The sequence below is a fragment of the Mesoplodon mirus genome (assembly GCF_964341445.2).
Source record: "Mesoplodon mirus genome assembly, chromosome: X".
In the NCBI taxonomy this organism is placed as follows: domain Eukaryota; kingdom Metazoa; phylum Chordata; class Mammalia; order Artiodactyla; family Ziphiidae; genus Mesoplodon; species Mesoplodon mirus.
In genome coordinates, this window is record NC_138981.1 from 32,342,849 (window position 1) to 32,414,937 (window position 72,089).

Sequence of the window (72,089 nt, forward strand, 5' to 3'; positions counted from 1 at the left end):
ATTAACAATAACTGGAAGCAACAAAGATATCCCTCAACAGGTGAACGAATAAAACTGTAGTGTACCCATAAAGTGGAATATTATTCAGCACTAAAAAGAAATGAGCTATCAAGCCATAAAAAGACATGCAGGAAGCTTAAAGGTTATTGCTAAGTGAAAGATGTCAGTCTGAAAAGGCTACGTACAGGCATACCTCATTTTATTGTGCTTATATTTACTGTGCTTTGCAATATTGCATTTTTTTAAAAATTGAAGGCCTGTGGCAACCCTGAGTCGAGCAAGTCTATTAGCATTTGCTCACTTCATGGCTCTGTGTCACATTTTGGCAGTTCTCAAATATTTCAGTTTTTTTCATTATTATTTGCCATGGTGATTTGTGATCAGTGATCTTTGATGTTACTCTTGCAAAAAGATTACTATGGGGAAGGGATGAAGAGGTCAAGCACAGGGGATCTTTATAGGAATGAAACTATTCTGTGATTCAACTATTGTGTATGAAACTGTAATGGTGGTTGAATGATATTAGGCATTTGTTGAAACCCACAGAATTGTACAAAACAAGGAGTGAACCCTCATTTAACTATGTTTTTTATTTAATAATAATGTATCCATATTGGTTTATCAGTTTTAACAAATGCACCACATTAATTCAGGATGTTAATAATAATAGAAAATGGGGGGAGGATTTTTAAAAACTTTTTTGTGAACTGCTGCAAAAAACTAAAATTCTATTAATCTAAAAAAATAACAATCTCAGAATTCACTTATTCATATTGTAGTGATCTTTGTTTTCCCTTTGACAGATTTTAGAAAGACAAATTGCTTTCCTGATTCTGCCTCTTGCTGGTTACATGACCTTAGCTACTTCTCTGAACCTCAGTTTTCTCATATGTGAAATAGGGTTAACAATACCAAACATGTAATACAGTGAGGATTCCTAGCTGGAGGAACATGTGCATGGGATCCTCAATACATGTCCCTTCCTCCTTGTTTTTCAAATACTCATTCTCCTGTTACTAAAGGGTGACAAACTGGCTCAAACATCCCTTGCATGCTTTCTCCTTGCACGATGTTTATTCCATCACCCACTCCCCTTTCCGTATCATCACTCAAATTTCTCCATTTTACTCTTCCCTCTTCTATTTCTTCAGATCCCAGAGCACAACTTAGAAAATAGCTAGAGGGTTCACAACAAGATAGGGGTGAGTTGTTCAGCATTACAATAAGAAATTCTTTTTGTTGAATTGTTGAGGTAGTGACTGCACCCTAGCCTTAGCTCCATGAGAGGTCCTAAAAATAATCATGAATAAAACATGATTCCTGCCTTTAAGTAATTCACAGCGAAAAAGAGGAGATGCATGTGAAGGAGCCATACTGATACAGTTATCAACACCCCAGTGTGAATTCATTTTAGACACTTTTCTCAGACTTTATTGAAGAAGGAGAGGTGGCCCCAGCATCAGAATGCTGGGAATTAGATTGGGGAATTAGATTGGCATCAGAATGCTGGGAATTAAAGGGAGGTGCGGGACTGGAGAGATTGGGGTTTAGTAACACTAAATAACACTCCATTTATTTTGAATTTAGAGTACTTGAAAGCAAATTCCCTCCTCCCCAAATCCTGTTTTCCAATTGCACTGCAAAAGGCAACTACCAAACACTTCTATCAGTGGAAATCAGGAAGAAGGAATTATTCAAGTACAATAAGCATTGAACAGAATTTGGGTTTTTAATAATTTCATGCTGTTTATAAGAAACTAATTTTGGTCATATTGCTGTACAAAATTAACACGCCTAGAGTTTGTTTGAGCTCTATATTTCTCTTGCATGCACAATTTTTCCCCCATAATGACACCATTTTATTTAATCCCTAGAAGGGTGTATGAAGTGGCAATATTGTCATCCCATTGCACAGATGAGGTAACTGAGTCACAGAGAAGCTAAGATGCAGAATCAAGTTCTGAACCTTAACTATTCTGATTCTTGCTAAGCACCGTGATGCAGGGACCCTGTTGGAGTGTCGCTCTGGAGGCTGTTGTCCCCACCACCAGGTGTGGAGCCTGTTGCAGAGAAGCAGGTTGAATAAACCAGAGGCCTGGGAGGCTGCACAGGAGCAGGCCAGCAGACATAGTGCCCTGCTGCTTGGCTCTCCCACACTCTGGACCTGTAGGAGGGACCCAGATCCCAATCCATCACTGTTCCTCAAAGCAGCCCAGACCCTGCCCCCTCCGGGAAAGAGCACCAGAACAGGCCTCAAGGGGAGCTGCATGTACAGATTTTGATTATGGATTCCAAAGAAAAGTTAATGATTTTGTTTTTGTCTTACTTTTCCCTAATTTAGATGTTACTTACTATCAAACTATATGACATCACAACTTTTGAGACTAAAATTTACTTTAATCTAGCTTTCCTTTTCAGTAATTTTATTAGTAAATTATATGTTTCCAGCATTATTTTAATTCTTTTCATCCATGAAAGTGGAGAGTCACAGGATTTTCCCTAGATTAATGGTACCTATAGTATTTGAAAGTAAAAAGATTTCCAGGGATATTGAGTTTAACTGCATTTTCAATATTCTAAGTATACTTTTCATAATATTTATATTCATTAATTTCATAATTTAATTCAATAAATAGAGTACATATTACAAGGTAATACCCACAACTCTAGGCATGGATGGTCCCATGTTCCTGAAATCCTCTTTAGAAAAGTTATAGGTAATATTAACTGGATATGTATGATATTAGCTCCTCGTCTGGGTAATATGATATAAAGCTAGATCCATCAAATGTAATTCTAATTCTGCCCTCCATATTATCCCAGCCCCCCTTTTTAACATAGCAAACTATTTTTCATGTTGTTTTATATTGTTCCAAAGTCAAAGAGGTCAAAAAAATATCCAAAAATCCCATGAAATTAGATCTCCCTTCCAGAGATGTTTACTAAACATCAATTTGGCATTCATGACTTTAAAACTCTGGAAAGGTATCACAGAATTAAAATTACCATGAAAATATTACCAACAGCATACATTTTTCTAAGGCAGTACTTTTCATCACCTTTATGTCCAATGAATTTTTACTGTTTCTTACTATGTCTTAAACTCTTAGTGTTTTAAATAGTAATTCTGTCTTTGAATATAAAAATAACTTATTTCAATGTAGAGACTTTTACAAAGAACAATACAGTGAATGCTATTATTAGGTATTAGACTAGAATCTGTATATTCTTACACTGAATACAGATATGCTTATAAATCTATTACTTCAGAGATTATAATTTTTACAATGACAGTAAACACTCATTAGTGGGTACAAATAGAGAGGGTATGTTATAAAGAATAAAACTCACAATTTCACAGCAGAATTTAGATTTCCTTCAATGAGTATATCAGCAATCAAATATAGAAATGACTTTACCAACAATAGTAGTACACTTTGGATGAAGAGAAAAGCAAGTGTGTCTCAAATGCCTTAGGAGAACATTAATAGCATCATTACAAATGCCAGATACTCACTGTGACATCAATTTTTACACATATTTGAAATTCACTGACCTGTGTGACCTCAAAGTTTCCAAATATTTAAGTTGTATCTGGTAAAGTAACTATCATAATAATACTTGCCTTGGCCCCCCTAGGGATAGTCCCTGTTTCAGGATTAAAGCATAATCATTTTATTAATAATGTTAACTGACTAAAATGCAAATAGTCAATAGGGGAAGATGATATTGGCTTAAATGATTCTGGGTTCTTTTGTTTATTTATTTCTTTTTTTTTGCGGTACACGGGCCTCTCACTGTTGTAGCCTCTCCCATTGTGGAGCACAGGCTCCGGACGTGCAGGCTCAGCAGCCATGGCTCATGGGCCCAGCCACTCCGCGGCATGTGGGATCCTCCCAGACCGGGGCACGAACCCGTGTCCCCTGCATCGGCAGGCGGACTCTCAACCACTGCTCCACCAGGGAAGCCCGCCTTAAATGATTCTGAAGATCATCAGTTGAGCTTGGCAATGTGGTATAATTTTAAAAGAAGTAATATGTAGCTCTGTCATCAGGTAAAAAAACTCCATTTCAGGATAAAGAACATTGTTGGATAACCTGAAATTTAAGACCATGAATATATATAGCCCATTTAACCTCCTTTTAAAATTTAAAAAAACATTTCCTTTTGGTGAAAATAATACTTGCTACTGAGTAGAAAGCATTTAAACATGAAAGTGCCATGTTATGTAACAGTGGTGTTTTAAAAGTATTCCATCACGTTATTTTGTTTTCTCTCACTGTGTTTTCTGCTCTTCGCCTCTATTTTCTAATTATTGATCACTATTTTAAAGATTCTCTCATTCCTTCTTTCTTTGTTCTCAAGATCACTCTCCTTTATTTTCAGATATTATTGCTAATTTGATATTGAAGTCCACTTCATTTCAGGCAGCTAATTGAAGATGAAGTCAAATAAGAAAAACAAAAAAGCAAAAAACACCTCATCAAGTAACTCCTGGACTGGGCAGGCCTCACTTCAGAATGCTATTCATTCTTTCTCGGTTTAAGAGACACTGGTCAAAGCAGAGATATTAGGTCCTGCTATTTATACTTCTTATTGCATACCCCTCTCACATCCAAGGGCAGCTATACCATTAAGGTTAAGTAATGCCTGGTAAGAAATATTTCCCTCTGTTAGCATTTTAAACTGTGCAATTTAATAGAATGTGAAGATTAAGAGGTATATGATATAGAGTAAAAGACAGGAACAACTTTGATAGGTTATGTGCTATTTGAAATAACAGGAGAGCAAAATTTAAAAGGAAGCAGAAAAGCCATTTGGTTACAAAAAAGCACAGAAAAACACTCAAAGTGAAGCAGAGATGCCAAGAGGGAGAAAGAAAGCCAACCGCTGCCATTTTTCCTGATGAAACCAACCTCATTCTAGTTTTGTTCACGAGCATCCCCACAATAATTCTTTTTGCTGGGCTAAACTAAGTGAATTCCTGTTGTTTGCATCACAGTCATCATTAATTCTTCTCCCTTTTACCCTACATCTAGTTTATATCCTTCAAAATATTTATAGAATTGGAAATGGTATCACAGCATCCAAATGACCACTGATCAAAGAACCATCATCTCTCAATTATAACATAGCCTCCTTGTTGCCCTGTTTCTGCTGTTGCCCCATTAAAGTCTATTCTTCAACGGCAGCCAGAGAGATATTTATAAATGCATGACAGATGATGTCATTTCTCTGTTCATAGCCTACAATGGTTTCCCATCTCACTCAGAGTAAAAGTAAAAATGCTTACAAAGTCCTACATGACCTGCCTCACCCTGCCTCCTGTGATCTTATCTTCAGCTCTCTACACCTGTCCCACTCCATTCCATCGCACTGGCCTCCTTACTCTTCCAGGAATCTCACCACATGTTTCTGCCTCAGTTATTTGCATCTGTTCCCTCTGCCTAGAAATCTTTTCTCCTAGATATCTACTTGGTTCTCTCACTTCCTATCACTTTGAGAAGTTTCAGCTTGCTCCTCACAGCACTCCCTGTTCCCTTCATCCTGTCATTATTTTTATAAGAATTATTACAACCTGATGTAGCACATGTTAATTTATTATGTTTGTGGTCTGTCATCTCTTACTAGAATAGAAGTTCCATGATGGACAGTGATTTTTTTTTCTACTGAATCCCTAGTGCCTAAAACAGTAATGAGTACTTATAAAACACTAAATAAATATTTGTTATATTAATTAATTAATGCATAAAATTAGATATAATAATTATATGATTAGAATCATAGAATTTCACATAGAAAGAATGTATGATAATTAGAAAAACATAGGAAAAGAAAAGAGAACATTAATAAGCAGATGGAGAAGCATAATTAAAAATAAAATGTGCACTTTTATCTTCACAATGACAACTAAATTTTACCATCAGTTTTCTAGAGATCCAATGCAAATATCAGGAATAAGGAGCAAAATATGTGAGAATTAAAAGGAAATGACATTTAATAATGATGATTCATTTAAAATGTGATAGTATAATATTTGTTTTTATTAGAATTTTTGTTATAAATCCAAGAAATAAAAATACGAAATGGAAGAAGAAATGTGGAATGTCTGACAGATAAAAATTGTATTATTAATCAAATACTGTTTTCCTAGTTTTATCACCTAACACTTCCTAATTCATAAATAAATTTTGACTCTATTTTATGTATATTTTAAGTTGTAAGTAAGTTTGATAAAAATTATGACTAAGGAAATATATATTACACTAATAGCACACTGTTGGCAGAAAATAAATATTTGAACAAAAAGTGTATTGCTTTTCAAATAATTTCCTTAGAGGAAGTACAGTGTTACCACTGAAAATTAAAATACTGATCTAGGTGAATTGACATATTGCTTCCATGTCTGACTTCTAAGATTCTAATGCTTTTAGTACTTATATGCCTTTGTTCTAAGATATTTGATGCTCAGGAGTGTATATTAAAAACAGATTCTACCATGTAGTTTAGGATACAGACAAGTGATCACAAGACATATTATAACACCATTACTCATATATTTTCCAGGTACTGAGAAGAATTTGTAGCCATCAATTCTTCCCTCCCTCCCTCCTTTCTCTTTCCCTTTCCTTATTTCAACAAGTTTTTGAGGGCTTATAATGTACCAATACACTGGGACAAAAATTCAAAATCCCTGGACTTAAGACAAACCAGACAGTCATCTTTTCTTTTCCCTTTTTCATTCCTTCCTTTTCCTCCCTTGTTTCTGCCTCTCTCTTTTAATTATACAAGTAATACAGGAGTATACCATTCTTCCCCTTCTCCTTTCCTTCCCTTCCTTCCTTCCTTCCTCCCTTCCTTCCTTCCTTCCACAGGTAATATAGGAATATACACATGTAAAAGATCCAAATGATAAAGAAGTGTAAAGAGTGAAATATAAATGCCTCTCTTTGTCCTCCTTCTTGTATTCTACCACTTAGAGAATCACCTTTGTCCAGAGGTTGGTGAGCAAATGCTCATTTAAATTTCCATCCATTTACTTACATATGAATGTACAGACACCCATATATATTTTGTTCCTTATATTTAAGGATGTATAAATTTTTTATTCTCTTAACAATATATACTTCATTCTTTTAAATAACTACAAAGTATTATACAGAGAACGTGTAACACAATTTATCTAACCACTGTCCTATGATGGCTATTTTGAATTTACTTATTCAATTTATTTATTTATTTAGGTTATATGATCAATGCTTCAATGAATGTCTTGAACACTGATTACTCTACACGTGTGTAGGGTTTCCAGAAAATAAATTCTTAGAACTGGAACTGGAAAAACAAATGTATTGGCATTCACATTTTGGTAGATACTAATAAACTTCCTTCCAAAAATGGTTAACAAATGTATTCTAATAGGAGTGTATTTATATGCCCATTTTCCTACATTCCCACTGACATCTAATATTTTTATCTTCTTTTAATATCAGGAAATAATTATACTTTGCAATGTTCTATTGCTCTGATAATTTTTAATAATCTTGTGCACATTCTCTTATGTTTATTGGCCATTTGTATTTTCTGACTTGCCTGTTCTGATTTTTTTTTTTGCCAATTTTTTGTTGGGTTGTGTCATTTTTTATGGAATATGTAGAAACTCATGTTTTCTGGATGTTAATCTTTGTTTATAAAATGACTTACAAATTTTTTCCTACATTGTACCTTTTCATTTGACAATATGACCTATATTAAAATATGTTAATATTTTCATTTATGGCTCCTTCTGTAGTATACAGGAAGGCCATTTCTACCCTGAGATTTAATTTTCCGACTACTATTATATTTTACTGTGTAGCTCTTTAGTCCATATAGAATTTATTTCTATGTATGATGTAAAATAGGTCTCAATTAATTGTATTTTTTTAATGGACAGCCAATTGCACTAGTAAGCACTTACTGATTTAGAGGAGAGTCTGTTCTTCACCACTGATTAGAAATCTACCACTCTATTCTAGATCACAGGCACTGCCATGATTAGAGTTTGCTACTCATTGGCCTAGGAAATTTATATCTGTAGAATTCTAAAGTATGATTTTCCTCACTATCCAAATCTTTTTTTCTTGATTTATTTCACAAATTTCACAAAGATAATTTTACCTACTTTAAGTTTAATCTGAACAATCTAGTTACTACAGATATACACATTTTTTCCTGTTAGAATATGTCTGGTTACAAAATCACAACACTATTTATTTTAGACACTATTTATTTTAGTTACATCTTCATGGCAATATGTTGGTTTGATGATTCTTTTTATAGAGTACTAAGTATTTTCAGTGTCAAAAACTCAGTTTCTGTACTTAACTCTAAAACATTACTCTGCAAATATTGGAAAGGCCTTTGCACAAAACATGTAAAATCTACCTTGAAAATTACCATTTTTCAAATTAACCCTGCTTTTGTTGGTTTAGAATTAATTAAAAATAAAATTTTTTCTATACGAAAGATTAAATTTATATCTACCAAGGCAATTATGATTGAACATCTGACTGTTACCTAAAGATTTCCCTTAAAATGTAAATTGGTAGGTATTTTTAAGTGCTTTTTTTCTCAATATTGATAGATATTTTAGATAATTTTCCTACATGATTTTTAACTATTTCCAGTACTTCTGCTAGTAAAATCTGAAAACAGTGTCCCCCAAGCACATAAATATTCTTATTTTTATGAGGAAAAGGTTATATAGTTGATAATAGTAAGAAAATTACTAAGTAGAATAAGACCTCTAGTTTTATTGTCTCTCTCTGTTTCCTTATGAAACGTGAGAGATTCTCTTGGTATCTATAAAGAATTAGTAGGGATTTACTTTACAAGGAGATCACAGTGTATTACATATTAATGACAGTATAATATACTTTTTTATACTTTATAAGACAGTACATATCTTGTAATACTTTCTAATCCTCACTCTTTAGCAACAAGAAGTTATAAGGAGTGTATTGGATTAGGTATTATAATCACACATGTTGAACAGTCAGCCTCTTTGTTTCTAATTTGATTGTCACAAAAAGGAAATAGGGTAGCAAATATTATTCCAAATATGGGATTAAAAAATTCAATCAACTGGAAATTCAAAATAAAGTTCTTTTCCTTTTTCTGTGATTCCTTCTTTAAAAATAATAATTCTTTTTAAAGTTGCAAATGAAATGTGTTTATTTTGATAAATTCAGATCATAGAGACATACATAAGGTATAAACTTTATACTTTTTCTATGCATGTCGTACATACATACATGCATGTGCATACAGTTTTACCAGGAGACTATTAAATTTTATATTATTTATAAACTAATATAATCCATCCTTTTATCCCTGGAATTTGTGACTATGTAATCTTATATGGCGAAAGGGACTTTACACATCATTAACATTACGGACTTTAAGGTAGGGAGACTACCTTAGATAGTTCATGTGGGCCTAATATAATCACATGAGGCCTTAAAAGCAGAGGACATCCTCTGACTGAGGTAGAGGAGAGATGAGGATGGCAGGAAAGTCAGAGAGATCCAAGCATGAGAAGGAATGGACGTGTCTTGCTGGCTTTGATGGGAACCCAATCAGCCAACACCTTGATTTTAGCCTTATGAAACCTGGAGCTAAGAAACTAGCTGAGCCAATCTAGATGGCTGACCCACAGACTTGTAAGATAATAAATTTGTGTTTTTACAATGTTATTCATATTATTTTAAAACTATTATATCATTCTATTCATATATCTATTATATTGCTAAATTATACCAAACTCTATATTTTTACCCTTATATTTAAATAATTTTATGTAAAACATATATCTGTGGAATAAAACCAGCAGAAATGCTATTAACCTTAAGCCTGTATTTCAATATGTGGATTATGAAGGACTGTTTTGGCTTAGAGGAAGAAGAACAGATTTAGCTTCAGCAATAGGGTCAGTCAGAGATCAGGTGGTTTGGGAATAATTACTTCACAATTGTTCTCAAAAGAGGGAAGAATTGGGCCTTCCCTGGTGGCGCAGTGGTTGGGAGTCCGCCTGCCGATGCAAGGGACACGGGTTTGTGCCCCGGTCCGGGAGGATCCCACATGCCACGGAGCGGCTGGGCCCGTGAGCCATGGCCGCTGAGCCTGCGTGTCCGGAGCCTGTGCTCCGCAACGGGAGAGGCCACAACAGTGAGAGGACCGCGTACCGCAAAAAAAAAAAAAAAAAAAAAAAGAGGGAAGAATTGGGCAGCTGAAGGCTGGGCAATTTGTGTTTTATCAGGAATGGTGGGGAGAAATAGGGGCTAGGACACATAGATTCACAGTGGAAATTTTTCAGTCCTTTGTGGTCTCTTACCTACATTCTACCTGTCAAGTACTAATGAGATGCTCCTTCTGAGTTAATTTTCTATGTATTTAAAGCTTACCCCCATGGACAGCAAACTTTTTGTACTTATTTTATTGATAAATACTTCTAATAGAAAGCTTCCTAAATGGTGACATCAGCTTCCTAAAAGGATTTTTTTCTTAAGGAAAAAAATCAAAACTATTGATTAAATTCCAATAATGCCCTACAACAATAAAACCCTCTAGGGATATGGACTATTTATTTATAGGTTAAAATGGCAAAATAAAGAAAAAGAGAAAAGAAAGAAAGAAAGATTGATCCATGCTTCAGGAATTTCTGTAGCTGGGTTTCATTTTTTAAATTACTTTTAAATTTTTTAAAAAATTTTAGAATTTTAATTTTAATTGAAAATTTTTTTTATTTTTTTAAATTTTAAATTATTTTTTGTAATTTGTATTTCTACCTGTACTATCTATCTACCATCACCTGTTCCTTATTTGTCTATGTCCCTCTGTTTTGGTAATTATTATACACATTACAACAAGTGAATATACTAACAAACTTGGAGGGCATAAGTTATTATTGAGCAAAATCCTCTTACCTCCTCCCCAATCACACTTTGAAAGTAATGACTTCTAATGCTTTGCTGTGCATCCTTCCAAATATATCCAGGAATATTTAAATACACATAAATTAAAGCAAAAAAAGCATGATATATATATACACACACACACCCCACATGTATCTGTGTGCTTTAAATACAAATTAAATCTATAATTCATATAATTCTGCATTAAAAATAACATGTTAAATCCTACTGGGCATTTTCCTGCATTGCTACATAGAGATTTATTAATTCTTTAGCAGTCTTACACACTCTGTATTTCCTTTATGGTAATTGGCACCATATTAAATTATCATATTTTTGCTTCTTTATTGTCACTAAATATTTATTAGTCAAAATGCTTGTCTCTCCTCTTCTTTGCTCTGTTTCCCAGTACCTGTATTTAGATAACTAGCTGTCCCATAATAGATATTCAGTACACAACAACTGAATGATTGAATGAATGAATGGATGGATGGATGGATGGATGGATGAGTCTCTATTGTATAACCTTTACTCCCAGTCTTTCCCTCCTTATTTATCTGTTCTCTCACATTGCAGAAAGTAGAGAATGCCAGGTTAGTGAACTCTAAGAAAATGACCAACAATGAATACAAACTAGAGGACCTGGACTCCTAGGAGTAATTTCATAAAAGATAAACTAAGAATGAGCTGAAGCTTGCAAAAAATTAAGAATAACATACAGGGTTTCAGAATCATTTTCAGAGCAGACTCAACAATAAAAATCACAGTTTAATTTATTGGGAGTTCATAGTTTAGTTTATTGGGCAATGTTATGAGGTGACAGAAAAAAGTGAAAAGTCTCAGCTTCTATTTTTTTTGGGGGGAGGGGGGGTTTGCAGTACGCAGGCCTCTCACTGCTGTGGCCTCTCCCGCCACGGAGCACAGGCTCCGGACGCGCAGGCCCAGCGGCCAAGGCTCACAGGCCCAGCCGCTCCGCGGCACGCGGGATCCTCCCGGACCGGGGCACGAACCTGTGTCCCCTGCATCGGCAGGCGGACTCCCAACTACCGCGCCACCAGGGAAGCCCCTCAGCTTCTATTTTGTTTCAATATTTTTTCTGTTAGAGTGAAAGAGCACTAGACTGGAGGGGAAAGAACAAATGTGGTCATGAAAAAAATTGAACCTTGAAAAAAAGAGGAAAGAGGAAGAGAATACTTTACCCAGCATGAGTTGTGTTACAAGACTGAAGATAGGGTCTTGGCAAAGGGATCCCCTAAAATTTAACTTTGACACTAGGACATGGGTGCAGGTAATTGATTTGGAAGATCATCAAAGGAAGCACAAGTAGGAAAGGGTAGGTGGGGAAGGGAAAAAGACAATCAAGGGCCTATTAATGAGGGGCTTATACCATACTTATACTCATACCTAATCTACCAGGTTATCTGGGGTTGGGATCAAAGCATCAGCCATTTTTAAAGTTTCCCAGGTGATTCCAGTATGCAGCCAAGTTTGAAAGCCAGTGTTCTGATCCTTACTATTTGAAATGTGTTCCTTCAAGCAATAGCAGCAACAGCAGCAGATGGAAAAATACCGAAAATGCAGAATTTGGAGTCTAGCCTCACAGCTGCAGAATCAGAATCTTAACCTTAACAGGATTCCCCCAGTCATATGAACTTGCAGGTCTGAGAAACATTCAGTACTGCACAAAGGAATCACTTGTAGAGCTTGAAAAGTACTAATACCCCCAAAACAAAAAGAATTGATACCAACTCCAGAAATACAGATTATTTTGGTCTGGGGTGCAATCTGGGCTTCAAGCTTTTTACAGCCTCCCTCTGCTGATTGAATTGTACAAGGTTTGATAATCAGTGTTGTAGATCGTTTCTTTTGGAGTTGTATTTTAAAAGATATTTATAGATTTCCCCTATAGTATCTCAATGCCAGGCTCCTATGAAAATTATTATGCTAACATCACACATTAAACTTTTTCTTTTATTCTTTACTTTCTCAGTCATCTCTGAATACTGTTCCTTTCTCTTTTATATAATCTCCTGTACTTTTTCATCTCTTTTTCACTCAGTTGCTGCAAACTTGTTTGATGTCTCTCCCAGAGACTATATATACAACTAATTCAGAGTTTTCCATCTCAGCTACCGTTTAGAATCATGTGGGAAGCTTTAAAAAAAGAAAATGAGGTCCAGGTGCTACCCCAGAGCGTTGTAGTACATTTAGTCCTGTCCAAAAGATCCATAATATATTTGGTCCATGCCAAAATTCATTTATATTTGGTCATATTTGGCCCTGTCCAAAACATTCATGGAGACATTTGGTCCATGCCAAAAGGTTCTTGATATTTGATCCTGTTCAAAACTATCTGGCATGGACCAAACATGCTCATGGACATTTTGTAAAGGACCAAATATCAAGGACCTTTTGGCATTGACCAAATGTCTTATGGATGTTTTGGATAGGATCAAATGTCTGCAAACTCCACAGAAAGTCTGATTTAATGATCTATGATAGGTTCAGCAACAGTTTTTTTGTTTGAAAGCTCTGCTGAAGATTTCAATGCATACCTAGGCTTGAAACTCTCTGAGCTTATTTATCTTGTCTAGAACTTTGAAAGAGAGGCAGAAAATAGTAAGTAAGTGATCGTGGAACACCTGTTAAATGCCTTCCTGTATGAGCCCTTTAATAGTTTTGTCTGTGCATTGTCATTTTTTTGCTTAGCATGATAACCTTACATTGTTATAGTGTTTAATATATAATTAGTGAAAAACTGTGGGACAAAAAGTCTTCAAAAAGCCTATTAACTTAATTCTCGTAACATCCCTGAGTTACATATATTTCCATGTTGCAGATGAGGTTATATGGCTGAATAAGGATCATCAGGAATTTATGGAGGTTAAAATAAGATGGATCAAGTTGTTACTAGTAATGTTTTTCCGGGTTAAGAAACTGAGTGGGTAACACTTGCCCCACAGTGCTCCCAGGGCACCTTTCATGTGTGTCCCACTAAAACACATACAATCCAAATGTATCAAAAGCTAGAGCAGTTCCAAATTTGAGTGCTATTAAAATTCCTGGATTTTCATGAAGGTGCTTCCCATCTAGGGACAGAAGGTAGATTCCCTTCCTTGCTGTGAAAAGGTCCACTAAAGTTTTTTTTTTCTATTTTCCAAATAGTTATTTTTTCAATTTTCCAAATAAAAAGTAATAAATTTCTATCTTCAGTATTCAAAGAAGTTACACCATCATCTATTAAACAGGCGTAATGCCTACTTTATTGATTATGATGAGATGAATTATTTATAGACCACAGTTACTTGACCTATAGGAGATGTTCAGTATGATATTCCTTATTATAGTACCAATTATCTTATAAATAGCATCTAATAAAGGGCAGTACTATGTGTACTACTGATATTAATGAACATGGTATTCATATATGCCTCTAGACATTCTAAATTTATTCATGTGATAAAATGAGCCTAGAAGTTCCAAAAGTGAAAACTGGGAAAACCTGGTCCCACAGAATATTAGCTAGCTTTGGTCTCAAATAGGTTCTATGATGAAATGTGTCTGGGAAACACTAGGTTGAACAACTTTTAATAAACTTCTCTATGAAGGACTATTCAGAGCCTTTATTGTGCTCTTACTGAACAGGAATGTCCCAGAAGGTTATAATATAGGACACAGCATTTCACAACTTATCTGAGCATTTTGAACACCTTTTTAAAGTATGAAGTTTGTATTTCCTGGGGCACATTTTGGACATACCCAGTTAAACCATTAATTTTGCACCACATCAAGTTAAGTCTCTTGAACAACTGACTTTTCTGAAATGTGCTTTAATGTTACATGTTCAGATCCTCTCATAGTTAATGATAAGAAAGATTCCTATGGTATATACTTCTCACCTTTGCTCTTAAATATTATTGTAGTCAATGTACACTTTACCATAGAATGCTTTGCAGATGAATGTCTGTTGAGAAGTTTTAGGACTTTAGTTCTAGGAATATTTTTAATTCCCCTGAATAAGTGGTATGTTTTCCCATTCTGATTATGAGAGCTATGGCACTATGTCATGTTTGGCTTTCCTTGTCCAAAATCAAGTCAAATTTTATGTACATTCATAGCATATCAAAAAAGCTATCATATCTTGGATATTTTTATTATTCCTTTCCTTAGACCAAATATTCAGAGTCTATTCTGTTGTCTTATACGGATTTTGCTTGAAGCCCCCTCAAACCATTTAAGAGAGATGTGGCATACAAATAAACTTTATAAATGGAATTCACTGTCTCATCCACTTTTCATGCTTTTTCTAGGCTATCTGTAATTACACCCAGGCTTAAGTCACTCTGTGATTTTCATTCTTAGTCTCAGCAGGGGCCATTTTTTTTCTCCTCAGGAAACCTTGCCATTTGAGTAGGAAAATGCCTCCTTTCCAGCCATAACTACCAGAAAAAAAAAAATCCCTTTCTTTCTCTCTCATCCATCTTTGCATGAAAGAAATTTCCAGGGGCAGAAAGTCCTCTATATCAATACCATGAGAAATCAAATTATGATTACAACCTTATGCCTTTAATACTTTATTGTACATCTATAGCAGTTATATGACCTTTTCTCAGGTTAACTGTAGTTTCCATCTATGATGTCCTGAGATTTCCTATTGATTGTCTGCCCCTGCCATGTTTTTAAGGATTGAATCAGTCATCTCTTTGCTCTCATATCCATGCCTGTCCGTCCTCTGATCTGTCCTGCATTACCAGGTATTGACCATTGAAAACTACATTTCCCAGGTTCCCTTGCCCAAATGATTCCTGTTAGATTTGACCAATAAGAGGTACCTACAGAAGATTGGCAGAAGGGAGGGACAAAGAAGTCAGAGTATTTACACTTCCTCTCTCTGTTTAAGCAGTATCTCCATGAAGTTGTTGCTTCTGCATCTTGTTTCCTCCGTGATTCCAACTTTCAGAGAAAGGCTTTTCATTCATGGTCTTAGCTCATACCTGTCAGTCCAGCTGTGTTACTTTAACAGCACTTCTTAACCTTACCCCCTTTATTTAAAAAAAATTCTGGCTTTATTGAGATATAATTTACATGTAACATTGTGTAAATTTAAGGTGTACAATGTGATGATTTGATATACAAATATGTTGCAAAATGATTATCACAATATAATCATTATGTAATTGATTACATATGTAATATGGTATATATCCATCACCTCATATTGTTATCATTTGCGTGTGTGGGGGGGAACTTTTAAGATCTATTATCTTAAGAACTTTCAAGTACACAATACAGTATTGTTAACTATAATCACCATGTATACATTAGATCCCCAGAACTTATTCATCTTATAACTGAAAGTTTGACCACCTTCACCCATTTCCTCTACCCCCGGCAACCACCAATCTACTCTCTGTTTCCATGAGTTGTTTTTTTGGTTTTTTTTAGATTCCACATATGAAATAATACAGTGTGTCTTTATCTGCCTGACTTATTTTACTTAGCATAATGCCCTCAAGTTTCATCCATGTTGTCACAAATGGCAGGATTTCCTTCATTTTTATGGCAAAATAATATTCATATGTATATTCAAATATACTAATAAAATAATATGAAAATATGAATAAAACAATAAAATACTATTCATATATATATATATATATATATCACATTTTCTTTATCCATTCATCTGTTGATGGATACTTAAGATTGTTTTCATGTCTTGGCTATTGTAAATAATGCTGCAGTGAATGTGGAGAGAGGGTGCAAATATCTCTTCCAGATAGTGATTTCATTTTCTTCAGATATATACCCAGAAGTGGAATTGCTGGATCATATAGTAGTTTTATTTTTAATTTTTTGAGGAAGCTCCATACTGCTTTCTACAGTGCCTGAAACAATTTACATTCCCATCAAAAATGCACAAGGGTTCCCTTTTCTCCACATCCTTGCCAGAACTTGTTACCTCTTGTCTTCTGGATAAGAGCCGTTCTAACAGGTGTAAGGGGATATCTCATTGTGGTTTTGACTTGCATTTCCTTTATGATTAGTAGTGATGTTGAACACTTTTCAGGTACCTCTTGGCTGTTTATATATCTTCTTTGAAAAAAATATCTATTCAAGTACTTGGCCCATTTTAAAATTGGATGATGATGATGATGATTTTGCTATTCAGTTGTATGAATTCCTTATATTTTTTGGATATTCACCCCTTATCAGACAGGTAGTTTGCAAATATTTTCTCTCATTCTGTAGGCTGCCTTTTCATTTTGTTGATTGTTTCTTTTTCTGTGCAGAAGCTATTTAATTTGATGTAGTTCCACTTGTTGACTTTTGCTTAGGTTGCTTGTGCTTTTGGAGCCATATTCAAAATACCATTTCCAAGACCAATGTCAAGGAGCTTTACCCATATGTTTTCTTCTAGGAGTGTTATGGTTTCAGGTCTTACATTTAAGTATTAAATTCATTTTGAGTTAAATTTTGTGAGTGCTTATCCCCTTTATTCCTCCATCCCTAGGAGGGCTAAGAGCTTCCTGATATTGAAAATCCTGGGTTATTTAAAGATTTTGTTTGTATTTTCATCTCTTCCAAAATATTTAAATATTTGCTATTGAACTACCTGGTGAGGGCTTTCTTTTCCTTCCTGGAATCTGACTGATATAAGGATTTAAATATGATTTCGATTCTTCCTAGTTTTATTCCATCTTTGAGAAACTTAATATATTCAGATTTTTGGATAAAAAAATTAAAAGTATATATTTTTATATGTTCCCTCAAAGTAGTAACATATCTATATTCATTTATCTAGATTTCTACTTATCTACCCATCTATAACATTAACAGATCTGTGGCCTTATAGTTTGGTTGCTCTAGTATTTTCACACACAAGATATACATTTACTGACAAATCATGACAACTTTCTTTGCACATCTTTAAGTTTTGGTATGATTTTACATTCAAATTAAATGTATGGAAGGAACGTATTTTCAACACAAATCCCATATCAAGATGTAAGATGTGTCTCTTGCATTGTACTGGCTTCCAGAATTAATATAGAAGAAAAATGCAAACATTGCATGCAGTAATAGCTAAGCATGGCTGGTAACAGTTTGGCATTATGGTTAAGAATCATTGATGAAATATGCAATTTATAACGTCTGCTACTAATGCATAAGTAATTTTGTTCCATTGCTGCTGGGAATTAGTTTTATTTCCCATGCTACATGCATATTTTCCATTTCATTTGGATAAACACTTAAGTATGAGATGGTCTCACCAGTTCTAATTTTCATTTATCTTATGCAAGAATGAGCATCACTGCATGGTTCTGATAGCTGGTTTTTCTTGCAAGGTTTTACTTCTTTTTCCTTCTGAACTAACATGTTCATGATAGAACAGGGCAGATCAGGGAGAGTATAGGTTTAAAATTTAGTTTCACTGAAGAAATGAAAATGGCCACTCTGAGTAGTTACAAAGTATCATTGATTTTTCTCAGCATGATGATTGACACAGAATCTATTCTGGAGTCTCTTTTTCATCAAAAAGGACTTAAGGTAGACTTAGATAAAATTATAGTATTAACAGCAACTTCCATAGAGAGGGAAGCACTAGAACATAGGTTTTCACAATATTATTAAATGTACTTAGACCATATAAGTACTGGGACCCATATTAGCAAAAGGATTTTTTAAAATTTCTTTTTAATTATGAGTTCCAATCAATGGCATTAGGTTTATTTCTTTTTCAAAATACTAGTTAGAGTTAGGGAAGGAGGTTATAAGTAACAACTCTAATACTTGAAAAAGTAGGAACAACAGTGAGAAGTGAGGACTTTACTCAAGGCAAATTGATTAGGTTTTCTTCACTCAACTTATTTAAGAGTAAGGAAATGAGTCACCCTCTCCCACTTGTCCCTATGACTTTACAGTCTACTTTGGAAAAGAAATTCTCAAAATAATTTTTAGAGTGTAAATAAACAAAACAGTGCAATATTGACATGACATATTTCTACTTTTGTAAAATTTTACTTCAGGAAAATAAATTTATTTTTTATCAATTAGAGTGAAGTCTGACTTGGTTTCTGTGCATAAAATCATTGAGGGATGTAGATGGTTTCAAGTGCCCTAAAATACTGAAACCTATTCAACTAGAATACATCTAGCAGTTCCTAACTTGCGTATTCACAACTTCTGACTAAAATACAAGAATATAGAAAAAAAAAAGAAGAAAGAAAAAGAAAGGAATTAGGTGGTTAATCACAAGAATCCAGTAGAAATATTCACTAACATCAAGGACTATGAAGCAAATAGACTGGTGTTAAAAGAAGGTACTAGGGAGCTAATTGGCCTCTCTCCTCGCTATTTTCTTTGTGTTCAATAAAAATCAGACCACTATGAAATTATTTATCTAACAAAAGCTAATTTTTCAGGAATTATGGGCTGGCTCACTCTGCTCTCCCTGTATTCATCACATACATAGTAGTTCAGGAAGCCACATTATGGACATAAACTGGTGATGATGAACAACATTCTGGCAAGTATAGCTTTTCAAAAATGAAGCCCTAATGCAAGGGGATAATTTGGAAGAGTTCTGGTAGCAGGAGTGTTCTCCATGAGTTTGGAGTGTCAGGAAGTGTAAAGAATGGAACTTCAAATTTTTATTCTCCATTCTCAGTGAGTGGCTGCTGGGTATTTTTAATCGAAATATTAATTTGATTTATTTTATTTTTTTACAACTTTATTGGAGTATAATTGCTGCACAACGGTGTGTTAGTTTCTGCTTTATAACAAAGTGAATCAGTTATACATATACATCTGTTCCCATATCCCTTCCCTCTTGCGTCTCCCTCCCTCCCACCCTCCCTATCCCACCCCTCCAGGCGGTCACAAAGCACTGATCTGATCTCCCTGTGCTATGCGGCTGCTTCCCACTAGCTATCTACCTTAAGTTTGGTAGTGTATATATGTCCATGCCTCTCTCTCGCTTTGTCACAGCTTACCCTTCCTCCTCCCCATATCCTCAAGTCCATTCTCTAGTACGTCTGTGTCTTTATTCCTGTTTTACCCCTAGGTTCTTCATGACATTTTTTATTCTTAAATTCCATATATATGTGTTAGCATACGGTATTTGTTTTGATTTAAATTTATGTGTGAACTAGAGATACTTTAATCTCCTGAATTGACAATAAGAGGTGGAAAAAAATGAAACAGGAATCATATGGGAAAGAAAACTTTTCTGAAGCCTTAGAGAAATAATATATCTGTTATTTTTATTATTTGTTTTAAAGACAAGGGCAAAGATTTGAAGAGACCTGCCAGGTGTTCTTAAAAAATTGCAAGGGTCCCGGCATCTAAAAAACCAGAACAAAAAAATCATTGAGTGATAACAGAATGAGGTGAAGACAAATGAACTATATATAAGAAAAAAGTCACATCACAGTATACCTAGGTTTCATTCTCTTTCTTAAAGTTTCTCTACCTTGCAGAATACTTTGTAAATTTTTCCTTCTCATAATAATTTGATTTTTTGCCATTTCAGTTATATTCAATATCACCTCAACATATCCATTTTGAAATTTAATGATAAAGAAAAAATGTCTTGTAATAACTAAGAATAAATTCTCATTTTTCCCTCTATAATAATCTGATTTCATATTTCTTAATCTCGATCTCTAAAGAAATTAAAACAATAAATCCATTGTATTCTCTGGTAAAAAGTTGTAGTTAGTACTTATATACCTAATTAAATCATTCTTCAAATTGACAGGGCCATAAAAATGCATTCTGAAATGGGTGGTAATACCAAATATCACACTCTGGAACTTTTCCTCCATAAGCAAATCTAAGATTTGCACCAACGGGTCAAAAATGAAACATCAAAAATTATATGGTGAGTATTGATAGCAGTTTTGGATATAGATACACAGAATAAATATGGTTAGAAAACTGACAAAAAAAACCTTAAAAGGAAAAAATTATACAATTATAAAAGTACATAATAGTGTATTGGTTAAAGTTCTAAGTTAAATTATCAAAGAATGGGCTTTGGTCAGGAGGTGGCAGGGAAACAGAGGTGTGTTAAATTTTCCATCATGTGTTGGGGGAGACAGATTTTCAAATAACTTGTGAATATATCTGGCCACTTAAGGTGGTCAATATATATTTTGGATTAAATAAATGTATAAACAAAAGGAGAAAGAAAATTGCAAGGAACAAATGAACCAAAGAGCATAAATAATTATCGAAATGAGGCTAGTAAATTAAATTCAGGAACAAAAATATGAGAGATTGAGCTCTCCTCTGCAAATAAAAGAAAGGTACTATGATTTATTTGAAGGACAAAAATCATAATATATTGTAAAAATAAAACACACACACATACACATACATGTGCAGAATTATTTCAAAATAGAAGGACAGATGAAGTTATGCGCTTGGAAACATGCAATCATTTGTAGCACTATCAATATCAAAAAGTAAACCTTGATAAACATTAAATAAGAAAACAGTGATCCTTTCCTATTTTTTATGAGCCTGATCCAGAATGATGGCACTACATTAACAAGTCTTTAAGCACAGATTAATGTAAAATAATAAAAGCAGAAACAAAAAAACCTTAGGAGTCATTAGCAGATACATGTTTTTAGGAGATTTGTAACATATCTTTCAACATTTACATATCAAGAAAAAAAAGGACATCAAGATTTGTTAAGATTATGATAGGTCTAATTAAAAAATTGAAACTGAAGAAAATGAAGCATTTTCAGCTTTCTTCAAACATTTACAAACACTTATAATTAGTGTTTGTAAACTAAAAATTGCACCAGCTATAATGCCTAACCACAATTCTTCAAAATTTAAAATTAATCATAGCTTAAGACATCAATCAATAATAAAAAACTGGAAATTAGAAAGCAAAGCACTTTTCTGCATTTAGTAAAACAAGTAATAAGAACACAGATTCTAGAAAATAATGGAATTTTTTTCATTTCTAAACTTTTTATAGTAATAATAGTAATAAACAGCTAAATGAAAATAACAAAATAACATCTAAATTAAACAAATAAATAAATCTAAGCAATTCCAAAGAAAGAAAAGCAAAGATTCAAGAATTGCTCTTGTTTCTCCTTATTGTAGAAATTAATAATCTATAAAATATGAGATCATAACTACTGAATTAAAAATCTCAAATATGGTTAATTTCAAAAATAAATTTAAAAAACAAATAAAATAACTTATAAATGTAAATCAAGAATAAAACAAAGCAATCGTAAATACAATTAGAAATGAGAAAGGCAATACAAACATGTTTAGAAGCATACTGTGTTAACAGATTTTTAACATTCATAAAAATGGATCGTTTTCCACAAATCATGAAATTAGCAAAAAGAAGAGGTAGAAAACTTGAAGAGGATAAAAATGAAAGAAATGGACAAATAAGTATCAAATAATCATCTCTAAAACTAACTCTTGAATGGATTTTTTGGCGAATAAACAGTTCAGAAACAGAGGAAAAGGAGAAAGATAACTAATTTTGTGTTTTATAAAACTGATAAAGCTGATAATCATAAAACAAATTAAGAAAACTACTGGGCAAACATATTTACAAACATAGATTTTTTTAAAGCCTTAGTAAATTATTACAAGTGTAAAAAATAAAATTTTATGTCTAATATAATGAAGAAGATAGTATTATAGGTATAAAAATATTTTTAATATATTTAAAAATTGCAACGTGATAATAGTAGATTTCCCAGGAAGAGAAATACTCCCAATAGATATCAAAAATTGCATTTGGGGAAATTCATAACCTTCTTTTTTAAGCTCGGCAAAAGTATTTTTTTTAGGTATTTCTGAGAAAAGGGTTCCATGTTCAAACAAGTTTGAGAATACATAGTGGCACGTATACATGGCACATCCTGATCCCTCAGTTTTATTTGAAGCCAGCCTCTTTTGCTTCCCCAGAAAACCATGTAACCCTTTAATCATAGTACTGCTGGCATCAGTGATCATTTCAATGGCAAGCACAAGACCTAAGTGGGTCCAGTTAAAGCACTTCTCTGCATGCACATACAGATTTGCCAATCAGAGAGAATGGAAATCTACAGATGTCAGCAGTTCTTTTTAGACTGCATAGAGATTCCCTCTGTAAACTGAAGCCAACATACAGAAATAAACAGAAACACAAGACAATGATAGCCCTTGATGAGGCAAATTCTGCTCTTGGATCCAGACATCCTGCAGACAATTTCTCCTATGGTCTAATTGATAAAATTCCTTCTTTAGAAAATCTGAATGGGCTTTGTATTATTTAAAAAATTTTAAAAGCTCTGGGTATTAATTAGAACATACTTCTCTATCACATAACATTACAGAAACTTTTTAAGGTTAATTTGCATCATGAATCTCTAAGAAGACTGGCCAAATTTATTTAATCATGGAACTTATTTTTCTTTTTCTGAGGAGAACACACACTAGACACTACCTCATATCCTAAAACAGGCAAGCTTGCTCTCTAGGCTTGTTTCTCTTTACACATGCTTTTCTACTCCTTTACTCAGAATAAGCCAGTCTCATTTATAATATATGAATATCTATATTATTACATTCTGAAACTATGTCTTTCTTGAAGATAGGGTAGAGAAGAAGAAACTGAGCCTAAATGTCAATTGCACAAGCACTTATCTTAGTGACTGTCTTGCCTTACTGGTTTTTATTTAGCACAGTGCAGGGTCTCAGTTGCTCAGCCATGAGGTACTATAATCTACCAGTTCGTACCCAAAGAAAAATACTTCTAAATATAATTGTGAGTATCCATGTTAAAGCATTAGTTGACATTATATTGAAAACCAGAAAAGATGTCAAAGATGAATGCCATTACTAATTTTGGAAAATGTTAGTGAGAATGCTTGATCCAAAGCAAATAAACAGTCACAAAAAACATGAATAATGTATTAAAAAATATATTCATTTTTGGTGCATGATATGCCTTGAAATTCTAAAATAATCCTTGGAATTAATTGATAACTAATGAGAGTGTCATAAATTGAATAGGTATAAGGTAAATAGATGATGTAAGAAGTGGTGTATGTTTGCAATTACAAAATTATTTCTTAAATGTCTTCAGTTACAATAGCAACAAAACCAGAACTACACATGAATAAATTAATATGTGAAATATGTTTAAAAACAAAAATGCTTAAAGATCTTTATTTGGAAAGAAATACCTACCATATTACTGAATATGATTATAGATACATATATACATATATATTCTTATAAATTATATGTATAATCTCATAATTAAATTGCAATTGCAAAATAAACTTCAATGGACTATTATTATTATTAATTTGAAGCTTGGCTACATGATTCTGAAGCTCACCTTCATGGGAATAAATGGGTGGAAATAGAAAACATTTTTAAAAAGAAGAATGATGTTTTCCTTTCTGGTTTTAAACTATATAATAAACTATAATTTTTAAGCATGTGATTGTGACATAAGAATCAACAGACTGATTGGGAAAGACAATAGCTAGTGCAAATGCAGTTGTTTGTTCTTCTATAAACATTAAGGTATGATAAAAATGGCATAAAGGAGTAATGAAGAAGAAATGGGCTGGACAACAACTGTCTCAGTTTGGTTTCTCCTGAAAAAGATGCTGGAACAGTGTTTGGAATGAAACGTGTTTATTACACATCAATATCTGTGAAGGGAAGAGGGAGGAAACAGGACAGTACATAGGGAGAAGCCAAACTGCGATGGCCTGACCATCCTTAGCCATCTCAGCAGGAAGTTCTGGAGCAAAGACTGCCCACAGTTTCCTGAGTTGGGCAGAAATTGCCAGGCCTTTATATGAGATGTGTGCTGCTCAGGGAAGAGTGGGGCATTGTTTAAGGCAGCTCTCAGCAACGAATGCAGACCATGAAGCACCTGACAGTGGGGGGCTGTCGGCTGACTACATTCCCAGCAGCTGGGTAACAAATGCTTCCTTTAAGGGGGGTGAGGGCTGGGTGGTACCTCTCCATATGTAAACTAAATGACTGAAAAACTTGATTAAAAAAACAATAAATAGCATCATATTCTCACATCTTTCTTCAAAAGGAACAAGGAACAGGATGAATAGATAAATGTAAGGAACAGGATGAATAGATAAATATAAGGAACAGGATGAATAGATAAGGAACAGGATGAATAGATAAATGTAAGGATGAAGGAACAGGATGAATAGATAAAGGAACAGGATGGATAGATAAAGGAACAAGGAACAGGATGAATAGATAAATGTAAGGAACAGGATGAATAGATAAATGTAAGGAACAGGAACACAAGGAACAGGATGAATAGATAAATGTAAGTCTGGGGGTACCTTCTAATTCCATTTTCAGCAATATGTAAATCTCCTCTATCACAAATCTAGAAATTCTGCATTTTGGAAGTAACTGAAAAATAGTGAGAGCTTGTCAACATATATGCACCCAATATAGGAACACCCAAATACATAAAACAAATACTAACAGACATAAAGGGAAAAATTGATGGGAATACAATAATAGTAGGAGACTTTAACAACCCACTAACATCAATGGACAGATCTTCAAGACAAAAAATTAATAAGGCAACAGAGATACTAAATGATAAAATAGAACAGTTAGACTTAATTGATATTTTCAGGACATTACCTCCAAAAAAAGCAGAATACATATTCTTTTCAAGCACACGTGGAACATTCTCCGGGATTAACCACATACTAAGGCACACAACAAGCCTCAACAAATTTAAGAGTATAGAAATTATTTCAAGCATCTTTTCTGACCACAACAGCATGAAACTACAAATCAACCACAGAAAAAGAAACAAGAAAAAAAATTACATGGAGATTAAACCACATGCTACTAAAATAACCAATGGGTCAACAATGAACTCAAAGAAGAAATTAAAAAATACTTTGAGGCAAATGACAATGAAAACACAACAATACCAAGTCTATGGGATACAGCAAAAGCATTTCTTAGCAGGAAATTAATAGCGATTCAGGCCTTCTTTAAGAAATAAGAAAAATCTCAAATAATCTAATCCACCACTTAAAAGAATTAGAAAAAGAAGAACAAGCAAAATCTAAACTCAGCTGAAGGAAGGAAACAATAAAGATTAGAAAGGAAATAAATAAAATAGAAGTAAAAAAACAGAAAAAATCAATAAAACCAAGAGCTCGTTCTTTGAAAGGGTAAACAAAATTGAAAAACCTCTGGCCAGGCTCGCCAAGAAGAAAAGAGAGAAAACCCAAATAAACAAAATAAGAAATGAAAGAGCAGAAATCACAACTGACACCACAGAAATACAAAAAAAAAAAAAACATAAGAGAATACTATGAATCATTATATGACAACATATTCAACAACCTAGAAGAAATAGACAACTTTCTAGAAACATAAAGCCTGCCAAAACTGAAACAAGAAGAAATAGATTACTTGAACAGACTGAAAACTGGAAGTGAAATAGAATCTGCAGTAAAAAAAAATTCTCTACAAACGAAAGTCCAGGATCAGATGCTTCACGGGCAAATTCTACCAAACATATAAAGAACTTATACTGATCCTTCTCAAATTCTTCCAAAAGACCGATGAGGAGGGAACACTCCCAAAGACATTCTATGAAGCCACCATCACCCTGATGCTAAAATCAGACAAAGACACTACCAAAAAAGAAAATTACAGGCCAATATATTTGATGAATATAGATGCAAAAATTATCAACAAAATATTAGCAAACTGAATCAACAATACATAAAAAAGATCATACACCACGACCAAGTTGGATTCATCCCAGGGTCACAAGTATGGTTCAACATATGCAAATCTATCAATGTGATACACCACATCAACAAAAGAAAAGACAAAAAACACATGACCATCTTAATAGATGCTGAAAAAGCATTTGATAAAATTCAATATCCATTCATGATAAAAATCCTTATGAAAGTGGGTATAGAGGGAACATATCTCACCATAATAAAAGCTATTTATGACAAAAAAACAGCCAAGATAATACTCAATGGTGAAAAGCTAAAAGTCTTCCTGCTAAAGTCTGGAACAAAACAAAGATGCCCACTCTCAACACTTCTCCTCAACATGGTATTGGAAGTCTTAGTCACAGCAATCAGACAAGAAAAAGAAAGAAAAGGTATTCAAATTGGTAAGGAAGAGGTAAAACTGTCATTATATGCAGATGACATGATACTATATATATAAAACCCTAAAGTCTCCACAAAAAAACCCTACTAGAACTGATAAACGAATACAGTAAGGTGACAGGATACAAGATTAACATACAGAAATTGGTTGCATTTCATTACACTAACAATAAAATATCAGAAACGAAATGTAAATAAACAATCCCTTTTAAAATCACATAAAAAAAATACTTAGGAAAAAGCCTGACCAAGGAGGTGAAAGACTTATATGCGGAGAACTACAAAACATTAATAAAGGAAACTGAAGATGATGCAAAGAAATGGAGAGATATCCCATGTTCTTCGATTGGAAAAATTAATATTATCAAAATGGCTATACTATTCAAAGCAGTCTACAGATTTAATGCTATCAAAATACCAATGACATTTTTCACAGAACTAGAACAAATAATCCTAAGATTTATATGGAACCATGGAAGACTCAGAATTGCCAAAGCAATCCTGAGGAAAAAGAACAAAGCAGGAGGCATAACCTTCCCAGACTTCAGACAATACTACAAAGTTACAGTAATCAAAACAGCATGGTATTGCCACAAAAACAGACATATAGATCAATGGAACAAAATAGAGAGCCCAGAAATAAACCCACATACCTATGGATGATTAATCTTTGACAAAGGACGCAAGAATATACAATGGGGAAAAGACAGCCTCTTCAGCAAGTGGAGTTGGTAAAGTTGGACATCCTCACATAAATCAATGAAACTAGAATGGACCCTCACATAATATGCAAAAATAAACTCAAGATGGCTTAAGACTTAAATATAAGACAACACATCATAAAACTTCTAGAAGAGAACATAGGTAAAACATACTCTGACATAAATCGTACCAATGTTTTCTTAGGTCAGTCTCCCAAGGCAGTAGAAATAAAAGCAAAAATAAACAAATGGGACCTAAAAACTTACAAGCTTTTGCATAGCAAAAAACAAAACAAAACAAAACAAAACAAAAAAACAGAAAAAAACCCTATAAACAAAACAAAAAGACAACCTACAGACTGGAAGGAAATATTTGCAAATGATGTGATGAAAAGGACTTAATTTCCAAAATATACAAACAGCTCATATAACTCAAGAACAAAAAATCAAACAACCCAATCAAAAAGTGGGCAGAAGACCTAAATAGACACTTTTCCAAAGAAAACATACAGGTGGCCAATAGGCACATGAAAAGATGCTCATCATTGCTAATTATTAGAGAAATGCAAATCAAAACAAAAATGAGGTACCACCTCACACCTGTCAGAATGGCCATCATCAAAAATCTACAAACAAGATATGCTGGAGAGGGTGTGGAGAAAAGGGAACCCTCCTACACTGTTGGTGGGAGTGTACAGTGGTGCAGCCACTGTGGAGAACACTATGGAGGTTCCTCAAAAAAACTAAAAATAGAGTTGCCGTATGATCCAGCAATCCCACTCCTCAGCATATTCCCCGACAAAACTACAATTTGAAAAGATACATGCATCTCAATGTTCATAGCAGCACTATTTACAATATGCAAGACATGGAAACAACCCAAATGTCCATCAACAGATGAATGGATAAAGAAGATGTGGTACATATATACAATGGAATATTACTCAGCCATTAAAAAGAATGAAATAATGCCATTTGCAGCAACATGGATGGACCTAGAGATTACCATACTAAGCATAGTAAGTAGAAAGAGAAAGACAAATACCATATGATATCACTTATATGTGGAATCTAAGATACAACACAAATGAACATATCTATGAAACAAAAATAGACTCACAAATATAGAAAACAGACTTGTGGTTGCCAAGCAAGCGGGAGGGTGGGGGAGGGAAGGATTGTTTGGGATTAGCAGATGCAAACTAGTATATATAGAATGGATAAACAATAAGGTCCTATTGTATAGCACAGGGAACTATATGCAATGTCCTGTGATAAACCACAATGAAAATGAATATGAAAAAGAGTATAAATATATATATATATATATACATATACATACAGTTATATAGGTATAACTGAGTCACTTTACTGTACAGCAGAATTTAAAGACAAGATTGTAAATCAACTATCCTTCAACAAAATTAAAAAAAAAAAACTAGTGAGAGGATTAAGAGTCCAGTGACTTCACCGTGTGGTTTTTCAGACTTTTTTAATCCCAAAGGAAAGACAATTATCACACAGTCCATAGGAATGGCAAAGGGAAGCAGTAAATGAAGCCAACATTTTCAAAGACTACTCACTTTATAAAATGTACGTCAAAAAATTCTTCCCACTGTTACAGGGGCATGGCAAAGAAGCTTGTCTGCTTGGCTTAGGCTCAGAGTGCAGGTAGGTAAGAGGCTAGACATTTTCCCATTGAAATTAAATCACAATCCTGCCCACTGAAGACTTTGGAGTTCAGTTTTTTCACTATTTAAATGATTCAAGAACTCTCAATTCGAGAGAGAGAGCGTGCGAGAGCAAGAGAGAGAGCAAAAGAAATAAATGATTCTAGGTTGGTGATACTGCTGAGGCACCAGCAGGAAACAAACACAAACCTTTTCAGAGCAATCTGCTCTCAGCCCAAGTATTTAAACTTAACAAGCAAATATTAAAATTTTTAGCATGGATAAAACTCAAGAACACAATATTGCACAAAAAAACAGAAGTTGTAGAAAATTATGGAAATAAATAATTTACATACAGATTGAAAAACAGCAAATCGATTGCTTGGGGACAAATATCTACTTAATCATAGCGTAAGTCATGCCTCTGACTTTGTACCACTAATTCTGGAAGGTGGTTTACTCTGAGAAAGGACAAATGATGGAGAGCAATGAGTTTGGAGATGGATAATCAGGAATTTCAAGTCATGTTCTATTTCTTTAAAAAAATCTGGAGCAAGTACAGTAAAATATGGGTGTGCTTTAAATTGTATCTTATTCCTTTTATTGTTTTAAGTACTTGATAGAAAATATATCTTGCAGTGATAGAAAACTTCTTGTGTTATTTCCTTCAAAATTGTCTCTGCTTCTCTTTTCTGGAGCTTCAATTAGATGGATAAAGAGAATTGATAGGTTAATAATGAAAAGCACTTAGAATGGTGCCTGCACATATGAAGTGCTATATTTGTGTTAGCTATTATTATATTTACTACTTCTTTTATTATTTAATTTCATTAAGTATTTATCCTGTCCTTTCAGCAGGTTTCTTCAATTTTATCTTCCAACAGTTACATTGAACACATTGCTCCAAATAAATCCTAGTTTTACATATGGATTTATTATTTTATAACACAGAAGCTTACACTTTTACTGCTGTTATTTAAATATATCAGTCTTTTTCTTTGTGGCTTTTTGTATTGTTTTTATGCTTACATAAGCCTTCTCCACCAAAAATGTAATAAATACCTTATTTTGTTAGTGGTTAAAAGTATACCAGGGCCATCATTCCTTTAATGCCACACCTTTCCTTTTCATTCTTGAATTCTTCATGTGAATTCTATTTTGGTTAGTTGGAATATAACTTTGAGTAATGATGACAAAAAAGAAATAAAGTGGTATTTTTTTTTTTCCCTGAACCACCACATGTCTGAAAATTTGTCTTTCTTGTTCACAGGACAACCTAATAACTACAGAAATTTCAGATCACAATATTTGTCTTCACGTCTGTGTATGTCTCCATTACCATCATGTATGTATCTTTTAGTGCATATATGTTGAATACAAACATAGAGAAATGTCCCTGAACTAAAGAAAAATTAACCTTTTCAATTGAAAGTACTCCACAAGTTCTAAGTTGAGAGAAAATCTTATAAAGTTTCAGATAGTTAGTAGGTTACTTACAAAGATGTATCAGGAACATACATATAACAATTCAATATCAGGTAGAGTGAAATTAAAAGCCAAATGCATTAAACATGACAAAAAAGATATTTTGATACCATAAAAAAGATGATGTGGGGCCTCCCTGGTGGCGCAGTGGTTGAGAGTCCGCCTGCCGATGCAGGGGATACGGGTTCGTGCCCCGGTCTGGGAGGATCCCATGTGCCGCGGAGCGGCTGGGCCCGTGGGCCATGGCCGCTGGGCCTGCGCGTCCGGAGCCTGTGCTCCGCAACGGGAGAGGCCACAACAGTGAGAGGCCCGCATATCGCAAAAAAAAAGAAAAAAAAAAAAAGATGATGTGTAAATTACATATAGCAGTAATAGAGTTTTATGTGACAAAGGACATAACTGTGAAATACATAAGAAAAAATTCTCCTAGAAATAAAAAGAAAATTTGACGAACCTCCATTATGGCTGTGGCCTTTATTATAGTCCTTATAAAATTTGATCTATCAAGTATAGAAAATGTAAGCAAAGACATTAAAGGATATGAAAGCAATAAGCAAAGTCAACTGAAGATTTATTCATCCAATAAAAATATATAGAGTGCCTACTCTGAGGAATGGGGAAAAATTCAGTGACAAAACTGGCAAGGTCAGTGCCCTCAGGAAGCTTACATTCAAACTGGGAAGACAAAAAATAAAGAAGCAAAAAAAAAAAAAAGCTTAAAGTTTGCTGTAACATCTATGATAAAACTATTAAGGGTGATACAATAAAGCATAACTGGACCCTTAGGCAGAAATTGGATGGAAAGCCAGTGTGTGAGGAAAGCAAGGAGTCAGGGAAGGATAGCCTTTAGTTCTCAACACTTTGAGGGATCACTTCAGCTGCAGAGAGCTTCCCCAATCAATGCACCCCCTTCTCAAGGAGGCCCCACCTCTTAAGACAGATCAAGACAGGGGTATAAAGGCCAAGCCATTTCGGCTCAATGAAAGACAACCATGAAGGGTGGATATATTATCTGGGGGACCCCATGGAATTGGCTGAGCTGTCAGGCTTGTATCAGAGCTCCGTTTCTCCCTCCGTTTAATCCTGCTTTTTTCTGTTCCTTTCTACGGGTTATAATCTCAAGTGTGTTCCTTAATAAACATATTGCACACTACACTTTGTCTCAGAGTCTATATTCAAGAGAATACAACCTGTAAATATTGAATCACTATGTTGTGTGCCTGGAACTAACATTGTGTTATAGGTCCATTACACTTCAATAAAAAAAATTACTTAAAGAGAGGGAGAAAACACAACCTGTGAGGCAGGCAGGAGATAGCACATACAGCTCTTACTCAGCCACTGTACCAAGTTTGATTTTATTCAAACTTCAGTGGAATTCAAAGGAGGTTTTTAAGCACACTTTCACATGTTCATGAAATACTTACCAATATTGATCATATATGTGTATATATGTGGCCATAAAGAATACCTTAATAACTTCCAAAAATTATATTTAATACATACTATATTCGCTTACTTAAATGAAATACTCTGTGGGTTCCTGGGTGGATGGTGAACTGTCAGTAGAATACAACTGAGGACCCCATGGTGTCCAATGATCTCCACTGCCTCCACAATATTTTAAAATATCTTAAACTTTTTACATTCATGCAATCATTCTTGATCAACAAGGGTTCTTTTTTTTTTTTTTTTCGGTACGCGGGCCTCTCACTGTTGTGGCCTCTCCCGTTGCGGAGCACAGGCTCCGGACGCGCAGGCTCAGCGGTCATGGCTCACGGGCCCAGCTGCTCCACAGCATGTGGGATCTTCCCGGACTGGGGCACGAACCCGTGTCCCCTGCATCGGCAGGCAGACTCTCAACCACTGCGCCACCAGGTAAGCCCAACAGGATTCTTTTCTTTGGATTAGTGAGTGCTAGTTTCATGACATTTCTTGATTCTTATTTAGGCATTTATTCAAGAAGAACTTGTTTAGTACTTTTTTATGTTTCAGACAATAGGCTAGAGCCTGGGGATCAAGTGATGAAAATGACTACCTTGACCTGACTGCCTAGGAGAGTGAATGAAAAATAAAATTATCTAAAATTCTCTCTTTACCTGCCTCCCTCCCTATCCCTTTCTTCTTTCCTCTCTCTTTTCCTCTCTTGCTGCAAATCTATATCAGAAATCCCATTCAATTTAACAAATATTTATTGACGGTACCTTAAGTACTAGGAGGCAATGACCTATATTCTGAGAGTCTAACACTGATCTTCTGCGTTTAGAAAGAGGTATTTACTCTGAAAATTCCATGAGGTTTCTTACATCTGACCTGTAGAATCTTTCCATAGGTCCAGTGGGTTTTCTGTTTGCTGTTTCTAGAGGAAGCTGTGCTATTTTGATTCTGCTTTTGTTATGACTGCTTCTCTTGAAGGAAATAGTTCTGCCACTGATTTGTTGTGGCCACTTGCTCCCAAGAGGAACACCTAAAACAGACACACCTTTATGCTGACTTGCTGAGACGTGTGAGTGTACCCATCAGCCTTAAAGTGAGCCCTTACCACTCTGAAAAATGGGATATTAATAAGGTTTTGTTAGGGTTTCTTCCACTAATTCTCAGCCTTTGAAATCTGAAATAAAATGTTAAAACAAATATTAGGCTATAAATCAAAAGTAAACAATACCCAATAAACTGCACTAGGGTGATTCAAGATGGAAATCCTAGCCATGTTCAAATATCTATTCAATTATTTCCTCTGTAGGAAGTCTTTGCTAATTCCATAAATAGGGTGAAATCTCCTTCTTGGAATCCTTATAGTTCTTCACGAATTAAACAGGGTATTTTCACAAACCCTGAAGTTTTGATGCTGTTGATAGTCAAAATTAAATGCCATCCTACACATGACATAGATGATAGATAGATAGATACATACGTACATATGTATGAATTTTAGTCTTATTGGCATAAGTAAATATGGTCATTATTTACACCTACAAATTTACACAGGCATGGACTAGTCTTCCTGTGGAAAAATGGTTAAGTACCGTGGTTTTCAAACTTTTCTACGCAGTGGTATCCCTTGGTTATCTTTAAAAATACTGATGCTTGGCATGAAAAGATGCTAAACAACACTAATTATTAGAGAAATGCAAATGAAAAACACAGTGAGGTATCAGCTCACACTGGTCAGAACAGGCATCATAAAAAGTCCACAAATAATAAATGCTGGAGAGAGTGTGGAGAAAAGGGAACCCTCCTACAGTGTTGGTGGGAATATAAATTGGTGCCGTCACTACGGAGAACACTATGGAGGTTCCTCAAAAACTAAAAATAGAACTACCATATGATCCTGCAATCCCACTCCGGGGCATATATCCAGAGAAAACTCTAATTCGGAAAGATACATGCACCTCAATGTTCATTGCATTATTTACAGTAGCCAAGACATGGAAGCAACCTAAGCATCCATCAACAGATGAATGGAAAAAGAAGATGTGGTATATATGCACAATGGAATATTACTCAGCCATAAAACAGAAGGAAATAATGCCATTTGCAGCAACTTGGATGAACCTAGAGATTACCATACTAAGTGAAGTAAGCCAGACAGAGAAAGACAAATATCATATGATATTGCTTATATGTGGAATCTAAAAAAGAAAAAGATACAAATGAACTTATTCACAAAACAGAAAGAGACTCACAGACATAGAAAACAAACTTATGGTTACCAAAGGGGAAAGGGGGCGGAGGAGGGATAAATTAGGAGTTTGAGATTAGCAGATACAGACTACTATATATAAAATAAACAACAAGGTCCTAGTGTATAGCACAGGGAACTATATTCAATATCCTGTAATAAACCATAATGGAAAAAATATGAAAAAGAATATATATGTCTATTTATCTATCTATATCGGAATCACTTTGCTGTACACCAGAAACTAACACAACATTGAAAATAAACTATACTTCAATAAAAAAAAATACTGATGCCTGGCTCCAACCCTCAAACATTCTGATTTAACTTATCTGGAGTGTGATCTGGGCACATCCCACTAAAACCACTGAATTAGGGTATAACTCTGCTTCCACAAATCATAAATAAAGTTATTTAAATACGTCTGAGAAGTCAGGGTGATACCCTTCAATACCCAATTGGGAAACGAGGCAGTGGTCACTCTTAAGAAGAGATTTACTCTGAGATAGAGTGCTGGGTATGTGAGCTACCTTTGGTGTGGAGCCCAACTGGGGAAATCTTGCTAGATCATTTTCCTGCCTAGATACCCCCGTACCTCATGTGAATTACACACACACACACACACACACAAAACCTGCCTGAATGCCTTTTGAAGATTCAAAATGATATTAAAAGTAAAGGACTACATCAACTGGGGCCCTGCCAGTTTTGCTGTGGGGTCCTGCTGATTAGGCATAAATAAGTATGATCTATTGTAACTTATCAAATCACTTCCATTTTGAAAAATCAGGAGAGATATGCCCTAGTGACAGATGGTGGACATGAATGGGATAAGGGGATGTGTGGAGGGAGCAGATTGTTCAGAACCTCATCTTGGTGTTGTGGCCAGGACTTCTACACTGTGATCAAAAACTGTAACTGTCCAAGACTGGCATTCATGCCGGAGCACAGATGACTGGAACATATAGGGGGAATGTTTAGTAGGTGGAGAATGCAGCCTTATCCACTGGCACACTTCTGGCAGGTAGAAGCAGGTACCTGAAATAGGGTGGGCAACTGTAAGCAAACCTGGGGATTCGCTGAAATATTTGAAAATGGAAACCCTTGTAAAAAGCTGAATTTCCTGCTAAATTGGCATGTCAGCACTTGGACAATTTATTATATTTTGGCTATTTCATACTGATGTGACCTTATTCAGGAGTCTGATTTGTTGAGTAATAGACCTGTATTTGGTACCTGTCATCCTGTGCTATGAGTCTTTGTCTTATTCACCTACCATCCTCACTAGTTGTAAACCAAAACTTAAGATCATTTAAGAGTGCTGAATCTGGACTTTAATGTCTTAGATTCTAATTTTTGCTCAGTCTCTTAAAAAAGGTGTGACTTTCAGTTTCTTAATCTGACTATAAAGTAAGAAGCATAATAGTACCTGACAAGTAGGGATGCTGTTAGATTTAATTGAAATATTATAGACAATGCATTTTGTATTTATCCTGATACATAGTAAATTAACAGCTAATAGGTATCATTCATTTTTTACATTCCCTGCAATGAACAGTACAATGTTTTGTATATGCTAGGTATTTAATATGTATTTCTCTGAGAAGAACTGAATTCTGATGTCATCAATCAGAAAGACTAATGTATGACTTACTAGGTCTAGGAAAGGGGTGTATTCTGAAAGGAGAATCTTTTTAAATGCAGACTTTTTTATTCTAAGAAACAGAATTTTTCTAGAAATATTTGAAACAGCATGATATAAGAGTATATATTAGAGGGGAAATGCTGAGATTTATAAGCCAAAAAGCATACAGCAGCTTCAAAATGTTCTGAAAACTTACTGCCCCATACACTTGGAACTAAGCTGACTAGCAGTCTGAGACAATATATTTATATGTACTTCCAATATAGGCATACTGGTATCACTTGCACCTTGAGTAGATTTTCTTTCCTCTAAGTCTTTGATAGTTTGGAGGGAAAAGAAAATAACTTCACAGTGCTGTTATATAGCTTTATTGCTTAGGTATTTCATTTGACTGCTTCAGGTTCAGCTTCCAAAGATTCATTCATCTAAATCAGCCTTAGGCTTCACTTATCTCCAATCCCCCCAAATCATGTTCAGACCAATGGCATAAAGCAGTGATCTCACTTTAAATTTACTTAACCTTCCATTTCAGAAGTTACAATGTGATTTTGTTTTTTTATTCTGCTCAAGCAATCACAGATTTTAAGTTTCTTTGAGTTTGTTCTTCAGTGGAAGCCTTCAGGATGCACTTAGAAAAATCCATTACGAATAAGAGTGGCAAGCAAATGGGACACATTTCCTCAGTGTTCATGTGTTAATATCCTGGGGCTTACTCACCTTGCTCAACCATTCATGACATTCAAATTTGTAAAATTACTCATCACCTGAATGTGGCTTCCATTAACTTTTAGCTTATATTTCCTCTTTTTTTTTTTTTTTTTCGCGGTACACAGGCCCCTCACTGTTGTGGCCTCTCCCGTTGTGGAGCACAGGCTCCAGATGTGCAGGCTCAGCAGCCATGGCTCACGGGCCCAGCTGCTCCGCGGCATGTGGGATCTTTCCAGACCAGGGCAAGAACCCGTGTCCTCTGCATCGGCAGGTGGACTCTCAACCCCTGTGCCACCAGGGAAGCCCTATTTCCTCTTTTAAATGTGCCTATACGTAACTCTCATGAATTTTTATCAACTCACGCATCAGTTCTAATTCCTCTATTTCTTAGAAATGTCTCAATCAGAATTCAGCTGATTAATAAGCGAGTTGAAGAAATTACTTTAAATAATTTTATTCTTGAATGAATAATTTTATGAAAATACCGGCAGCACATGAAGCATATACGAAGGACATATGCAGTAAAAAATATTTCTGTACATTCAAATATGAATTTCTATTTTTCTTTGTGCTTAATAGAAAAAGATACTAGTTATTCAAGTAGCAAAAAGGTCAAGTAATGTGACTCAAGAGTTTCCTAAACTAACTATAAATTCTGTAAGACAAGGAAACAGTAAAAATGTGTCCTCCCAAACACTATGAACAAGCTAAAATACTACTTTGTGAAATAAATTATTTTAGTAGATATGGGGTATTGGTTTGGCCTATAAAAAGATACTTTTTATCTGTTTCTTGTCATCTCTCCTATTTAAAAAATTTTGAGAGGAAGCATCTGAAATGTAGTGCTTTGTCTTTGCCAACATTATACAATAATATTCTCCCGTCCTATATTTATTCAGATTAAGCAGTCAGAAATTTGTATGTGTCCACCTATGCATGCTAGCTATTAACAAGTAGAAGAATACATTTTAATATCTATCGGAAGACTTCCAGTGGAAAAAACTTAATTGATATATAGCCAAAATGGAATGGTAGTTAACTACATAAATTGGTAGCCAGAAATCAAGATATGATGATAACCTTAAGAGAGAGAATGGAAATTCCAGGACTGTACCTACTGCCGTGGAATAAAACTAGCAGAAGCAAGCTGTTGGAAATTCAAGCAGCCCTGGTGATACAAACTAAAGAAGGAAGGAACAAGCTTTTCCGTGACAACTTTCCTATTCTTTGCCATTATTGTTGTTCCCTTAGGAGATTGCTTTTCCGGAAATTGCTACTGAAAAAGCAGTGTGCTGTAGAAGGCAAGCAGTGGCTAAGAAGAGTTGAGTCCTAACTGCCACATTCTGGTCATTTTTTGCCTAAGTTACTCATTTGTAAAATTATATATAATTGCACCAGTCCAATCTACCTTAGCAAATTGTAATAAGGATCAACTGACATGAAGCATATGCAGATTCCTTACAAATTATAAATTGCTATAAACATATGAGGAATTCTTACTCTGCATGGAGCTTTTTCCAATACTGAATCTTAGTAATTTTCAACTGTTCAGGCAAATAATTAAGCATCAATCAAATACACTAGGGCATTGTGACTTTTTTTGTAAATGCTTCCTTCATGATTCCCAACTTTAGTTAACTTCCCTCAAACTCCTTGTGGACTTGGCTATATCACTTGCTTTGGCAAATGTGATGTGAGTGGACATGACAAAAGTAGAAACTTGAAATGTTCTTTTACATTTGGTCTTGCCCTCTTGATCTTCTGCCATCACCATGAAAAGAGCCTGCCCAGATAGCCTGCTGGTCTCTGAAGGATTAAGGGTATGTGCAGCAGACCTCACCCCAATCTGAGTCCTGGAGCCAAGGTCAGATGACACCAGCCTAAATCACCCAAATGCCAAACAAGTCACAGTTGTGTAAGTGAGAAATGATGCTCATTGTTAGAAGCCACAGAATGGGAAGGCTTGTTAATCAAAATTATTTTAAGTATAGGTTATTCATGACGTTGCCATGTTAAAAAGTCAATACATAGAAAAATCCAAATGAGGCACACTCTTAGAGATTTTAAAAGATTGCTGAATATCTAAATTTCTACTGCTGAATATCTAAAATCTACAGATTTTAAAAACTTATTTATGCCAAGAAGGGCATATTTTTCACTGGCCTCTTCAGTGCAGACCAGGAAAGATGATGGTAGTGGAGGAATCTTGGAGCTAAGACCTATGGAGAACAATGGACCAAGGAGCCACTCCCAGGGAATATAACGAGGGCCTAATTAAGAGCATTCGCGATCTCCAGGTAGAATAATTTAGCAACATTTGCTCAGAAGGATTTCAGAATTCTTAGATCAGCTAATGTTATGTGTCTCCCATTGTCTCCCTTCTGAATGTGAGCACATCCTTGTTTCCCCATTGTATATTAGGAATGTTGTCTTTTAGTTCATGTGTCTCTGGATCAAGAGGAGATCTGTGGTAGGCCTTAACCTTACCTTGATTGGAGTCAAGTTCAATCAAGACCAGTCTAGATCAGATAACCCCCTCAGTTGCATGAAAGAGATATAAATGCTTATTGTTATAATCCACTGAGCATTGGGTTAGTTTGCTTTACAGTATTAAGAGAACAGCTAAATGATAGAAGTGTCACTGCTAGACTAAAATTTTATGAAGCTGAAAGAATATGATGGATTTCAAAATGCTAGACTATAAACTAGATTGAAAATTTATCCACAGAATAAATTAAAAAGTTGTCCATGGTGGCAACATACCATGTGCTGGTGTGAAGCTTGTACCTACATTTTGAATCAAAAGAGTAGGGTATGTTTCAGAAAGAGAGTACCTTTTTGTATTGGACTTTTTTACTTCTGCCAACTTACTTGCCATTGTGACTTCTTAGTCTTTCTAATGTAATAAGATTTGCCTTTCAGTGACAAAAATAGTTTTCTTGATAAGATGAAGGACAATATTATGAACTGAATGAAGAATCAGGCATCATAGAGCCATGAATGCTGTGTTGAAGGTTTTCTTAGAACAATCCAAAAAAGTATTAATTGAAGCTCCTACATAATGTGTAACATCAATTTCATCAAGTTAATGGGCTGAAGTAAAATAGACATTATATTTATTGAACTAGATAACTCAAATGAACTTCAGCACTCTGAACACAAACATGATTTTAGGAATGGAGAGGTGTTTCAAAGAGCCTAAAAATAAATTTAAGCAAAAGAACAATGTTTTTCTGTAGAATATGTAATCAATATAAAAAAATTTTTTAAAAAGCATGCTGACTTTCCTAAACTCTAGCTACTATTTGTAATTTATCTTCACATTAACACTATAACTTTGAAGCAAAATAATATTAGTGGCAGCTGATGTTTTATTTAAATTACGCAAATAATTAAGTTTACTAGAATTTTAAACATTTTAATTAACAGCAAAGTTAGGAAATCAAAGTCAGATAATAAATAGAATCTAGTATGTTTTTCTGTGAAAACTATAATGGTATAGACATTTCATACTTATTTATCTTTTAACTGTTAGCATAAAATAAAAACAATGTACTAAACATGTTCTCTAAACTTTCATGAACAAACGTCCCTTTGCTAATATGGGAGAAAAAAATGTAACTTCTGACTTAACTAATTTTAGAATCTTACGTTGAAAAGTCTGTATTGAACTCCAGATCAAAACAAAAAAAAGACCCCCAAACCCCCAAATGTGATAGTTTTGCATTCGGGAACCCCTGTTGAACACTGGCAACTAAGTGTAAAATTAGTTGAACCAAAGAGAATAAAAGAGCTAGGAGTAAACCTACCTAAAGAGGCAAAAGACCTGTACACAGAAAACTATAAAACACTTATGAAAGAAATGAAAGATGACACAAACAGATGGACAGATATACCATGTTCTTGGACTGGAAGAATCAATATTGTGAAAATAACAATCCTACCCAAAGCAATCTACAGATTCAATGCAATTCCTATCAAATTACCAATGGCATTTTTCACAGAATTAGAAAAAAAAAATTACAATTTGTATGGAAACACCAAAGACCCTGAATAGCCAAAGCAATCTTGAGAAAGAAAAACGGAGCTGGAGGAATCAGGATCCCGGACTTCAAACTATACTGCAAAGCTACAATAATCAAGACAGGTGGTACTGGCACAAAAACAGAAATATAGATCAATGGAATAGGATAGAAAGCCCAGAGATACACCCATGCACCTATGGTCACCTAATCTATGACAAAGGAGGCAAGGACATATAATGGACAAAAGACAGTCTCTTCAATAAGTGGTGCTGGGAAAACTGGACAGCTACATGTAAAAGAATGAAATTAGAACACTCCCTAACACCACACACAAAAATAAACTCAAAATGGATTAAAGACCTAAATGTAAGACTGGACACTACAAAACTCTTAGAGGAAAACAGAGGGAAGAACACTCTTTGACATAAATTGCAGCAAGATCTTTTTTGACCCATCTCCTAGAGTAATGAAAATAAAAACAAAAAAAACCCAAATGGGACCTAATTAAACTTAAAAGCTTTTGCACAGCAAAGGAAACCATAAAGAAGATGAAAAGATAACCCTCAGAATGGGAGAAAATATTTGCAAACGAAGCAACTGACAAAGGATTAATCTCCAAAATATGCAAACAGCTCATGCAGCTCAATATCAAAGAAACAAACAATCCAATCAAAAAATGGGCAGAAGATCTAAATAGACATTTGTCCAAAGAAGACATACAGATGGCTAACAGGCACATGAAAATATGCTCAACATTGCTAATTATTAGAGAAATGCAAATCAAAACTACAAGGAGGTATCACCTCACACCAGTCAGAATGGCCATCATCAAAAAATCTACAAACAATAAATGCTGGAGAGGGTGTGGAGAAAAGGGAACACTCTAGCACTGTTGGTGGGAATGTAAATTGATACAGCCACTATGGAGAACAGTATGGAGGTTCATTAAAAAAGTAAAATTAGGGCTTCCCTGGTGGCACAGTGGTTGAGAGTCCGCCTGCCGATGCAGGGGAAACGGGTTCGTGCCCCGGTCTGGGAAGATCCCACATGCCGCAGAGCGGCTGGGCCCGTGAGCCATGGCCGCTGGGCCTGTGTGTCCGGAGCCTGTGCTCCACAATGGGAGAGGCCACAACAGTGAGAGGCCCACATACCACAAAAAAAAAAAAAAAAAAAAAAGTAAAATTAGAACTACCATATGACCCAGCAATCCCACTACTGGGCATATACTCTGAGAAAACCATAATTCAAAAAGAGACATGTACCAAAATGTTCATTGCAGCTCTATTTACAATAGCCAGGACATGGAAGCAACCTAAGTGTCCACTGACAGATAAAGAAGATGTTGCACATATATACAATGGAATATTACTCAGCCATAAAAAGGAACGAAACTGGGTCATTTGTAGAGATGTAGATGGACCTAGAGTCTGTCATACAGAGTGAAGTAAGTCAGAAAGAGAAGAACAAATATCGTATATTAACTCATATATATGGAATCTAGAAAAATGGTACAGATTAACGTATTTGCAGGGCAGGAATAGAGACACAGACATAGAGAATGGATGTGTGGACATGGGGGGAAGAGGAGGATGGGATGAATTGGGAGATTAGGATTGACATATATACACTACCATGTGCAAAATATATAGATAGTTAGTAGGAACCTGCTGTATAGCACAGGGAGCTCAGCTCGGTGCTCTGTGATGACCTAGGTGGGTGGGATGGGGGCAGGTGGGAGGGAGATCCAAGAGGGAGGGGATATATGTATACATATAGCTGATTCACTTCATTGTGCAGCAGAAACTAACACAACATTGTAAAGCAATTATATTCCAATAAAAAAAAAATAGCTGAGGGCTTCCCTGGTGGCGCAGTAGTTAAGAACCCGCCTGCCAATGCAGGGGACATGGGTTCAAGTCCTGGTCTGGGAAGATCCCACATGCACGGAGCAACTAAGCCCATGTGCCGCAACTACTGAGCCTGCGCTCTAGAGCTCGTGAGCCACAACTACTGAGCCTGCGTGCCGCAACTACTGAAGCCTGCATGCCTAAAGCCCATGCTCTGCAACGAGAGGCCACCGCAATGAGAAGCCCACGCACCACAACGAAGAGTAGCCCCCGCTCGCTGCAACTAGAGAAAGCCCACGGGCAGCAAGGAAGACCAAACACAGTCAATAAATAAATGAATAATTTTTTTAAAAAATTAGCTGAACCATACAGATTTATTACTTTGATAGCTTCATCAAGCACTTTCAGAAATTTGGTAGCAGTCTATCAAAAACACACATCTGGCTATGATATAATTTTAAGTAAAAATTAATATTAATAAATAATAAAGATATATGTTATAATTATGCATTTACAGCCAATTTGGGATAATACTGGTGTATAAAACCTGGCACAAACTGGCTAACTTTGAAAACTATCCAAAAGTTTTAAGAATCAGTAAAGAAGATATTCAAAAGAATTTAGTTTTTTTGTTTAAATCATTAGTTTGAAAAAGATCAATTTTAATAGAAATAAGTTTACAACAATACTAATGAGTTTAAGATGTGGAATTTTATTGTCTAATTATTGTTTAATTATTTGGATTTGAGCATAAATATGACCAAACTTTTTTCCATCATTTAATTTCTCAAAGGCCCATCTAAAATAAATTATGTTGGAGTTAGTAAACTTTCACTGATAATAACTGTCTTAACCCCTAGAGCTGAACCCTAACCCAAATGGAGAAATGTAAATGGATCCTATCTACATGTAAGACCTATCCAGACATGAAAAGCAGGAGGCGGTTTAAAGACACCTCAAGTGAGAGTTAAAAATAACTGTCTTCGATCAATGCACTGTGTCATTGAAAAGAAGTTTAACTAAATCACTAGCTATGGGGCCTCCCTGGTGGTGCAGTGGTTGGGAGTCCGCCTGCCGATGCAGGGGATACGGGTTCGTGCCCCGGTCCAGGAGGATCCCATATGCCGCGGAGCGGCTGGGCCCGTGAGCCATGGCCGCTGAGCCTGCGCGTCCGGAGCCTGTGCTCTGCAGCGGGAGAGGCCACAGCAGTGAGAGGCCCGCGTACCGCAAAAAAAAATAATAATTATAAAAAAATAAAGCTAAATCACTAGCTATGGAAAAACTGAACGAAACTGGGTATTTTCATTTATCAGTGATAAATACAATATATTTTATTATATCTTCCAATAAAAATTGTTGTATTATTTTTATAAAGAGAAAGCCATTATTTGGTTGGTTGCTTCCTAATATACCTAACCAAACAACCAAGCTACCAAGAAAACTTGAAATATTAATGTTCGTGCCATTTTTTCCTGCTCTTCCAGATATGTGAACTTCCCTCCTACTTAATCAGAAAGAAATCATATTGTCATAAGAAAAATTAAGATTGTCATACACATTTTCATTTTTTATCCTCTAAAACAAACCTAGATCACAGACAATAATTTTGGAAGCCAAAATTTTCATTTTTAAGACAGGGACTTACTTAGATAAAATGCACTTGACAATCAAAAGCCTGGTATTTGAAAAAACTCGAGTTTATGCCATTTCAAAACAATGGAGAGAGAATCAACAAAAGCTTAGTAATCTTTAGGAAGGGACTGGAGGAGGGTCTCTGAGCTGGGGAGGAGGGGAATAGTTGACACAGAAGGACTGAGTAGAACTGCAGGAGCTGGCAAGGATGGCATCAGATCTGGTGGAGGAGGAGTGGGATAGGAGATTAGGTACAGAAAGACTATTGAAATGTATTATTTATAGCATCAGAAAGCTGCACAAATGCGAACTGATCCTTGTAGACTATACATTATCATGGGCCTTTGAGTGAGGTGTGCCTATGTAAGTAGCCGCACTCACTGTTTTTATCACTGAGAGCCATCCATGACAGCTCTCTGCACCATTTAAAGATTTGCCAGCTGAAATCAGAACTACTCATGATTGACTTGCTCAGCCCTACTTCATCTGCCTATGTAGACAAATTTCTTTCAGTAATATGTCATAGTTGTGAGGTTCCCAAAACAGAGGGTGGGATCCTGGATATCCAAATGAAGTGTGCAATTAATAGTTATGACTGCTTAGAAGGGAAACCATTTCTAAACTTTCCAGCCCTCGAATGTGTATAAGTCCAAAGCAGTAGTTACAATTTATTACCACTCCAATTGCAGTTATTTATTTCACATGTTACCATACAAGTGAATGAATCATGTGGTAACTGGGCAGTACAAAGAAGAGAGTGGAAACTCATCTGAGATAGATTTTTTTAAAGATTGAGTCAGAATTCTTGAAAGATGAGTAAGAATTTTTGTGTCTTGAGCCAGAATACTGGCTTGGGCAGGTACACCTAATATTAAAAAATTTATATTTAAAGCATCAACATACTGAAAAACATACCATCTTTAGGGATGAATTGAAGGATTAATGATGAGTGCGTATAGAAAATATACTCATACTTGAGAAATGGGGAATTTCTATATCATCAAGGAGCTTGTGTCATCCTAACTCTATCAGATTTTATTCTATAGGTCAAGGGATGTCACTGAGGAATTTTAAAGAGGTGAATGAAATGATAAGTTTTGCATTTTAGAAAGATCACTCTGTGGTAAGATGAAGGATGTTTAGACAGAAGGAAGACCTTTGACATTTTATAGCCCTTGAGTCTTGCTTGAATTGTAAGTAGAACAAAGATACATGATCTTTTGGATATACTTGTAAATAATTATTGAGAAAATTCTTCAATCAATATTTTTAATATTTTGCAATAATTTATGTTCTATATTTTGTTTTTTATTAACATCATTTTTTCCTTATGGATTTTTTGGTGTCCTTTTGTCAATCTTTAATTCTTGTGAAACATAAAACCTTAAGTTTTACCCCTAGTATATACCCAGGCACATGCTGACAGGCAAGAGGAGAGAAAGATAATGTTAATTGACCACTTATTATTTAATAAGTACTGTGATAGGTACTTTTCATTTACAACTGCCTAAGCAATAGTAGGTGAGAAATAGTTAAATAGGAACAAAAGCTCAGCTGCTGTAGCCAGGGATAAACAGTTACTGGTTTTGTAGAAAATATATGGTGGTGTTTGCTTTTCAGCCTGAAGGGATTATATATTTCATTTTGGACCACAATCAGAAAATACACTTTTCCTATCAAAGGATTTTTAAAATTCCTTCAGATGGCACAGCACGTAAAAAATGCCTTTTGTTCTGGTGAACTAGTGAATATAGCACATGTACATAAGACACCAAGTTCTTAAAACAGGAAAGAAAACACACTAATAGACCATATAGAGAGAAACATATCAGTAACAATCATTTGTTTGCAGAGGGCAGGATAACAGAATTAGAATATCCTAGAAGAAGTGTCATCAACACAGCATAGTTGAAAAAGACAAGAAACAAGTAATCAAGAGTGTACAGTAAAAGAGTCTCAACTTTTAGTCAAGGACCTTCAGATGCTCCTTCATGAGGGGTAACGGTAAAGGTCAATGAACCCTTGGCTGGAAGGTATTCACTCTTGCTGTTTCTAAATAAGGCCAGATTAAGCTATTTCTCTTTAACAGAGGTTTTGTTAGTCCAAAAAAAATCCTTGGTTGTCTATAAATCTCTTAGTCAAACATGCCATTCAAATATCATCCTACATAGATAAGTGGACGGGACGATCCTTTTCTGACTTTTAATCAAGATTTTTATTCCTGGATAGAAGCATGGTAAATCATATCCCTCCCAGATTTTTTACTCAATAAAGCAGATTATTTCATATTCCATTAATTTACATGAGCATTCTATAAGATGAATTTTTTTACCCACATTTTACAGAAAAAAATGAATTTTGGAAAGTATTATGTATCTTAATCAAGACCATATATCCCATAAGTAGTAGCGATAGGAAGTAAATATAAAACTGGGTAATTTTAAATCACATAGGTCTTTTTCTATAATAATTTTTATCTAGATATGCATCATATCTGTGAATGTTCTCTTTTTTTTAAACATCTTTATTGGAGTATGATTGCTTTACAATGGTGTGTTAGTTTTTGCTTTATAACAAAGTGAATCAGCTATACATATACATATGTTCCCATATCTCTTCCCTCTTGCGTCTCCCTCCCTCCCACTCTCCCTATCCCACCCCTCTAGGTGATCACAAAGCACTGAGCTGATCTCCCTGTGCTATGCGGCTGCTTCCCACTAGCTATCCATTTTACATTTGGTAGTGTATATATGTCCATGCCACTCTCTCACTTTGTCACAGCTTATCCTTCCCCCTCCCCATGTCCTCAAGTCCATTCTCTAGTAGGTCTGTGACTTTATTCCCGTCCTGCTCCTAAGTTCTTCATAGCCATTTTTTATAACTTTTTTTTTTTAGATTCCATATATATGTGTTAGCATACGGTATTTGTTTTTCTCTTTCTGATGTGCTTCACTCTATGACAGACACTAGGTCCATCCACCTCACTACAAATAACTCAATTTCGTTTCTTTTTATGGCTGAGTAATATTCCATTGTATATATGTGCCACATCTTGTTTATCCATTCATCTGTTGATGGACACTTAGGTTGCTTCCATGTCTTGGCTATTGTAAACAGAGCTGCAATGAATGTGAATGTTCTCTTAAACTCTTCACTGAACTGTAAGTGGTATTGGTGTGTGAAAGGGATACATAAGGATAAAAGTGAGAGAAAATTATTTCAGTTCTGCATTCAACAAATATATATTTAGTGCCCATTATATACCAGGTTCAGTCTAAAAGACTGTCCTGGAGATCATGACGAAATGAAGGCTGGATCCTGTGCATGAGAGTTGGTGTTTGCTAAGAAGAATGGGTAGGAACATTTAGCATATGAGAATGGAGTCTTTTATGTGAGAATGAGATGTAGTTCTTAAGGAGATATGCCAAAGTACACCAGTTTCCTAGAAACTAGAGTTGACAGATCTTGGTGGCATAACAAGACATTTCCTTTAATGACTATGTTCTTACAGAGAGAGGATGGATATAGAGGTGGGTGAAGTCTAAGGTTTTGAAATGTCAATGTTTTCCAGTTCTCTGTTAGTATACTGTGATGTATTCTTAGAGTAGTTTTCTTGAATACTTCTTTGGACCAAATTAATTACCAAATCAATCAAGAAACAATGTTCCAATGCCTACCTAAGATGGTATCATGAAAGAAACCCAATTTTCTAAGCTAATGAAATAGCACGCTTAGGGGCTGCCAAAATTTTACCATTTCTTTCAACATTTTTTTTTATAATGAGCCATTCTGTTTTTTTGAAGTTTTAAAATGAAAGTTTTCAATCACATCGAAAAACCTGAAATAATCTTACAATGAACACCACATACCCTCCATCTACATCCTATAATTAGTATTTTTCTCTGCACACTTTACCACATATCTATCCATCCCCCATCAACCTGTCAATTCATCTATTTTAACGATGCAATTCCGAGGATATTGCATACATTCATACACATTACCCTTAAACTCTTCAGCATGCATATTATTAACTTGAGATTAATATTTGTTTATGTCCTTTTTCTTATTTATTCCGATGTAATTTATGTACAATAATCTGTACATATTTAAAGTGCATTTGATGAGATTTGATACATACATATATGCATATATCATAACCCATCACTGCAATCAAGATAGTGAAAATTCTCTTCATCCACAAAGACTTCCTAATACTACTTTGAAATCCATTCCTCTCTGTACTCCCTAGACAGACACTGGCCTGTGTTTGTCACTATAGATTATTTTTCATTTTCTAGATGTTTATACAAATGGAATCATACAGTATGTACCATTTTGTCTATCTACCTTCATTTGCCACAATGTTTTTGAGATTCATCCATGTTATTTTATCAATGGTTTGTTTCTTTTAAATGCAGAGTAGTATTTCATTGTACAAATATACTATAATTGGTTTATCCATGCTCCTGTTGATGGGCAACTTGACTGTTTCCAGTTTTGAGGCTAATATGAATAAAGCTGCTATGACTATTCTAGTACTAGACCTTTATAATCGTACATTTTGATTTTCTTGAGTGAATACATAGAAGTGTGCTGATGGGTCATATGTAGGTGTCTATTGTTTTATTTAAAAAAACTGCCAGAACTTTGCCCAAAGTGCTTGTACCATTTTATACTCCCAATATTAGTGTAAGAAAGTTCTGGTTGCTCCACATTCTCATCATCATTTGGTGACGTCCAGTCTTTTTAATTTTAGCCACTTTGGCAGGTTTGTGGTGGTATCTCCTTTAGTTTTAATTTGTATTTCCCTAATAATAATTTCTAAAATAACCTATAGTGACTAATGATGCTGAGCACCTTTTCAAGGAAATTCATATACCTTGTCAGTATCAGTGTCAAATCTTTTATGTTATAATTGAATTGTGTCTTTATTACTGACTTATAGATATTCTTCATATATTCTGGCTACCAGTGATTTAACAGATACCTGCTTCTTGACTATCTTCACCCAGTCTGTGGCTTGTGTATTCATTTCATTAACATAATCTTTTGATGAGCAGAACTTTTTAATTTTCTAATTAAAAAAATCAAAGTTTCTAATTCATTATTTTTAAAAATTTTATGTTTATCCCTTTCTGTGTTCTAAGAAAACATTGTTAATACACAAGTCATGAAAATATTTTCCTATGTTTTCTCATAAAAAATTTATAATTTCAACATTTACACTTAGGTCTGTGAGCCATCTGAAATTAATTTTGGGGTATGATGTGAAGGAGGGGCCAAGGTGGAATTTTTTAACATATTGATGTCTGGCTGTTCCAAGAAGATTTGTTTCACTATTTATTTCACTACTGGATTGCTTCAGTGTTTTTGTCAAAAAAATCAAGTAACCATACGCATGTGGGTCTTTTTCTGGCCTCTCTATTCTGTTGCATTAATATAGTTCTAACCTTATATCAGTACTACACTTTGATTACTGAAGCTTATAATATGTTTTGAAATCAAGTAGCACAAATTCTGCAAATATTTTTTACAATTACTTTGTATACTGTTGTAAGTTTTCAAATTTTAAACTCCATTATTCAAAACTATTTATTAAAAGTATTTAAGACAATAATTAACATTTAAAAGATTTTTTTAAAAAAATTAACTCTTTATAAACCATATTTAAATCATGAAAACTAAAGACCTCAGAAAGGCATCCACTGATGTGTCCAGGAGGTTTGCTGTTTTTTTTTTTTTAATTATTTCTCTTTAATTTTTAAATTTTTTTTTTGGATGTGTTGGGTCTTTTGTTGCTGTGCAGGGGCTTTCCTCTAGTTGAGGAGAGTGGGGGCCTCTCTTCGTTGCAGTGCACGGGCCCCTCATTGGGTGGCTTCTCTTGTTGCAGAGCACGGGCTCTAGGCATGCAGGCCTCAGCAGCTGTGGCACGCAGGCTCAGTAGTTGTGGCTCGCGGGCTCTAGAGCGCAAGTTCAGTAGTTGTGGCGCACGGGCTTAGTTGCTCCGTGGCATGTGGGATCCTCCCGGACCCGGGCTCGAACCCGTGTTCCCTGCATTGGCAGGCGGATTCTCAACCACTGCACCACCAGGGAAGACCCCAGGAGGTTTGTTCTTATTGTTGTCTTTTAATTTTTATTTATTTGTTTTATAGTTGGGAAAGGAAATAAAGAGTTTGGAATTGGGACAGTAGCCCAGATGACAAATGAGAGGACAAAAAGGAAGGGATGAGTCTGTCTCACACTGAGACCCAAGGGATAGGATTTTTGCCCCTTTGGGGAAAGGGATTACAGGAAGAAATTAACAGAATTTATTTTGAAAGATTTAGGACACAATCAAAGCTACTTTAGGGCCAAAAAAGGAAAATATTCTACCTGCCTGTTTATTAAGATAATGTTTTGCCCTATGGAAGAACACATTTTTAAAATGTTAATAGTAAGTGTTCATCGGGATGTAGGGAAACAGGCTCTCTGATGCACTATTGAGGGATAGAAAATGAATTAATCCTTTTGGGAAGACAATTTAACAGCATGTTATTAAAATGTTAAGGTACATATCATTTGACCCAACAGTCCCTCTTTTGAAACCTTAATTAAAGAATTATCCATATATGTACACACAAGTACTTTCATCATTTTAATGCCTGTAATAGCAAAAAAGAGAAAGCCATTGTTATGAGTTGAATTGTGGCCTCCCCAGAAGATATGTTGGAGCTCTAACCCCCAGTACCTCAGACTGTGACCTTATATGGAAATAGGATCCTTATAGTTAAGATGAGGTCATACTCTAGTATGATGGGCCCCTAATCCAATATGACCAGGGTCCTTATAAGAGAGGAGAACACCTTGTGAACACAGGCATACACAGGGAGAAGATGATGTGGAGACAAAGAGGGAGAAGAAGGCCACGTGCCTGGAACCATGCATCCACAAGCCCAGGAACACCAAGGATTGCCAGTAAACACCAGAAACTTGAAGAGGCAAGAAAGGATTCTCCATTAGAGCTTTCAGAGAGAACTTGGCCCTGCTGACACCATGATTTCACACTTATAGCCTCCAGACTGTGAAGCAATACATTTCTCTTGTTCAAAAAAAAAAAAGAAAAAGACCTAAGAGGAAAAACTGGTGCTTTTATTTATTATAATTAATGCCAAATTTCACAGGTGTCACTTCTGACATTATTGAGAATGGCTATCTCACTGTTAATTTCATTTCTGTTTTATTCTCTGCCTTTTTCTTCTAATTCTATTGTAAAGTCTATCCTTACTTTTAAAAATTAATCATCCAGCAAAACCATTGTTCTAAATGGGGCATCTTTCTTCTTAATAGGAAGTCTATTCATTTATTTTTTTCTGTCGACATTTTCTCTTTCACATCGGAATTCTTCTGTTTAATCACTATTTAGTTATATGTTCTTTTTATGTCAGTTCAGCCTGGTTCTTTTGTGCTTTACAGTATCAGTTAATTTATTTTGGTTTCCAATCTACTGTGTTCTAAGGAGAGCAAAGTTAAAAACAATATTGTAGAATATTTGGGAAATAGTGCATGAAACTGTAGTAGTTAAATGATAACACTGATTTTATGGAAACACTATGAAAAAAGGAATGAACACTCATGTTATCTATGACATGTTAATAGCAGGATTTCACAGGAACTTAAGTTCCACCCATGTCTTAGGAACTGTTAAAACGTCAAGCAAATATATCATAAACAATGAACTTTAAATTTTTCAGCAATTTAAGTGGAGTTAAAGGTGAACTCATTTTTTTTTTGGTCATGAGTTTCACTCAATATATCTAGTTACCAACATAATTAACTCACTTATTTTCTAGTAATCCGGATATCACTGAATTTTAAACACTTGGATCTAGATGATATTGTCATAACTGTGTATTTTTTCTTTACAGTTGGAAAGGCTGATTGTTTATTTTTTTTAGCAGTGAGAACTGAGAAGCAATGAAAAAGTTTAAGGGTCTATTTCATTTTTTCCTTCCCCAACATCACCATTTATGAGATGATTTTCAATTAGATTTTATTAATAGATGTGTTAAAACAATTTCAATGTTTCTAGTAAGCTATGGATTAATTGCAAAGACTACTATAAACACACACACATACACACAGGAACATGTGCATGCACGCACACACACGTATACAGACAGATAGCAATATAGTTAGGTAAGGACACCACCTTTTTTAGAACTGAGAAAGAGACACAGAGCAGGAGTAAAACAGTACCTCACTGCAGCTTCCCTTGGCTCTCAGAATCCCTAAAAAGGCATTTGATTGTGTGGGATAATGTCCACTGAGGGTTATGCCCTACATAGGGTAGCTATTTCTTGCTGTCTCATTCAGAAATAAATGAAGAAAATACCCATGATATGAAATATTAACAGACTTTAGGGACTTGGGGCCTTTTCCTGTTCTCTAGACGAACTTCGCATCAGTAAGACTACATTCCCTAGGAAGCAGGAAGACAGCAAAATGTTCAGATGGGCAGTCATACTGTCCAGTGAAATCTCAGGAGATGTTGTCCAGGAGTCCCCAAATAATATGTCTTCAGGATCCCAATATTCCTAAGATGCATTTCTACCCCCAAATATTTAATGATACAACAATTTAATAGCATATTTCATCTTGAATTTTAGGGTTACATCAAAACATGAATAATCTGGGAAAATATCATATTATTTTATGGGAGCAGGAAAATCTTTATTGAGATCTCAGAACTAATATTTGTACCATGCACTATGCTCAGTGAAAGAAAGCATTCAAATAACAGAAAACAGAGAATATTTTCATTTAGAAAAGCTTCATTTGCTGTTCCCTCTTTGAATAATTTTCTAAGTGGAAGTAGTAAGAGTTAAATAATCTCTCTTTAAATTACATATTGTGGTGGTTTTAAAAATATATTCACAATTTTTTGATACTTCTCTGTTGAAAAGGTGGAGCATATAATTCCCCTTTTCTTGAATGTGGGTCATTTAGAAACTCTGTCCTAATGACAAGAAAACCTTACAAGTGATTGCTGATGACTTCCAAGTTTAGGTTATTAAAAGAAAATAGATTCCATTTTAAGTTCTCTCTCTTTCTCTCTCTCTCTCTCTCTCTCTCACACACACACACACACACACACAGACAAACAAACACACACACATTCACCCACTCTCACTCACTCTATTTCTCATCATTTGCTCCACAAAAAGCAAACTTCTATTTATGAGCAGTCCTATGGAAAGACCACGTGACAAGAAACTGAGGCCTCAGGCCAACTGCCAATGAGGAACTCAGACCTGCCAGCAACCACATAAGTGAGCTTGAAAGTGGATTCCCCAGCTTTCATTAAACCTTGAGATAGCTATAGCCTGGCCAACAACTTGACTACAACCTTGTAAGAGACCAAGAGCCAGAAATACCTAGCTAAACCAATCCCTCAGAAAGTGTGTGAGATAATCAATATTGGTTGTTTTAAGGTGCTAAATTTTGGGATATGTTGTTACGCAACAGTAACTAATGTGTGTGTCTGTTTGCATATACAGTCATACCTCATTTTATTGCACTTTGCTTAATTGCAATTGCAGATACTGTGTTTTCTTACAAATTGAAGGCCTGTGGCAACCCTGAGTTGTCAGATGATGGTCAGCATCTTTTTGCAATAAAATACTTTTTAATTAAGGTATGTACACTGTTTTTTTTAAAAAAACATACTGCTATTGCACACTTAATAGACTACAGTAGAGTGCATATGAAAGCAAGTCGCTTTATTGCAGTATTTGCCTTATTGCTGTGGTCTGGAACTGAACCTGCAATATCTCTGAGGCATGCCTGTATATACAGAAAGGGACAGGAAAGGAGAAGGAGAGAGAGACAGACAGAGGCAGAAACAGAGGCAGAGAGACAGAGAGGAATATTTTTCGCAAATAAAACGAGATTTTGGACAAGGAGAATTCTAAAAATACAATATGTAATAATCCCTATGTCTGTTTTAATCCAGTAGATAGAGATGATCGTGGAAACAAATAGTGTGCCTACTACCTAAATATCCCTAATGACAAATGAACAATTCGATGATAAAATGATTCCATGTGGTTAGCAATGAAAGATGTTTCATACCTGAAATATCCAGATGGAAATGGTGAAATTAACATAATTATAATACTTTCAGCCTTAGAAACCGTATAATTCCATCTACTGTTTTTTTTTAATTAGGTGAAGATATTAAAAAGCATTGATGGTTTCCACTCTAAGAAATTCACTGTTTGCCTAAATTTGGACTAGGTAACACCTATCTTAAGTTTGCTCAAAACACACTTTTAGACTATTTTTATATTAATCTGTGAATAGAAATCAAGAATATTTCCATATTAAACAAATACTTACAAATATCTTGAATATAAGATTCACCAAAAATACTTGCCAGTTAGTATCTTATATTTTTAACAAAGCTAGATTTATTTTGTAATATAAATACCAGTATTTTGTCTAGATAGAATAAGAATCACCTGAAACACATTCACTATAATTTCATCAGAATAAGCCTGATTATATAAGTGTGTAAACTTCAGTAAAATTATAATTGAAAAACAAACATAAAAAAGGCCAAACTGTTACTATTTCCTTACTCTTCAATGTGTATACAGTTTCATGTGTTGTTTCTCTGCTTTTGCAGTTCTACCTTATGCAGATGTCTCAAGGGTTCCTACTGATGAACAGAAAGACAAAAACCCAGGGATACAATTATATTTAAATTTATGCTTTGAGTCTGAATTACTGTATATTTCAACTCCCTTGCAAAAAAAATAATAATCTTGGAAACTTTTGTGGCCTGCTAATTTTTAAATTATTGCCATATTCATTATACATAGCAGATGTAAAAGCTCCTAATATAGATATATATTTGGAGATATATATCTCCAAACACTCTTGTTTGTACCAAAGGATTCCAAAACTGCTATTGCAGATAAGTAAGAGTAATATAATTTGCAGATACAAGGTTTAATACTGTCACAGTAATGCATTACAAAATAGAAGTCCTCTGGTTCATTAACAGGATTTTGGGCTCCTTTTAGCACCTTGACATTGTGTAAAGGCATTTCTCTTCATTAAAGTCTATGGTGATGAGTAAAATATAAGGTTTTCAAGGATTCAATATACACTAATATAACCTATCACTTCCTAAGTTATTTCAAATTTTTACTAAAAATACAATTAAGGAGATAATAAACAGGTAATCTTTATTTGAAATTCCACAAAGAGAAACACAATTGTTATCATTATGGCTCATTGTTCCAATTGGTTAATACTCTTTATTTGGCAAACCATAAATTTGATGGACACTAACTGTTCCAAAATAGACTTTATGGTCTGTCATGTCATTAAGAGTTCAGCACATTTCTATTAATCAGCTAGAATCCCTAGTAAAAAGCACATTAATTACATGTGCTAATGATAATGAATTGAAGCATGGAACCAGTACTAGTGACTATAGAGAATTACAACAAAGACTTAGCAAATTTAGAAGAAGGAGAATTTTAGCAGTATGTGTACCTATATATTATGTTTTTCCTCTTTGATATATTGTAATTTTATTTGACTGCAAGACACAATAATTAACTTAAGTGTGTGGAAGTTCATGAACATGAGAAACTCTCTCTTTAGAGTACTTTTTTCACTTTCTAGTCATTCTTTAATGGTTAATTTCCTTGAATGTTCTTTCTGTCCTATATGTGGCTTTCAGTTACTTACCCTCTTATCATTAGGGCTGCAGGTATCTTATAAAAGGTATTTGCGGCTCTCTTTTAGGGGATGAGGAAATATTTCCAAACTCAGACTTACATATTCTAATATCATTCCCATTTCCAATTTATTGTTTAGTCTGTTTTCTATATATTGGGTTTGATTCTTCATTTCGATGTCTCAAGTGGACTTTCTGCCTGAATTTCCATTATAGTTTTGTCCTGATACTGTTTTTGCATTCATTCATACATTCATTCAGGATCCATTATTATTTTCATTCAATTGACATATATTTATTGATTTCTATGATGTATCAGATACAGTACAAATCAAGAAGACACTAACATCAATGAACAGGGCAGAAATAATCAGTTTTATGACACCTCAGCAAAAAAAAAATCATTTCACAAAAATAATTAATGAATTTAAGTGGTAATGTGTGCTATGAAGGAAAACAGCAGAGAAAACTGAGATTATAATGTTGGGGTAATAATCAAAATATACAAGGGAAGAAAAATCTTTACTCTAAAAATAATAGTTAGGCAAATACAATTATAAGTAGTAGGAATTAACCACAGGTAGGAAATAAGGAAAGGGGAAAAATCCAGGCAAAGGAAGTAACATATTAGAAAGCCCTGGTAGGCACAAACCTGTTGGAGAAACTAAAAATCGGTAATGTGTATGAAGCATAGGGAGGGAGGGAGATAACAGCAAAAGATGAGGCTGAAGAATTACAAAGTAGTCAGATCATGTAGTGATTTGTAGGTCATGTTACGGATTTTTGGATTTTATTCTAAGTGCATTTAGCTGATGGGAGGCTAGCATAGTACAAAATAACGTACTTAGTAATGGTTTTTAGATTTCTTTCATAACCATATGACCCAGCAATCCCACTACTGGGCATATACCCTGAGAAACCCATAATTCAAAAAGAGTCATGTACCAAAATGTTCATTGCAGCTCTATTTACAATAGCCCGGAGATGGAAACAACCTAAGTGTCCATCATTGGATGAATGGATAAAGAAGATGTGGCAAATATATACAATGGAATATTACTCAGCCATAAAAAGAAACGAAATTGAGCTATTTGTAATGAGGTGGATGACCCAAAGTCTGTCATACAGAGTGAAGTAAGTCAGAAAGAGAAAGACAAATACCGCATGCTAACACATATGTATGGAATTTAAGAAAAAAAAAAGAATGTCATGAAGAACCTAGGGGTAAGACAGGAATGGAGACACAGACCTACTAGAGAATGGACTTGAGGATATGGGGAGGGGGAAGGGTAAGCTGTGACAAAGCGAGAGAGTGGCATGGACATATATACACTACCAAATGTAAAATAGATAGCTAGTGGGAAGCAGCCGCATAGCACAGGGAGATCAGCTCGGTGCTTTGTGACCACCTAGAGGGGTGGGATAGGGAGGGTGGGAGGGAGGGAGACGCAAGAGGGAAGAGATATGGGAACATATGTATATGTATAGCTGATTCACTTTGTTATGCGGCGGAGACTAACACACCATTGTGGAGCAATTATACTCCAATAAAGAGGTAAAGAAAAAAAAACGTAATTTACTTTAGAACTATGATCTCAGAAAATTGCATTTCTAATGAGGATATTAAATATAAAAATAGCTAAATAGCTCTAAGGATCCAAGCCTGAGTCAGTTGCTTTGGTACTCATCTGTTACAGAATAAACGTCAGATATTTATTAAATAAACTTCAAGCATCATTGCTTATGGCAAGGTTAATATAAATAGTTTAGTGATTTTATTGGCAGTTACCATTTACAATGGCATACGTAAATTCCATAACTGTGAATAAAGATTTTTTAAATTGTTCAAGATTTGTAAAGTAGTAAGCATTTAAAAAATAAAAATAAATGGATAACATCATAGTTAATGGTGAAAAACTCAAAGTTTTCCCATTAAGATTAGGTACATAGCAAGAGTGGGATGTTCCCTCTTACCATTCCTTTTCAACATCACACTGGAAGTTCTAGCTAATGCAGTAAGAAAAGAAAATAAAAGGTATACAGATTGGGAAGGAAGAAATAAAAGTGTCTTTGTTCAAATACAATATCATCTGTGTCAAAAATCTGAAATAGTCAACCAAAAACTCCTGGAACTAATAAGTGATTATGGCATGGTTGTAGGATACAAAGTTAATACACAAATTCAATTCATTTCCTTTATACCAGAAATGGCCCAGTAGAATTTGAAATTTAAAACACAATGCCATTCTAGCCCTCCCTGCAAAAAAAAGAGAAATACTTAGGTTTAAATGTAACAAAATATGTATAGGACCTATATGAGGAAAACCACAAAACTCTAATGAATTAAATCAAAGAAGAATTAAATAAATGAAGAGATGTTCCATGTTCATGGATAGAAAGACTCAATGTTGTCAAATATCTGTTGTTTTGAGCTTAATCTATAAATTAAATGCAATTCCAATAAAAATCCCAGCCAGTTGTGTTGTAGATATCTACAAACAGATTCTAAATTTCATATGGAGAGTCAAAAGACCCAGATTAGCCAACACAATATTGATGAAAAACAAAGTTGGAGGACTGACACTAATTGACTTCAAGACTTACTATATAGCTATAGTAATCAAAATACTGCATTCTCAGCAAAGAATAGACATATAGATGAATGGAATAGAAGAGAGAGCTCAGAAATAGACCAACATACATATAGTCAACCTATCTTTGACAAAGAGGTCAGGCAATACAATAAACACTCTTTTCAACAAATGGTGCTGGAAAAACTGGACATACATACATGAAAAAAAAGTGCCTAGACACAGATTTTACACATTTCACAAAAATTAACTCAAAGTGGTTCATAGACCTAAATGTAAAATGCAAAATTATAAGAGTCCTAGAAAATAACATAGGAAAAAATCCAGATGACTTTGAGTCTGCTGATGTTTTTAGAAATGACACCTAAGACTCAATTCATTAAAAAAAAACACCAACAACAAAATAAAAATAGATAAGCTGGACTTCATTAAAATTAAAAACTTCTGTTCTGATTAAGATATTATCAAAAGAAGTAGAAGATGAGGCATAGAATGGGAGAAAATATTTTCAAAAGACACATCTGAGAAAGGATGCTATCCAAAATATACACAGAACTCTTCAAACTTAACAGTAAGAAAATAAACAATTCAGTCAAAAAATGGTACAAAGACCTTAACAGGCACCTTCTCAAAGAAGATATAGAGATAGCAAATAAGCATATGAAAAGATTTTCCATATCATATGTTATCAGGGAAATGCAAATTTAAACAACAATTAATTATCATTATATACCTAAGAGAATGGCCAAAATGCAGAACACCAGGAAAAAAAAAAACAAACAAAAAAAACAAATGCTGTCCAGGATGTGAGCAAGAGGAACTCTTATTCATTGCTGTTGGGAATGCAAAATGGTACAGCTACTTTGGGAGACAGTTCAGTGGATTTTCACAAAACTAAACATACTCTTACCATACCATCCAGCAATCACAATCCATGGTACCCCAAAATTTGAAGATATACAACTACACAAAAACCTGCACATGAATGTTTACTGGAGCTTGATTCATAAATGCCAAAACTTGGAAGCAACCAAGATGTGCTTCAGTAGGTGAATGGATAAGTAATATTTGATACATCCAGACAATAGAATAGTATTCAGGGATAAAAGGAAATGTGCTACAATACTCCTCCAAAAAACTGTTAGAACTAATAAACAAATTTAGTAAAGTTTCAGGATACAAACTGAACATACAGAAGTCAGTTGTATTTCTATACACTAAGAACAAAATATCTGAAAAACAAATAAAACAATTCCATTCACAATAGCATCAAAAACAATAAGATACTTAGGAATAAATTTAACCAAAGAGGTGAAAAAGATCTGTACACTAAAAACTACAAGACTTTGATGAAAGAAATTAAAGAAGACACAAACAAATGGAAAGATACCCAGTGTTCAGGGACCAGAAGAATGAATATTGTTAAAATGTCTATACTCCCCAAAGCCATCTATAGATTGAATGTGATCACTATCAAAATTTCAATGGCATTTCTTCACAGAAATTTAAAAAAATCCTAAAATTTATGTGGAGCCACAAAAGGCCTTAATTGTCAAACCAATTCTGAGAAAGAACAAAGTCAGTCAGAGGCAGAATGCTTCCTTATTTAAAACTATAATAGAAAGCTATAGTAATCAAAACAGTATGGTACTGGCATAAAATATAAACACATATGTCTCAAGGTAATAAAAGCTATTTATGACAAACCCACAGCCAACATAACACTCAATGGTGAAAAGCTAAAAGCCTTCCTGCTAAAATCTGGAATAAGACATGTATGCCCACTCTCACCACTTCTACTCAACATAGTATTGGAACTCCTAGCCACAGCAATCAGATAAGAAAACAAAATAATAGGTATACAATTGGAAGGGAAGAGATAAAATTGTCATTATATGAGGATGACATTATACTATATAAAGAAAACCCTAAGGACTCCACAAAAAAACTACTAGAACTGATAACTGAAATCAGCAAGGTAGCAGGATACAAGATTAACATACAGGAATTGGTTGCATTTCTTTACACTAATAATGAAATATCAGAAAAGTAAAACAAAAACAAAAACAATCCATTTTAAAATCTCATCCCCCCAAAAAAATACTTAGGAATAAACCTGACTAAGGAGGTGAAAGATTTATACACTAAGAACTATAAAACATTGATAAAGGAAATTGAAGATGGTTCAAAGAAATGGAAAAATATCCCATGCTCTTGGACTGGAAGAATTAATGTTGTTAAAATGGTCATACTACCCAATCTACAGATTCAATGTGATCCCTATCAAATTATCCATGACATTTTTCACAGAACTAGAACAAATAATCCTAAAATTTATAAGGAACCACAAAAGACCCAGAATTGCCAAAGCAATCCTGAGGAATAAGAACAAAGCTGGAGGCATAAATCACCCAGACTTCAAACAATACTACAAAGCTACAGTAATTAAAACAGCATGATACTGGCACAGAAACAGACATATGGATCAATGGAACAGAACAGAGAGCCCAGAAATAAACCCACACCCCTATGGTAAATTAATCTTTGACAAAGGAGGCAAGAATATACAACGGAGAAATGGCAGTCTCTTTAGCACGAGTTGCTGGGAAAGTTGGAGGGCCGCATGTAACTCAATGGAGTTAGAACACTCCCTAACACCGTATACAAAAATAAACTCAAAATGGCTTAAAGACTTAAATATAATATGATACCATAAAACTCCTAGAGGGAAGGAGCTAAGATGGCAGAATAGGAGGATGTGGAATTTGTAGCTCCTCACAAGTACATCAAGAATACATCTACAAATGGAACAATTCTCATACAGCACCTGCTGAACATTAGTGGAAGACTTCCGACACCTAAAAGAATGCAAGGAAGAAGAAAAAGAGAAAAGAGGAATCAAAAAAGGGACTAGCAACCCTGGCGGAAAGCTGAAGGTGAGGAGAGGTCCCCACACTCAGAAAAACTCCCTCACGGTGGGGAAGTCAGCTGGGACAGAAAAGGACCTTTGGGGGATCAAAGGAGAACACAGCAGATGGTCTGTGGAAGGAAGCACAAAGTAAGAACTGCATGCATTGTCTACACCACAGCTCTGAGCACTCCAGATTGAGTCATGAGTCACCTGTTGCGGAGGGGAACTGGGTGCTGGAAAGTGGGGTTTGGAGCATGGACCCAGGGAGGGGACAGCTGTTGGCTGTGAAAGGACAGCCTAAAGGGACAGGAGTAAGGAGCTCCATAACTGGGAAATTTTGCAGAAAAAGCCCGGGACACCATAGAAGCAAGGCGTCATTGTTGAGAGGTGCACAAGGGGCAGAGCCACCATTACAACACCCTTCCCCACATGCTGGCCTCTTCAGCCTCCACAGGCACTGGGAGGGGCTCCCATCTGAGTAGGCCTGGCTGCCCTCGAGGCAGGGTCTCCTCCACCTGCATGGGCTCTGGAGGCCTGAGTGTCACCAATCCCAAAGCCTCCTAGAGGATCAGCCCTGGGTGCCCCTGCTGGGGACAGGAGTCCTCTGATGCTGGCAGGGGCTGAGTGCTAAAATGTGGGGTTGAGAGAACGGATCCAGGGAGAGGAGAGCTGTTGGCTGCATGGATACAGCAGAGGGAACAGGAGTGAGGGGATGCGTGGTCGGGAATGCGCCAAGAGGAAGCGTGGTCTGCCTGGAAAGGGAGGCAACACTGTTGAGAGGGGCGTGGGGGTGGGGCCGCCACTGCCCCCACATGCAAGCTCCTGCCTCCATGGACACTGGGAGGGACTCCCATCAGAGCAAGCATGACACAGTTTGTTGCAACTGCCTGCCAGTCCCCACCGCTGCAGGCAACTCACACACACCCCAGTTGTGGCTGCCATACTAGTCTCCAGCCTGAGTAAGTGTGCCCCAATCAGCTGCTGCTTTCACTCCCTCTCGCCTGGGTAAGGAACAGACACCTGAGGTTGGCTCACAGGCAGAGGTGGAGTTAAAACCAAAGCTGAGCCCCAGGAACGGTGTGACTAAGGAAGAGGAATGAAAATCTATCCACGCAGCTGCACAAGCTGCGGATTAAATACCCACAGCTTGGTAAATTCTGTATCTGTGGAATATCTGAATAGACAACGAGTGTTCTCGCAACGGAGACCAGTCTAGCTTTCACAGCAGTGGACGTTCGGGGCAAGTACACGCAGGAGTCAGGACAGGTCAGAGTCTGAGCTGGGCCCACAGTGCTCACAGCAGGTCCAGAGAACTACCCAGAGGTACTGGAAGGCCTCCTGGGGAGGAGGGAATTGGCTCTGGCTCACTGTGGGAGCAAGGACACTGACAGAGGAGGCCTCAGGAAAACATTATTATTATTCTCTTTTTGTTTTGTTCAGTTGTTGGTATTTTTGCTTTTATTATTTTTTTATCTTTTATTTTTATTTTTTTAAAATTTAATATATATTATATTTTTCTATTTTTACTTTCCTTTGTTGTTGTTTTGTGTTTTCTTGTTTTTGTTCTTTGTTTTTTATTTTATTTTTTTTAATTCTTTTTATGTGCATATTTTATCTTCACTTTTTCTTGCTGTTTGCTCTCTGTTTTTGTTTTATTTTTGAGTTTTTGTTCTTGTTACTTTAGTCCTTATTGACTGTTCTCATTTTCAAATTCTTATTTTTGTTCTCTTGTGTTTTTTTTCCCTGTGTGTGTTGTTGCTGCTGTTTGCTGTTGTTTTTGCTATTTGTCTTGGGTTTTGTTTGTCTGTTTCTTTTCTTTTCTTTTTTTTTCTCTGGCAACACTGTGTGGCTTGCAGGCTCTTGGTTCCCTGGCCAGGGGTTGGGCCTAGGCTTCTGGGGTGGGAGCGCCGAGTCCAGGACACTGGACCTACAGAGAATTCCCAGGCCCAGGGAACATTAACTAGTGACTGTGGTCCTGGAGGTATCCATATCAACACAAAGACCCAGCTCCACCTAACTGCCTGCAGGCTCCAGTGCTGGATACCCCATACCAAACAACCAGCAAGACAGGAACACAGCCCCACCCATCAACACACAGGCTACCTAAAATTGTATTATGCTCACAGACACCCCAAAACACACCATCTGACATGGCCCTGCCTTTCAGAGGGAGAAGACTCAGCTCCACCCACCAGAGCGCAGGCACCAGTCCCTCCCAGCAGGAAGCCTAATTAAAGCCCCTGGACCAACCTCACTCACCAGGGGGCAGACAACAGAAGCAAGAGAAATTATGACCCTGCAGCCTGAGGAAAGGAGACCATAACCACAGTAGGTTACAGAAAATGAGAAGACAGAGAAATATGTTGCAGACGAAGGAGCAAGGTAAAACCCCACAGGAGCAAATAAATGAAGAGGAAATAGGCAGTCTACCTGAAAAAGAATTCAGAGTAATGAGAGTAAAGATGATCCAAGATCTCAGAAATAGAATGGAGGCACAGATGAAGAAGGAACAAGAAATGTTTAACAAGGACCTAGAAGAACTAAAGAACAAACAATCAGTGATGAACAACACAATAACTGAAATGAAAAATATACTATAAGGAATCAATAGCAGAACAACTGAGGCAGAAGAACAGATAAGTGACCTGGAAGATAAAATACTGGAAATAACTACCACAGAGCAGAATAAAGACAAAAAATGAGAAGAATTGAGGACAGTCTCAGAGACCTCTGGGACAACATTAAACACACCAACATTCAAATTATAGGGGTCCCAGAAGAAGAAAAGAAAGGGAAAGGGTCTGAGAAAATATTTAAAGAGATTATAGTCAAAAACTTCCCTAACATGGGAAAGGAAATAGTCAATCAAGTCCAGGAAGTGCAGAGAGTCCCATACAGGATAAATCCAAGGAGGAACATGCTGAGACACATATTAATCAAACTAACAAAAAATAATACAAAGAAAAAATATTAAAGGCAGCAAGGGAAAACAACAAATAACCTACAAGGGAATCCCCATAAAGTTATTAGCTGATTTTTCAGCAGAAATGCTGCAGGCCAGCGTTTCTGGCCAGAAGGGAATGGCAGGACATATTTAAAGTGATGAAAGGCAAAAACCTACAACCAAGATTACTCTACCCAGCAAGGATCTCATTCAGATTTGACAGAGAAATCAAAAGCTTTACAGACAAGCAAAAGCAAAGAGAGTTCAGTGCCACCAAACCAGCTTTACAACAAATGCTAAAGGAACTTCTCTAGGCGGGAAACACAAGAGAAGGAAAAGAACTACAATAACAAACGCAAAACAATTAAGAAAATGGGAATAGGAACATACATATTGATAATTACCTTAAATGTAAATGGATTAAATGCTCCAACCAAAAGATATAGACTGGCTGAATGGATACAAAAACAAGACCTGTACATATGCTGTCTACAAGAGACGCACTTCAGACCTAGGAACACATACAGACTGAAAGTGAGAGAATGGAAAAAGATATTCCATGCAAATGGAAGTCAAAAGAAAGCTGAGGTAGCACTATTCATATCAGACATGATAGACTATAAAATGAAGACTATTACAAGAGACAGAGAAGGACACTTATAATGATCAAGGGATAGATCCAAGAAGAAGTTATAACAATTGTAAATATTTATGCACCCAACATAGGAGCACCTCAATACATGAGGCAAATGCTAACAGCCATAAAAGTGGAAATCAACAATAACACAATAATAGTGGTGGACTTTAATACCCCACTTACACCAATGGACAGATGATCCAAACAGAAAATTATTAAAAAAACACAAGTCAAATGACACATTAGACCAGATAGACTTAATTGATATTTATAGAACATTCCATCCAAAAGCAGCAGAATACACTTTCTTCTCAAGCACACATGGAACATTCTCCAGGATATATCACATCCTGGGTCACAAATCAAGCCTTGGTAAATTAAAGAAAACTGAAATTGAATCAAGCGTCTTTTCTGACAATGCTATGAGATAAGAAATCAATTATAGGAAAAAAAAAACCCTGTAGAAAACACAAACACATGGTGGCTAAACAATATGCTGCTAAATAACCAAGAGATCAGTGAAGAAATCAAAGAGGAAATTAAAAAATACCTGGAAACAAATGACAGTGAAAACATGATGACCCAAAACCTACAGGATGCAGCAAAAGCAGTTCTAAGAGGGAAGGTTATAGCAAAACAATCCTACCTCAAGAAACAAGAAAAATCTCAAACAACCTAACTTTACACCTAAAGCGACTAGAGAAAGAAGAACAAAGAAAACCCAAAGTTGGTAGAAGGAAAGAAGTCATAAAAATCAGAGCATAAAGAAATGAAATAGAAACAAAGAAGACAATAGCAAAGATCAATAAAACTAAAAGCTGGTTCCTTGGGCTTCCCTGGTGGCGCAGTGGTTGAGAGTCTACCTGCCGATGCAGGGGACACGGGTGCATTCCCCAGCCCGGGAAGATCCCACGTGCCGCAGAGCAGCTGGGCCCGTGAGCCATGGCCACTGAGCCTGCGCATCCGGAGTCTGTGCTCTGCAACCAGAGAGGCCACAACAGTGAGAGGCCCACGTACAGCAGAAAAAAAAAAAAAAAAAAAAAAAACTGGTTCCTTGAGAAGATAAACAAAATTGATAAACCTTTAGCCAGACTCATCAAGAAAAAGAGGGAGAGGATTCAAATCAATAAAAATAGAAATGAAAAAGGAGAAGTTACAACTGATACCACAGAAATACAAAGGATCATAAGAGAGTACTACAAGCAACTGTATGCCAATAAAATGGACAACCTGGAAGAAATGGACAAATTCTTAGAAAAGTACAACCTTCCAAGACTAAACCAGGAAGAAATAGAATATATGAACAGACCAATCACAAGCAATTAAATTGAAATGGTGATTTAAAATCTTCCAACAAACAAAAGTCCAGAACAAATGGCTTCACTGGCATATTCTACCAAACATTTAGAGAAGAGCTAACACCCATCCCCTTCAAACTCTTCCAAAATTTCCAGAGTGCGGAATACTCCCAAACTCATTCTACAGGGCTACCATCACCCTGATACCAAAACCAAAAAAGATATCACAACAAAAGCAAATTACAGGTCAATATCACTGGTGTACACAGACCCAAAATCCTCAACAAAATACTAGCAAAGAGAATCCAACAACACATTAAAAGGATCATACAACATGATTAAGTGGGATTTATCCCAGTGATACAAGAATTCTTCAATATACACAAATCAATCAATGTGATACACCATATTAACAAACTGAAGAATAAAAGTCCTACGATCATCTCAATAGATGCAGAAAAAGCTTTCAACAAAATTCAACACCCATTTATGATAAAAATGCTCCAGAGCGTGAGCGTACAGTTAACCTACCTCAACATAATAAAGGCCATATATGACAAACACACAGCAAATGATACTCTCAATGGTGAAATACTGAAAGCATTTCCTCTAAGATCAGGAACAAGACAAGGGTGTCCACTCCACCACTTTTATTCAACATAGTTTTGGAAGTCCTAGCCATGGCAATCAGAGAAGAAAAAGAAATAAAAGGAATCCAAATCAGAAAAGAAGTAAAACTGTCACTGTTTGCAGATGGCATGGTACTATACATAGAAAATCCTAAAGTTGCCACCAGAAAATTCCTAGAGCTAATCAATGAATTTTGTAAAGTTGCAGGGTACAAAATTAATACACAGAAATCTCTAGCATTCCTATACACTAACAACAAAATATCAGAAATAGAAATTAAAGAAACAATACCGTTTACCACTGCAAAAGAAAAGAATACAATATTTAGGAATAAACCTCCCTAAGGAGACAACAGACCTATATGCAGAAAACTATAAGGTACTGATGAAAGAAATCAAAAATGACACAAACAAATGGAGAGATACACCATGTTCTTGGATTGGAAGAATCAATAATGTCAAAAATACTATACCCAAAGCAATCTACAGATTCAATACAATCCCTATCAAGTTACCACTGACATTTTTCACAGAACTACAACAAAAAGTTTTACAATTTTTATGCAAACATAAAAGACCACAAAGAGCCAAAGCAATCATGAGAAAGAAAAATGGAGCTGGAGAAATCAGTCTCCCTGTCTACAGACTATACTACAAAGCTAAAGTAATCAAGATGGCATGGTACTGGCACAAAAACAGAAATATAGATCAATGGTACAGATTAGAAAGCCAGGAGATAAACACATGCACCTATGGTCAACTAATCTATGACAAAGGAGGCAAGAATACACAATGGAGAAAAGACAATCTCTTCAATAAGAGGTACTGGGAAAACGGGACAGCTGCATGTAAAAGAATGAAATTAGAAGACTCCCAAACACGATACACAAAAGTAAACTCAAAATGTATTAAAGGGCTTCCCTGGTGCTGCAGTGGTTGAGAGTCCGCCTGTCGATGCAGAGGACATGGGTTCATGCCCCGGTCCGGGAAGATCCCACATGCCGCAGAGCGGCTAGGCCCGTGAGCCATGGCCACTGAGCCTGCGCGTACGGAGCCTGTGCTCCGCAACGGGAGAGGCCACAACAGTGAGAGGCCCGTGTACCGCAAAAAAAAAAAAAAAAAAAGTTTTAAAGACCTAAATGTAAGACCAGACACTATAAAACTCTTAGAAGAAAACAGAGGAAGAACACTCTTTGACATAAATTGCAGCAAGATCTTTTTTGACCCATCTCCTAGAATAATGAAAATAAAAACAAAAATTAAAAAATGGGACCTAATGAAATTTAAAAGCTTTTGCACAGCAAAGGAAACCATAAACAAGGTGAAAAGACAACCCTCAAATGGGAGAAAATATTTGCAAACGAAGCAACTGACAAAGGATTAATCAAAATATACAAGTAGCTCATGCAGCTCAATATCAAAAAACAAACAACCCAATCAAAAAGTGGTCAGAAGATCTAAATAGACATTTCTCCAAAGAAGATATACAGATTGTCAACAAACACATGGAAGGATGCTCAACATCACTAATCATTAGAGAAATGCAAAACAAAACTATGATGAGGTATCACCTCACACCAGTCAGAATAGCCATCATCAAAACATCTACAAACAATAAATACTGGAGAGGGTGTGGAGAAAAGGGAAGGGAACCCTCCTACACTGTTGGTGGGAATGTAAATTGACAGCCACTATGGAGAACAGTATGGAGGTTCCTTAAAAAACTAAAAATAGAACTACCATATGACCCAGCAATCCCACTACTGGGCATATACCCTGAGAAAACCATAGTTCAAAAAGGGTCATGTACCACAGTGTTCATTGCAGCAGTATTTACAATAGCCAGGACATGGAAGCAACCTAAGTGTCCATCGACAGATGAATGGATAAAGAAGATGTGGCACATATATACAATGGAATATTACTCAGCCATATAAAGAAAGGAAATTGAGTTATTTGTAGTGTGATGGGTGGACCTAGAGTCTCTCATACAGAGTGAAGTAAGTCAGAAAGAGAAAAACAAATACCGTATGCTAACACATATATATGGAATCTTAAAAAAAAAATGGTTCTGACGAACCTAGGGGCAGGGCAGGAATAAAGACACAGACCTAGAGAATAGACTTGAGGACACGGGGAGGGGGAAGGGTAAGCTGGGACGAAGTGAGAGAGTGGCGTGGACATATATACACTACCAAATGTAAAATAGATAGCTAGTGGAAGCAGCCATATCGCATGGGGAGATGAGCTCAGTGTTCTGTGACCACCTAGAGGGGTGGGATAGGGAGGGTGGGAGGGAGACGCAAGAGGGAGGGGATATGGGGATATATGTATACATATAGCTGATTAACTTTGTTATACAGCAGAAACTAACACACCATTGTAAAGCAATTCTACTCCAATAAAAATGTTAAAAAAAAAGAATATTTACTTGATGTGAATATTGTGGACTACAGAGAATACTCTATTAAAAGTATCAAATTTTTAAAAATGCTAACCATAAATACAATTTTAAAAAACATGACAATAAATGATATGAAAAAATCAAAACATAAGATCACATAAAAATAATGTTTTAAGAAATAGAAAGTGGTATAATATTTTATTTTAATATATTTAATTGCATTATTGTAACATTTAAATAATCAATATAAACACTTTTAAAATATTTTCATTTAAGGTACAATGGCATAGAAACAGAAATGTAGATCAATGGAACAGGACAGAAAGCCCAGAAATAAACCCATGTACCTGTGTTCAATTAATCCACGACAAAGGAGGCCAGAATATAAATGGAGAAAAGATAGTCTTTTCCATAAGTGGTGCTGGGAAAACTGGGCAGCTACATGTAAAAGAATGAAAATAGAGCATTCTCTAACACCATACACAAAAATAAACTCAAAATGGATTAAAGGCCTAAATGTAAAACTGGATACTATAAAACTCTTAGAGGAAAATATAGGCAAAATATGCTTTGACATAAATCACAGCAATATCTTTTTCCATCCATCCACTAGAGTAATGGAAATTAAAAAAAAATAAACAAATGGAACCTAATTAAAATTAAAAGCTTTTGCACAACAAAGGAAACCATAAACAAAACAAAAAGACAACTTACAGAATGGAAGAAAATATTTGCAAATGATGCAGCCAACAAGGGATTGATCTCCAAAATATATTTTACAAACAGCTCATGCAGCTCAATATCAAAAAAACAAACAATCCAATAAAAAAATGGGCAGACTATCTAAATGGACATTTCTCCAAAGAAGATATACTAATAGCCAAAAGGCAGACGAAAAGGTGCTCAACTTCACTAATTATTAGAGAAAAGCAAATCAAAACTACAATAAGGTATCACCTCACACTGGTCAGAATGGCTGTCATCAAAAAGACTACAAATAATAAATGTCCATTGACAGATGAATGGATAAAGAAGATGTGGTGTATACACACACACACACAAACACACACACACACAATGGAATATTACTCAACCATAAAAAAAGAATGAAATAATTCCATTTGCAGCAACATGGATGGATCTAGAGATTATCATACTAAGTAAGTTAAGTCAGACAGAGAAAGACAAATATCCTATGATATCGCTTATATGTGGACTCTTAAAAAAATGATACAAATGAACTTATATACAAAAGACAAATAGACCCACAGACAGAAAACAAACGTATGGTTACTGAAGGGGATAAGAGGGGAGAGATAAATTAGGTGTTTGGGATTAACATGTACACACTACTATATATAAAATAGATAACCAATAAGGACCTACTGTATAGCACAGTGAACTATACTCAATATTTTGTAATAATCTATAAGGGAAAAGGAACCGAAAAAGAATATATATATATATATATACATATATATATATATATATATATGTATATATATATATATATACACACACACATATATAACTGAATCACTTTGCTGTACACCTGAAACTAATACAACCTTGTAAATCAACTATGCTTCAATAAAAAATAAATTTAAAATTTTTTTTAATGTTTATTTAAGGAGCACATATTGCTTTTATAAATAATTTTACCTTTGAAAATGTTTGAATAAATTTTTAATGTGTCCATTGACATAATAAAACTGATTTTCTGGTTGATAATTTATTGCCTCCATTCATTTTCAAAAGTGTCTACTTGTGAATAATAAATCGTATGACCAACAATATTCATTTCACTCCTAGGAAATATCTTTGGGGGTCCAGTGAAATAATGGACAAAAAAGTCATTCATAAACTTTAGTAGGGATTGGGTTTGGCCCTTGACCTACCATGTATATGCATAATCTCCAGACTCAATATAAAATTATCTAGCATTTCAAATACATTTCTGGTTGACTCTGTGGAACTGTCCTCAACCTATTATACTGCCAATCTTTGTGGTTTAATAGAGATTTCTATGAGGGTAGTATTTAACCATACTTCTTTACAGCTGCTATTTGCTTCTCATCTTCTAAGCACTATCAGTGAACAGGGTAAACTTAATCTGCTGGCTCTGAAGCTGTCATATTGCTAGGGTGGTATGCTTGGCCTCTTCTGCCACAGGGCAGGTAATTTAGTCATTAAATGCCTTTCCTTGGAAGCAGTATCCCTTCTACTCCAAGGATAATATAAGGAGTATTCCAACATCCCAGCGACACTCCTGAGAGCAGAGTCCTGACTTCAGATGGAGAAATTGGGTATCAGGACACTTTGTGGACAGACCTAGTCTAGAAGAACTGGATTCTTCCTTAGCTTAAGGCTTCTCCAGTGTGGATGGGTATTGCCAAGTGAC